Below are 72,089 nucleotides of genomic sequence, written 5' to 3'. Positions count from 1 at the left end.
CGAATGACTGCCACTGCAGTGGGTGTTTGCCCTTCATGGGGAACATTGTCATCACTCATCTGCTGATAAAGACTGCCTTTGCTATCAACAAGGAATGCAGTGACTCTCTTCTCCCTATAAAACTCTAGAGTGCACGTTGATCTGCCTTTTATGCTTTTATAGTATAGCGCATATACATAGGTATTGGGGTGTTAGGTATTAGATGACATATTAAATTACATTTTAGCAAGGCTGGAAATGTTAATTTTATTCTTGATATTTATAACTTGTCTTCTTGCTGTTTTCACATTATTCTGTGTAGTTGTTTTAGATGTACTGAGAAACAGATTGTTCCTGTAGTAATAAATTCATTAAACTTAAAAGTGTTCATTCTTGTTAGTTCAGTGTTTGTCAGACGGTGAATAACGAAATAAGGTGTGTTGTTGTTTCCACGGTGCCCTTGATCTCTCTATGGGATTGTTAGTTACCCAAAAGCAATACTTCAATATCAAGCTGCACATTGAATAGTGTTTTGTGGGGCTACAATAATGTGTCTTTTGCATTCACCGCTGGTGTATTGAACGTAGTTCACCCTTGACACCAGTGGGTGGGAAGGCACACCATGTAGGGTTACGCCAAAGTCCTAACTTATGCAAAAGTAGGTCTAGATGATTTTCATTGACCATAAGAAGCTCTTATTATAGAAAAGGTTAGATACCTCTGGTAAAATCTTGTGCTGATCTTCAGTAAGCCACTGTTGCCCACAAGGCCTAACCGACAATGAAAGTGCTGATTAACATTCATGGTTAATTATATTATTAATAAATGAATGAGTGAATGCATGAATGAATTAATGAATGAGAAGCCTTTTGCACCACAACAAAGGACAGGTTTCCTCAGAGAATCTAGCCTGACAATTTCAGGACAGAAGTAGCTATTCCTCCATGAGAGATGCAAAGGATAGTGGGAATAGGGCTTTGAATATATTAAAACTATAAGAGCTATGGAAGCTTAGGCAACCTCTAAGGGGGAATGGTCTTAATTTCATTTAAACATGATTTAATTGCTAACAAATTATTTCGCAGAAATTAAAATAATCAATCTTTCATATGTCATTTTGTTGGCGCTACCTCATTTGCACTCTCATCATACTCAGCGGTGGCTCCTTCATTAAGGTGGAGGAGCGTTGCCTCACTGCTCTCTCAGCAGAGCTAACAGGAAAAATACTATCATGCTATTTGTTATAATCATTTTATTTTTCAGCACTGAGGCAGCCTAGGGCGGATCTGGGCTTTGCTATCGTCACGGAGCTGGGAGAAGGAGTCGAGGAAACCATTACTCTTGGTACCCAATATCCTTGTGATTCTCACTGTACTTTATTGCTTATGTTTTCACTTTTATGTATGCTGTAAAGCGCTCTAATACCCCCCGGGTCTTGCAAGCTCTATATAAAACTCCAAATAAATAAATAAATGAGTGCGCATGTCGATTTGACCCGTCATCTTAGGGCAGTCATACTAACATGCGCAGTCCGATTGCCAGTCCTCTTAGGATGGACCAGCCGATATGTGAACTTAGCATTTCTCCAATCCAGGCTGTGTTGTACATCCGGGTGGAGAACAGACACAGGCTCCCAGGCCCTGTCTGAGCACCAAACCAGGCCACTCATATCAATCCTGGTGCTTTTCTCATGCTGGTAACAGTTTTATCAGAATGACAGCCGAGTCGTGATTGGCGTAGGGGAGTATGAGAGCCTGTGCACTGCTAGTAGTCAACAGGAATAGGAGAGAATGGAGGAGGTGGTCTGTAGATAAGTAACCTCCCCCCACAATGCCCCAACACACCTGTTCCACAACAGACGCCACTTATCGTACGTATATTATGCCAAATTGAAAATTACTTTTTTTAGAGAAGATTTTTTTGGTAAAAATGTTGTGATTAATTATTTGATACCAGTGAATGTAAGCAGAATATAAATGTAGTTGTATGCTTAATATATATTTTATATGGAGCGATGGTTACTGTCAAAGTTGTTCCATATATCGAGAAGTGGCGCTATTTTTAATGACATAAGATATATCTGGCTTGCCAGCTCTACGCATGTTCTGTGTGATATGTGTTCCTGTAAAGTGTTAAGTGAAGTACATTTCGCAGCAGATAGCCCGCAGGTGTAGGTCACACTTGAAAACCGACGACATTTCCTGGAGAAAGAGCAGAGGTTTCATGCATCATTCTCAGGAAAATTTTTTTTTTTTTACATTTTATTGCGACCTATATTTTTCTACTGAAAAGGTCATAGTCTTTTATAAGAGACATAATGTTATGTGGAGAAGAATCGGGCAAATAGAATTAATCATTGACTTCCGCTATCTATCGATGAAAATAACTTCATCCTTCATTTACCACTAGTCATGAAAACGTATCATTAATTTGTGAAGACAGTCCTAGGAACCGGTTTTGCATTTTCCTCTATGTAGTTTCGAATGTGTTGCAGATAAAATAGATTTCGAATGACAGTGTTTGAAACAGTGGCCCTTTTATCATATTAAGGGCCGCAAGATTTGATTGTAATTGCTGCATAACTTTCTAAAGATGTTACATACAAAACCACCCTAACTTTAGTTTAGCACTGGACTTGCTTGTTTTAATGAAAATCAGATGTGAGCACTAAGAGGTAGACATTTTTAAGTATGTATTTTGCGCAGGCCTTAATAATATGAGGGTGGGGTTATCTGTGCCCACCTTTGTGCTTGCATTTCCTTATTGTTTTGAGTGTTGGCACCAGTCAAGTGGTCCCTAATTCAGTGACTATTGATCCCTCACAGTTTTTGTTTCTTTGTATGAAGTGGAGCATAGTTTCTTGACTACGGAAATAGAATGGTCATAGATGGCATACAAAGGGCACTCACCCCAATCACCCTTTCTCCACCCCTCTCAATAGAGACACCTGAGTCATGTTTGGTTTTTCACAGTGTGTACATTTTTATTAACTTACATTTCCGGCCAATTACTCCATTGGCCTCTTTTATTTATTGTAAACTCTTTAAAATACTTGTTTATCAACATCACGGTATTCAAATACTCACACATATATACTTAATCATTCTATTTACAGCCCGTTCTCCAAGGGGCCTTTGCTTGACTTTCGGGCTGTGCCAGCAGGCCACAACCAAGATAGCCTGCTCTCCTTAAGTTAACCGCCCTCCGGTCAACAGAGCCACAGGTAAATATTCTGCCACCACTTGTGGAAACCAACGGCTTCCAGGGTAGGGCTAGAGAATCCAGGGCCACCAGCAGGTCAGCCCCAAATCTCCCGCCAGCCCGGAGCCCATGATGATTTTTAAGACCTGTTCTGGGGTAAAAAATGGCACTGACCAAAGGAGTCCCTGTGATACCTCTTGTCCAGGACCCCGCCTAAACTGAAGCCCTTATTCAGGGATGGGAGGGTGGGTGACTCCTTACGCGACGTCCGACTCTGGGAGGTAACGCGGACAAAAGAGGGGGCGTATTCTGAGTCGCTGGCTTTTCAAGCCTCGCGCTCTTGGACTGCTTCCGGGGCGCTCAGACCCTACCCTGATGCACTTCCTGTTTCCCTACCGATATCCCTTTCCGGGTCGCGTGACCCGGAAGGGACCCCTACACTGTGCGGCCCTTTGGCTGCCACTAACGTCGCCACACCCCCTATGTGGGGTGGCGCCCTGCATAGATGGCATACAAAGTGCACTCACCCCAATCACCCTTTCTCCACCCCTCTCAATAGAGACACCTGAGTCATGTTTGGTTTTTCACAGTGTGTACATTTTTATTAACTTACAGTTCAGGCCAATTACTCCATTGGCCTCTTTTATTTATTGTAAACTCTTTAAAATACTTGTTAATCAACATCACAGTATTCAAATACTCACACATATATACATAATCATTCTATTTACAGCCCGTTCTCCAAGGGGCCTTTGCTTGACCTTTGGGTTGTGCCAGCAGGCCACAACCAAGATAGCCTGCTCTCCTTAAGTTAACCACCCTCCGGTCAACAGAGCCACAGGTAAATAATCTGCCACCACTTGTGGCAACCAACGGCTTCCACGGTAGGGCTAGATAATCTAGCTCCACCAGCAGGTCAGCCCCAAATCTCCCGCCAGCCCGGAGCCCATGATGATTTTTAGGACCTGTTCTGTGGTAAAAAATGGCACTGACCAAAGGAGTCCCTGTGATACCTCTTGTCCAGGACCTCGCCACAGGGTGAGGCGCTTACTGGCGGACTCGACCTCCCCCTGCGCTCAAGAACTTCTGCAATGGCCCCTAGCACGGTTTGTATGAAAAGCTCAGTACTTGCCTCTGACAGGTGCACTCCGTCCGCAATCTCTCCGGTGTGTGCCGGGCTCGTTTGCCCCGCCCTCTTTCCTCTTGAGCCTCCTTTCCTGCCCCTTCTCTCATTGTCTTTAACGCCCAATCGACTCCTTTTTCCTTTGTAAACTCCAGCAGCTCTGTCAATGCCAAATAATCGTCTCTTTTAGCCATGGCCCCCTTGCCCTTCGTTGGCCGTTTCGGCAGCATTCTGCACTTAATGAAAAATAGAAATGTGTTAGAACTTCCTTTTAATGACAAAACATACCTTCAGTGCTAGCAACCTAATTGCAACCTAATTGTTACCTGCCGGAAAGTTTATCATTGCAGATTGACTTTGGACCTGCGCGCCTGCCCTGCATGTTGATACCTTGTGCCAGGTGCCTGTACATCTGTACGCTCAGCGATAACCTTCCCAAGGAGCAAATGCCGCCAACCGCCCCATTTATTTAATAAAAGTGCACACAGTGCATTAGCCAAACTGTATTTGCCCCCTCATGGTAGCGCGATGGCACACTTCTCTCATTAGCAGTCCCAGGCACTTGTTCTGCGGTGGGCAGTTGAGATAGAACTAACGAAAGCGGATCTGTGTAATTGTGCCCAATGAAACTAGCGCTGCAACCGTGCCTTTCTCTTATACGCATGCGCTGTAGCTGATGCGCCGCTCCCGGTTGCTCCGGTGATGCCCACTCTCTACCCTTTGCTTTCCGAAATTTTGATTTAATTAAGACTGACAAATTTGTATTCCAAACCCAAGTAATTTGTTTCTTCTTTTCTGAACAAATAACACTATCCTCCCTACTGGGAGATCGAACCCATACCTCTTTCAATGACCGCGCCGGTCGTCGAGCGCGTGGAACCATTAGCCTTTTATAACCTACAAAGCAGAAGTTACGATTGCGCCGAAGCCCAGGATTGAACCAGGGTCCCCCAGCTCTGTAACCAAACGCTCTCCCAACTGAGCTATTGCAGCTTGCATGCCCGCATGCCGTGTTCTTTAAACCCCTGTAACGTAAATGAACCGCTCGATGGCCCCGTTGGTCCACATTGTTTCCTCGCCGCACATGCCAGGCATCCGCCATGACTAGCCACCTAAGTAATGGTCGCTCCAACGCCACTTGCACTCTTGCCCCGCGCAAGGCCCAGATGGTCACTGCTCGCTGTATTCAAACCGAGTTCTGCAATGCCATGCCAGCCAGCGCACGCACGCAATACCCGGACAGGATCAAACAAGCTCTCTCACGCGGTGAGCATTCAAACACACTTGCTAACCGCTTAACTCGACCATACCGTAACTCCCATGCTGCTTACCAGCTCACACACCCATAATTTGCTCAAATTTTCACACACTGCGAGGCCCACTCACCTACCTAAGGTCGGTTGATTTTCCGCGTGTCCAAGCTGCCGCAACACGGTTCGACCAGGACTCCTTACGCGACGTCCAACTCCGGGAGGTAACGTGGACAAAAGAGGGGGCGTATTACGAGTCGCTGGCTTTTCAAGCCTCGCACTCTTGGACTGCTTCCGGGTCACTCAGACCCTACCCTGATGCACTTCCTGTTCCCTACCGATATCCCTTTCCGGGTCGCACGACCCGGAAGGGACCCCTACACTGTGCGGCCCTTTGGCTGCCACTACCATTTGTTCTACAGACCTCTTTTCCCAAGAAAATGTTTGGCTGATGTAAAAAAAACAAGCATTTTTGAAGCTATTAGGTCTCACCTACTCGAGGTATTGGCTTTGTCAATGTTTATCCATGTTGAATAGCGGCCCAGCTCCTGTTAAGCAAGGCTGACTATTATACAAAAAAGTGATATGATGCGGCCAGCTGTGGACGCATCATAGCCCTTTTTTTTGTTATGTCAGGTGGGGTGGCAACAATGGAAGGAAGGGGGCAGCAGGGGAAGGAGAGGACAAAAAGGGAAAGAGTAAGGCAATAACGGAAGGAGGGGAAAGTGGGTTGGGCAACAAAGGAAGAGGAGGACAACAACAGAAGTGTGAGGTTAGGGACATGGCATTTACAGAGCAATGGAAGGAGGGAAAGGGTGTAAATGGAGAATAATGGAAGGAGGAGGGCAGGTGGTAATGGAGAACAACAGAAGGACGAGGGTGGGTGGAAAAAGGGCAACAACGGAGAACAACAGGAGTGAGAGGGCAACAACAGAGAACAACATAAGGAGGGAGGGAGGGTCAGAATGGGGCAAGAACGGAGAACAATGAAGGGTGGGTGGGTCAAGCAACACAGACAATGAGAATAAGGGAGGTGGGTGGCGGCAAGCAACAAAGTCCACAATGGAGTGAGGGAGGGTGGATGGCGGCAAGAACAGAGAACAATGGAGGGTGGGTGGGGGTAAGCAACACAGACAATGAGAATGATTGAGGTGGGTGGCAGCAAGCAACAATGTCCACAATGAAGTGAGGGAGGGTGGATGGCAGCAAGAACAGAGAACAATGGAGGGTGGGTGGGTCAAGCAACATAGACAATGAGAATGAGAGAGGTGGGTGGCGGCAAGCAACAAAGTCCACAATGAAGTGAGGGAGGGTGGATGACGGCAAGAACAGAGAACAATGGAGGGTGTGTGGGGGTAAGCAACACAGACAATGAGAAGGATTGAGGTGGGTGGCAGCAAGCAACAATGTCCACAATGAAGTGAGGGAGGGTGGATGGCAGCAAGAACAGAGAACAATGGAGGGTGGGTGGGTCTAGCAACGCAGACAATGAGAATGAGAGAGGTGGGTGGCGGCAAGCAACAAAGTCCACAATGGAGTGAGGGAGGGTGGATGACGGCAAGAACAGAGAACAATGGAGGGTGTGTGGGGGTAAGCAACACAGACAATGAGAATGATTGAGGTGGGTGGAAGCAAGCAACGATGTCCACATTGGAGTGAGGGAGGGTGGATGGTGACAAGAACAGAGAACAATGTAGGGTAGGTGGGGGTAAGCAACACAGACAATGAGAATGAGGGAGGTGGGTGGCGGCAAGCAAAAAAGTCCACATTGGAGTGAGGGAGGGTGGATGGTGGCAAGCTACTTGGACAACAGAGGGAAGGAGGGCAGGTGCACGGAGAAGGACAACAGAAGGGGGGTAAGTACGAGGGGAGCTTGCTGCTAAAGACGCCCTGTGGTAGATTGCCTAAACACAAATAAAAAAGTAGCAGCTACAAAAATGAGCAGTGAAAGGACACAAGTAATGTGTCCCTACTCCAGGGAAGGTAAAACGCACTAAGTAGAAGAACGCCTATGACAGCTAACCAGAAACAAAGAAAACACGACACTGGCTGCAAGTGGTGGCCGTATGGCTGTTATTAAATTTGGAAGTTTAGAAAACATTAACCATGGCATGAAATTTTAAAACAAACATATGGGTGCCTTCTGTCAGGATTATGCAGTGAGGCATGGTGTAGAAACCCTTCTTAGTTGTAAAGCACGTTATAAGAAAATATTATTCCAATTGGCACCAAAAAAAGGTAGCATCAACTTTGAATTACTGTAACCTAAGGACATGGTTTAAAACACACATGGATGACTACACAAAATACAACATGGAGAAAGAATGGAGAGGAAAAGGCGTTTCCCAAGTAAAGTACTAGTTCACTGGCCCTGGCATTGAAGTGCTCTTCTTTTTAGGCAGGCTTGCATATGTGATCAGGGAAAATACTGCCACTCACAGAGGAAGAAAACCAGGGGCTGAAGTGGTCTGACCCATTGCACCATCATAAATGTTGTAATGGGTGGAAGTAAAATGGGAATAACTTTGGAACTGATCCTTGGATGAAGAGGGCTGAAACATAGACGGAGATATTGTCCATTAGAATGATATAATGACGGTTAAAACACAGCATTAAAGAAGAGCCCTCGAATTTCACCCAGTGGTAGGTATTCGGATAACTTGTTAGGCTTAAAACAGCGGCAATCACCATTTATAATGAAAAAATGTATGTTTACGTATTATGTTCATGTATCAACTTCAAATCTCTCAATTCATTGTCATGTGAAAGTTGCCTCCCTCCGAATCAGATTCACATTCGAGCTAGACAACTGCTCGTCTTAGATTGCAATATGAACTTACTGTTGCTCACCCCATTTCACTTCCATGTACTCACCTTAACAAAACATACAATATCACCCATCTTGAAGTATTGGCTGGGAAATATGTTGTTTTTCCATTTCCATTTCCAATAGTATTAGGAGCTGCTACAAACATATAGAACATACCCCCAGAACCCCACTCACTAGAAAGGTAGTTCTAGGCTGCTTACACTGGATACCACTTAGAGGCTGTGTGATGACAGAAGATTGGAAACGGGAACCCCTGTGTATGTTGATATAAGACAACAAGCAGAGTGGAATATTGCAAAAGCTGATGTGTTACACATTCAAAAGAGGTCGCACAAAGATGTACGCACTGGGCCACATAACTTAGTGAACATGCATAGATGGTTGCGACATACACACTGGGATAGATGAATCATACACACATAGTTATTGACAGACACACACACATTTTGACAGCTCAGTCAAACACAGGGTCACGAATGGAAATGTAGGCTGCTGTGACTAACACACCGAAGGAACATAAACTCACAAGGAGGGGAGCAGGTTAACAAACAGAATAACATTGCAGAGACCCACGACGTGAACAGAGTGATATTCACATGTTCACGGATTTGCAAGCACAGTTTTACATACCATTGCCCTCAATCTCACCCATGAACTCAAAACCTTCCACAAAACCCGAAGTTGTGCTGAGAAAGACACGCGATGTTTGCGCTGAGCTCTGCAGCATGTAAACTCTGATTCCATTGGCTTGAGCAGCAGTCAAGGGTCACAGGCATTGTGCGCACCTGACTACTGCTCAAAAGGCCTCCTTGCTCCTAGGTTGCTGACATACCATGGATGATGCCAAATAGAACCAATGGCTTAAGTGAGCTGACCAATTGCCTCATGCTGTATGTTGGTCTTGGTGGAAGCAAAGTGAGAATAACAATTTAGCAGCTCAATGTAAAAAGCCCAGTTGACCTAAGAGCCCTATGTAAGTACATAATATAGTATTATGTTTTCAATAATCCAGCAAGATGGCTAAAAGGCCAGGCCTAAAACATGATACGAAATCATTTCCTTCTCTGAATAAACATCCAGATGTCACCTCTTCATCTGGCCTGGTGCCACCTCAGGTCTTTCCCTTATTCAAATACATCCCCGCGGTCGTTCTCTTTAGAGAAACACAGGCGCGGTGCATCCATTGGGGCGTTAGGGCGTTGCCCCACTAACCACATGGCCACGGACTGGAGGAAGATTAACTTCACCGCCAGGCGTGTCCTCCTGACTCAAAATCCGAGTCAGTCAGGAGGACGCGTCGCTGAAAGGGGTGAGGCAGCACTGGAAGGTTGGGTTTGTCGTGACCTTGACTTCACTGAGTGACAAGCAGCAGTAAGCCAGGCCCAGTGCGCATGCTCAGGTTTGGGCTGATCATTTTTCGTGACCAGCCCGAACATGCGCACTAGTAGAGCCTGCAGTGCCCTACATTAGGAGAGCGAGCGAGGGCTGCTACTGGCAGGTGGCCACAGCCCCTGGTCACCTATGGGCGGAGACAGTCCATGCTCTAGCCAATCCTGGCGCTGCTGGAGCAGCGTCTGGATTGGTTGAGAGGGGTTGCACGGTGCACCAACCACTCTCAAAGGCTCCAACGCAGTGGCAGATTCCGGCACAGGAACTCACAGCAGATACGGCGCAGACCGACCCGGCGGCGGTCAGGTAAGCTTTCAGTTTTTTTTAAACTTTATTTTTAAACTCCCCACCCGTCCCCCCACCCTCGCGCGACACCCCCGCTTGTATTTTGAGCCCCAACTGGGTAGCAGTCTGTCTGGTATCAAGCACTGAATTCAACTTCCTGCTTAACTGTCTTTTGCTCTTAAAATGTCCAATTAAGCAACGATATTTGAAAAACCCTGTGAGTATTTGAATAGCAAAATGTATCTGCACAGACAGTAAGACGGATTCACGCAAGATACGTGCAACCTAACGGTCTCACCAGACCTACTGGTGAGACCGTTAGGTTGCACGTATCTTGCGTGAATTTACTGCATAGTGACATACTCCATCCTGAATAATAAATAGTGACAGTCTGTTTTGCTGTGATTGTGTATGCAGAGGGACCAACTCGGGGTGTTTGAGCATTGGCCAGACAGAGCAGTGCAGGTGACTTTTCTCTCATGTGTGAATAGGCTTTTTGATGGTAGAGATGTAAATATTTTGAAGTGAATATTTGAACCTGTGAGTCGAGCCTCCCCGACCATATAGTGAAAAGATGTGCCATTTAAAAATAGATAATCCTCCTAATAGCGTTTAATACATAGTCACCAAAGTGTATTCTGGGTTGCATAAGCAACAGGCAGTCTTCTAGGCCTCACCACTCTGGCACTAAATATGTAGAGAAAATGCTGTGCAGATTCAGAAACCCTTTTCCGTGTTGACAAGGGCTTCTCCGTGGGAGCATAGTTCACAAGTTAGCACTAATGCAAAGTGTTGCTGGCACCAAGACAACTTTTATGAGGCTAACGAAGTTCGGAAGAGATGGCCATGCCAGCAGTTCAGTTTTCAGTGTTTGGTTAGTCTTAGTTTAATTTACCATTGACCAGTACTCCAGAAAAGTGGTTGTGTTGAGGTGACCACTGCCTGTTCCATGTACCAAAGCCTAGTACGAAAGGAAATGTATGAAGGGGTGAGGTTTCCACCACTGGGCAGGAGGCCAGTGTCTGAAGGTGGAAGGGGCAGGATCTCTAAGGGCCTCTGGTACTGGCAAGTGCCCCCCACCCCAAGCGATGGCCCTTTCACCCCTTGAGCTGTACCTGTGCATTAGTTTGTCCTCTTTTCAATTGCTATATGTGTTACAGGGTAGGTTTGTGTTGTTTATATTTTAATTCTTGATATGAGGAAACCTGTTTATTACTTTCCAGAATGGTGTGAAAAATCATTGAGAATACTGCTTATGAGAAGAATTCATTATTACCTTCTCGCACAGCTTGAAATGTGGAATGTTTGGAAATATTTGCGGTTTTGTGGCCACGCCATATAATGTCATTTTGGATCGTATGAAGCAGGGATGTCCCGAGTTGCTTCACAAGAGCTTGAATTTAGCCATCTTTTCAGGATAACCAATGAATATGTAAATGATACAATTTAGATCAACTTTATGCATGATTGTCCCCCTTCTTATGACGCCCCCTGAGCGACCGCGCAGCGGACGCGCGCAGCGGGAGCACCGATTGAGCGCCGAAGGTGCGCCAAAGGTAAGCCCGTCCGCGCCTGGACCGCGCCCAGTGCCAGGACCCCTGGCCCCCGAGGACCCCAGCCCACCCCAAGGACGTACGACGCCGCCGAATCCCAGGATGCTACCGAGCCACCCCGAGACGAACCCACGGATCCTTCAGCTGTCACGCCTGCAAGTTCTCCTGCATCCGGACCTGCCCCGCACCAGCACCCGCCAAGCCAAACACCAGCAGCAACCACCTCAAGTGCATCCTACTCAATTCCCGCTCCGTCCACAGAAACACCATCGAACTCTGGAACCTCCTCGACACCACAGCTCCTGACCTCGCCTTCCTCACGGAAACCTGGATGAACGACTCCTCAGCGCCCGACATCGCCATCGCCATCCCAGAGGGCTACAAGATCACCCGAAGAGACCAAGGCAACCAGACTGGAGGAGGCATCGCCATCATCTACAGGGACACCATCCGCATCACGACCAACACCGACGACACCCTGACAACCGCCGAACACCTGCACTTCCAGATCCACACGGACCCCAAAACCACCCTCAGAGGCACCCTCATCTACTGACCCCCGGGACCACGCACACAATTCAGCGAAGACATCGCCGACTTCATCAGCCCGCACGCCCTCCCATCCGCTGACTACATCCTCCTGGGGGACATCAACTTCCACCTGGAGAACAACAACGACCGCAACACCACCACCCTGCTTGACAACCTCGCCAACCTCGGACTCAAGCAGCTGGTGACCACCCCCACCCACCTCGCCGGACACACACTCAACGCTGTCTTCTCATCCAGCAAGGACATCGTCTTCAGCCACGCCACCGGACTCCACTGGACGGACCACAGCTGCGTCCACTTCACTTTCAGAAGATCCACGATCCACCACCACCAGCAACAGGTTGCTCAAAGAAGCTGGAACAAGATCACAGCAGACCAGCTCGCCGCTTCCCTGAGCCAGCACCCTCCCGCCAGCTCAGCGAACCCCAGCCAGGCCGCCGACAACCTCACGAAGTGGATCAGCAACTGCGCAGACGACCTCGCCCCACTGAGGACCCCGCCTAGCAGACCCGGCAGCAAGAAGGCCCCATGGTTCACCGACAAACTCAAGAGCTCCAAGAAGAACTGCCGAGCCCTCGAGAAAGCCTGGAGAAGGGAGCCAACACCGGACAACATGACCACCCTCAAGCTCGCCACCCGGAAGCACCATCAACTGATCCACGCCACCAAGAAAACAGCATTCAAGGACCGGCTGGACAACAACGCACACAACTGCAAGGAACTTTTCAACATCGTGAAAGAGCTCTCCAACCCCAACGCCGGAAACAACGACATCACCCCGTCGCAAGACCTCTGCAACTCCCTCGCCTCCTACTAACACAACAAGATCGCTGACATACACAACAGCTTCAGCCCACAAACAACGCTCCCAACGACTGCACCAATGCCCGCCACCACCACCCTCAGCGCCTGGACCCAGATCAACACAGAAGACACCATCTGCACGATGAACTCTATCCACTCCGGATCTCCGACCGACCCCTGCCCCCACCACGTCTTCAACAAGGCCGACGCTGTCATCGCACCCCACCTGCGGGACATCATCAACACCTCCTTCGACACCGCCACCTTCCCTGAGAGCTGGAAGCACGCCGAACTCAGCGCTCTACTAAAGAAACCAACAGCGGACCCCACCGAACTCAAGAATTACCGCCCCATCTCGCTCCTCCCGTTCCCAGCCAAAGTCATCGAGAAGACCGTCAACAAGCAGCTGGCCGCCTTCCTCGAGACAAATGGATCCCTCGACCCCTCACAGTCTGGCTTCCGAGCCAACCACAGCACCGAGACCACCCTCATCGCTGCCACCGATGACATCCGAGCCCTGCTGGACAACGGTGAAACAGCGGCCCTCATCCTCCTAGACCTCTCCGCGGCGTTCGACACTGACTGCCACCGCACCCTAGTGCAGCGCCTCAGCAACATCGGAATCCAGGAGAAGGCACTGGAGTGGATCATCTCCTTCCTCGCTGGAAGGACACAGAGAGTCCGCCTACCACCGTTCAGATCTGCAGCCACGGAAGTCATCTGCGGCGTTCCTCAGGGCTCCTCGCTCAGCCCCACGCTCTTCAACGTCTACATGAGCCCCCTTGCGGCCATCGCACGCCAACACAACCTCAACATCATCTCCTACGCCGACGACACCCAGCTGATCCTCTCCCTGACCAACGACCCCGCCGCCGCCAGAAACAACCTCCACGAAGGGATGAAAGACGTAGCCGAGTGGATGACGACCAGCCGCCTGAAACTGAACTCAGACAAGACGGAAGTCCTCATCCTGGGCCCCTCACCCTCCGCCTGGGACGACTCCTGGTGGCCCCCCACCCTGGGCACCGCACCCAAACCGACAGACCACGCACGCAACCTGGGCTTCATCCTGGACTCCTCCCTCTCCATGACCAGACAAGTCAACGCCGTCTCCGCGTCCTGTTTTAACATCCTGCGCATGCTACGGAAGATCTTCCGGTGGATCCCCACCGAGACCAGGAAGACGGTCACCCAGGCCCTTGTCACCAGCCAACTGGACTACGGCAACGCCCTCTACGCCGGAACCACCGCCAAGCTCCAGAAGAGACTCCAGCGGATCCAGAACGCCTCAGCCAGACTCATCCTCGACATCCCCCGACGCAGCCACATCTCCGGACATCTGAGAGACCTGCACTGGCTCCCCGTCAACAAGAGAATCACCTTCCGTCTCCTCACCCACGCACACAAAGCCCTACACGACCAAGGCCCGAGCTACCTCAACAACCGCCTCAACTTCTACGCTCCCAAACGCCACCTCCGATCGACCAACCACGCCCTCGCCGCCGTCCCCGCATCTGAAGAGCGACAACAGGAGGAAGGTCCTTCTCCTACCTGGCCGCCAAGACCTGGAACACCCTCCCTCCCGACCTTCGCCTGACCCAAGACCACCTCTCCTTCAGGAAGAAACTCAAGACCTGGCTGTTCGAGCAGTAGCGGCACCCCCCCCCCCCCCCCCCCCTCCCCAAGCGCCTTGAGACCCTCCTGGTGAGTAGTGCGCTCTATAAATGCCTTGATTGATTGATTTATTGAATATAATAAAATCTGATATGAATCCAACCTTCATGGACCAGCATTGGACATTACCGCTAGAAAGGGCCTCTGTGGTGGAGCTAGTCTGGTAACATTGGCCCATTTTAATATACATTGGCTATGAGCATGTGTGTTGTCCAACTCTCTGTCATCGTGGTTATGCCATTGGGCCACGTACAGGCCTTCAGACACCTAGGGCTAGATGTAGGTAGAATAGATTTACCGATCTTTAATTACCGAATTTTACCGATTCGGTAATTAAAAATCGGTAAATCTAAGGGGTGGGTATGTAGGTATTCCAGATGTGCTGGAATACCGAATCGGAAGAATTCGGTATTTACCGATTTGGTAAATACCGAATCGGTAATGCCCATTCATTCCTATGGGCTTTCATTCCTATTCCCATGGGAATGAATGGGCATTACCGATTCGGTATTTACCGAATCGGTAAATACCGAATTTCACAAGGGTGCAGGGGGTGTCACTTTGACACCCTCTGGCACCCCAAAAATAGGCATGTGCGCAATGTGATACACAGACATGCCCTAAGGGCATGTCTGTCTGTCACATGGCTAGGTGTGCATGCACACATGTGCATGCACACCTGAATTCGGTATTTTAACACCCCATTGGATTGGGTGGTAAAATACCGAATTTGTAGGGCCTTTGGGACTCAGAAGAGTCCCACCTACATCTGGGAATTACCGAATCGGTGAAAATACCGATTCAGTATTTTACAGATTCTGTAAATTTACCGATTCTGTAAATTTACAGAATCTGTAAAATCTGGCCCCCTATATCTCAAGATGCCAAATACCGGTCGGAAACGGCCGAATTCGGCCGTTTCCGACCGGTATTTGTCACCTACATCGGGCCCTATGTTAGCTAGATTTTAATTTCTGTGAAGAGGTTGTTTTCTATGCTATGAATGAATTGACATATGTCCAGAAAGCAACCAGCAGCTGCTTGTAAAGTGTTCATTAGCTTTCACTCTCATTTGTTTTTCAGTATATATTTCTCTGATGAAACAGTGTGCATCTTTGAGTGCAGTGCAGAGAAGGGTGAGTGATGTCTTTGTGAGTGCAGGCTGAGCAGTGTGAGTCCAGGGTGAGTTATGTGGATGAGTGAATGCAGGCTCAGTGATGTGTCAGGGAAGGGTGATTAATGGGTCTATGAGTGCAGGGTGACTAGTGTGCCTATGTGAATGCAAGGAGAGTGATGTACCTGTGCAAGTGCAAAGAGACTTGTCTGGCTAGCACAGAGATGTGTTTGCCAAACCACCTCTTTCTCAAATTTGCTTGAAAATGCACCATTTGCCAACTCTTTTTTCAAAATTTTCTCGGGGTTCCGGCTCGCTTGCTACACTTGCACGCCACAGTGCAGTATTTACACCTCACCACTTTCAAATGTCACCAGCCGCCCCTGGAGAATCACCTGCACAAGCATCAGAATCAAGACACACGCCATAGAGAGGGGCACTCACTTGAGCCAAATGTGCAAAAAATATCCCTCCGAGTGCTCACACAGCGTATGGCAACGCTGCTGATGCCTTCATAACCTTGCCTTTATAACAGCGCAATGGGTACCTGCTGCTGAGATGTGTGACAGAATCTGGATTGCAGATTCTTACGCAGACCAATGCAGACCTTCATCCTAAATGTGCAGCATACAAGTGGTAGTAAGAGGGCGCTGGTAAATCATGAAATAGTAACACCCTTCATTCACACGCACAGAGACAGCAGAATAGCTCCCCGATACACTGGGTAAAATACAAGTGATTGTTAAACAGCGAGGGCTAACTATTACTCTTTGTCTCATTTTAAACAAAGAATGTACCTGTTACAAAAGATGTACAGAAGAAAAGGATTCCCTTCTTTTTTATATATTGAAAGGTGTCCTTTGGCACAAACTCCATCTTGAGAGCTCTTATTGAACACTTCTCATGCCCTGTCCGGTACAGGAACGATTTCACCATGGACTCGAGCAGTACATTGCCTCATTATCTCTGCCACTGTCATATGCTAAGCTAGTCTTAAACAATATTAATTGTAAGCCTCTGCCACTGTTCCCCAGGTTTCAGAAAGCCAGGATGGGCGGCCGTTCTTTCAGATTCCTCGCCGCACATAGCTGGAATAAACTCCCAACATGCCTCAGGCTGGAAAGATCTGAGTCCAGATTTAGGAGTCTTCTTAAAACTCATTTATTCACTTCTTAGGGATGAGCAGGAAATGGGGGTGGGTCTCTGACTTCTGGTAGGTTCTTTCCCTCCATAGCGCGGGGACACGCCGGGACGGCATTACCAGGCGCTCCATAAGCTCCTTTATTATTGTTATTATTATTTTTATCACAGTGTCCTGAACAGTATAACTGGATACTATCTGCAATACGTAACGTCCATGGCTTTGTGAGGCACTGAATCTTACTTACGCTCTCCAGTGGTCTGTCTGACACAGCATTTCGTCCTAGCGTGCCTTTACCTCACATACCTCTTAATCAGGGCCACTGGAATTATGCAGCAGGAGAGTGCCAAAATGTGCAGCAGGGTCGAGTAAATTATGTGTCAAGAAAAGGCAAATTATGTGCCATAATGTGCCACATTTTATGATAGCATTACTTAATTATTTTGAAATTTTTACACTTGTTGACACTGTCAGGGGTGTTGTTTTCACCTCATTAGTACAAGTTTAACACCAAAATATAGCAATAAGCAACAGAAAGAGTTCCAGTCAACCTTTGCAAATAGCCTTCCACTGAGCGTGAACACGTGTAGCTGCGGTTTTAATAACTTCTGAACCATTTGAGTTAGAAACAATTTATTTGTTAAAATCTGAAAATGATGCAGGAGATAATGGATTATGTGGTGAATGCGTTATGGCAGGGTGAGTACAGGTTTTACTGCCGTTAGGGGTGGTTTTGTTGCTAGGGACCGGCCGGATGCATTTTCTCCACCCAGCACTTAAGAATAAACAATGCAGGGATCGGGATGGGGTGAGCAAGCAAGATGGCCTCACGTAAGTGAGGCTCCCACTGCCCGGGCCATTAAAAGAGTAATATCCTGATAAATTGCCAGGAACAGAGCAGTCCAGCCATGTAGAACTCAGAACTTGCCCTGTGGGTAATCGGAAGGCAGCAATCCCTGGGTTGGCGGACTCCAGCGGCGCTCGGAATAGCCAGAAGCAAGTCTCGGATGGAGGAAGAGCGGTGGTGCCGCTGGCCGGAACAACTAACTGAGTCTGGTGCTTCACACATGGCACGGGCACGTGGCATGGGCTGCTGACGCCTAAGCACTCCTGTAGCCAGCGCCAAGGGCGAAGCAGCTATAGCCAATATTGCGGTAGTACACACAGGGCCCAATGCAAACCAAAAATAGGATGCCGCACACCGAGAGCCTGGTAGAGATCTGATGGAAGATGTTGATCCCAGCCAACGTGTCTGGCTGCATGCAGATGAGGCTCCCACTGCTGGGCTCATAAGTGGACAATATCCTGATTGTTAGAACTGGGGGTCTCTAGTTGGCAGAGGTAGGTACCACTGTCCAAATAGGGACACTTGCTTCTAGTCAGGGTAAGGAGGAAACCCTCTGAGATAACCCCTGCTCACCCTCTAGGTAGCTTGGCACGAGCAGTCAAGGCTAATCAGAAGGCAACGTGTAAAGTATTTGTACAAACACTCACAGTAACATAGTGAAAACACCACTAACTGACTCCACAACAGTTTAGAAAAATAAAGGTATTTAATCTAAACTACACAAGACCAACACAACAAAAAACCAACCTACACAGTTCAAGAATATGGTTGCAAAAGAGTTCTTTAGGTTGTGATAAAATAATCCACAGTTGCATGAAAAGTTCACAGTTGCATCAAGTTTAGGCCACAGTACCTTTAGAAGCGACACAGTTCCAAAAGCAGAAGCTGGTGCGATGGAAAACAAGCAATGCGTTGCTCCTGAGACCTTGGGGAGGCGATGCGACAACCCCCCTGCAGCAGCGGGCGGGTTGCGACGAATCCAGTCTGTATGGGGAGGAAGGCCACTTGTATGGATTCCGATGCATAGGTTCCGTAGGAAGTTTGTTCTCGCAAAGGCACGATGCGACGATTTCATACGGGCTGCGGCGACCCCCTGGGCGACAATGCGTGATTCAGCGGCGATCTCCATCTAGCAGCTCCTCGATGCGATGGATCGCAGCGACGTGATGTGGTCCGCAAGCAAGCGGTGCAGCGATCTCACCCAGCGACGACAGGCTCTGCGACGACACTCGTAGCGATGTTAGTCTTCCCGCACCGGTCTGGTGCGTCCCGCAAATGAAGGATGTGACGGCTCTGGCAGCGGCAACAGGCGCTGCGACGATCTTGGCCTTCGTAGCGGGGGGAATTTCCTCGCACTGTCGGGGATGCGCTCCGCAGCGATCAATGCGATAACCTTTCTGTAGCAAAGTCTTGAAACCTTGGTTTCCAGCTTCTCAGCACAGGTACAACTTCCAGAGGCACCACACATGGGCCATGCACTCCAGGAAGGTCACAACTCTCTCAGTAGAGCTCAGGGGAGCTGGGGTGAAGTCCTTTTGTTCCTGGGACTTCAAAACAGGGATCCAGCTCTTCTCAGGCCCTTGGAGATTCCTTCAAGCAAGGGTACACAGCACAAAGCAAAGTCCTTCCCCTCTCCTTTGCAGCAAAGCAACAGCAGGGCAATCCAGCATAGCAACAGCTGGACAATCTTCCTTCTTCAGTTTCAGCTTTCTCCTTGGCAGAGGTTCCTTCTTGATTCCAGGACGATCTAATTTTCTGTAGTCAGGGGTCCTATACTTATACCCCTAAAAGTCTTTGTTCTCTTTGTGCAAGTGGACCCTGAGCCCTTCTGAACCAGTTCTGGGTGTTCCTTGAGCACTTTGTTTTCCTGGCTTCTCCTTTCCTTTCAGAGTGAGGGGCAGGGTCGTCGGCCGCCCAGCAGGAGGTGAAGCCAGCATTGTGGAAGGCAGGCACAGCCCTATTCAGGCCCAGGTGCTATCTCCTCCCACCACTCAAGTTGCAAATGCAGTCATTCAGCCTAGGGCTGACTAAGCCATCCTCCTGGGGAATCCCCAGCCCCTGTCACTCTCAAACCAGACAGTCAATACACAAACAGGCCAAGGCACACAGAAAGGGCAGACAAGAGAACAGCAACTCTGTAAAAGTGCTGTTCTCAAACACAGGATTTAAAAACAACCTTTCCTAAAAGGTGCGTTATTAAATTCTGAGTTCAGGGATATTAGACTTTTATGTCCTATCCTGTTTCTATGGGAAGATATGCTGGTAGCCACTGTAGCAAGCATCCCCCACGAAAGCCTATGGAGCAAGATAGCCTTGCAGCAGTTAAAAACGAAAATGGCTGTAATTCACTACCAGAGCATGTCACCAGCACAAGTACATGCTCTACCTTTCACATACACTGTACCCAGCCCAAGGGGGTACCTTGGGCCTTCCATAGGGTGGACCAATGTGCACAAAAAGGGAAGGGTTTGGGGACACTGACCAGGAGGACATGGCAGTTCACAGACTGCACACAGGCAACTCCCGGTTCAGCGGATCCCCATGGTGCCTGCAATACCCAGGAGTAAGTCGTGGTCGGGGGAAGGATGCGAGAGAGGTGGCGGCGATGCAAGCCTGACAGATTAATTGAGACCGGTGCTTCACACGTGGCAAGGGCCACTGCTGCTTCTGTGCTACCAAAGACGCCGCCAAGGGCACAACAGCTACAACCAGCACTACAGCGGTACACACCGGGGCAGAACACAAACCAAAAATAGGACGCTGCATAAAGAGAACCCGGCTGAGAACTGACAGGAGACAATGATCCCAGCAAAGCGTCCGGAGAGAGACATTTGGGCCCCAGGGCACTCACTTAGGCAGGGGAATGATAATAGGGGTATGCTGGTATATCTGACATTTCATCCAGGCTCCGGAGCCCAAGTATCTCAGGACATAGATAGCAGTAAAAGCTATAGGCTATCCTGACCACCACTTTTTCACTGCCAAGAACCACAGCAGCATACAGCAGCAGGGGCTGTATTGGGATTTTGCCTCTACAGGGTGGGCCACCCAGAGAGTGGTCTGGTGCGTTTGCCAAGTGCGCCAGCATTGCAGCGACGTAGGGATACCTGGACCCCTGCAATAACAGTAACAAGCCGGTTAACAGCCGCACTGAACCACAACTATCAGTGGGAAGCGGGAGGATTTAGAGAGAATAACTCCTCTGTACCTGAGCCCACACCCGTCTCCTGGCCTTCTGCCCTGGCCCCTCCCGGTGGATGGTCCATGTAGCCTGCGGATCTCCCATCCATCAGGATGACTAGATCCCCATTTGGGTAAACCTGTGGCAGGGAAGAAGGGGCATACGCACACACATGCGGGCAAGACACTTTGGAATGGCTGTCCTATGCCTCTGGCAGGACCGGATCTCACCTACATATACTACAGCACCCGGCAGCACACTCTCCTCCTTACTCTGCTCCCATAATTGCACCCACTACAACGTGACCCTGCCCACCAGCACTCTGCACTGGTGACATATCAAGTGGATATATACATACACTAATGATAGAATAGGCACACTAGCATGGTGGTATCAAGTTTGAAGGTTTTATTTAGTTTTTTGCTTTTCTCTTTGGCATTGGGTTTCAATATAATTACGTACAGTAATATTTGTTGCTAATCTTCGAAGTGAATTAATGCTTCTAATGTTTGGGAGAAAAGAAGTTGATTGTGATTATTTCCCCCCCACCTAGAGGGTGTAAACATGAAAATGGAGATGTATTATGCTTTGTACTTCAATATGCCTTATATATACAGCTGTATGATGTGCTGAATAGAAAACAAATAAAGATTATTGGAAAAAACAATAAAAGGGACTAGATCCAGTACCTCAACCATAGACTTGGCATAAATCGGCTATCAAGCACTCTTAAAGGTACATCCATGCACACCACAGCATTGATATCGGACCTGCAGACAGAGAAGAGAAAAAGGGCAGAACTGAGGGCAAACAGCCTAAATTTTCATTCGAAGCCCGGAAGGACACCCGGACGCAGTCGCAGTAGCAGACAGGGGATGAAGCCCCACTGGAGTGTCAGGAAGATGATTGGAAAGCCCTGCTCCTTATTATGGAAAATAGTCTCACATCTATAGAGACCAAGCTGGACACCATGTCAGCTCGAATGGACACCATTGTTCACTATATCGAAAAGCATGATCAAAGGATTACGGAGGTCGAAAACAGAATCCCGAGCTTGAAGACACAGCAGAAGTAACAAAGAACAAATCTCCCAAATGGATGGCCTGTTGAAGGTGATTGCGGCAAAGAATGAAGATTTAGAAGCATGTTCGTGCCAGAACAGTGTGCACATACTAGGATCACCGAAAGCACAAATACAGGCTGCATGGAAGATTTTATTTAAAGGCTGCTACGTGAGGTGTTTTGAACTGAGGCATTCTCACTACATTTGGTAATTTAGTGAGCACACAAATGACTGGGAGTGAGATCACCCCTTGGAGCACCGCAGCGGCCCATTATTGCCATATTCCTCAATTACAGTGACAGACATACGGTATTGCGCTTAGCGCGAGAAAAAAAGACAATCGAATACGACAAAACCACCCTTACATTCTATCCAGACTTTAAAATGTCAGTCCAAGAAGCTAGGAAAAAGTTTGTACTGGTGAAGAGGAAGCTTCAACAAGCTCAGGTTGACCACGCTATGTTGTACCCAGCACAACTCAGGGTTACACACCAAGGAAAACAGCACGTTTTTTACTACTCCACAACAAGTTGAAGACTTTCTGAAACCGATCCGCCAAGATGTATCCCAAGCGAATTCCAATCAGTCCAGATCCCGATCGACCTCGCCATTATGCAAACTTGACGAAGAACAATAGGATGCTACAAATGTGGCTTAATGTGGTATGAAGGCATCTGGCGACTTGAAGACAAAGTCCCCACACCAAATTATCTGGAAGAACACTGTAAGAACACTATACTATGTAGGTGGTCCCCATGGTAGCACCCTGGGGGTCTCTATCAAGAAAAAGATGGGAGTGCAGTTAATAAGGAGACCTCTCTTCCTCAAGCTATACCCCTGTTCCCGGCACTGGCATATATTCATAGGCCCGGGAACCTCCATATCCCTGTCTCTACAAACCTCTAACAATCAGGTCACATGCGGAAGAGGGACTCCATGGGCCACCTAGCCGAACCTCCAAGGGGGAACCCCCTTCTCTATTTCTTTCCTTTGCCTTTTATTATCATTATTATTACTACTGGTGGCTGCCGTACAGCACTGTTTTGAATTTTTTGTTGGTGATGTAAAGGGTGAGGCATGCATTCTCAACAAGTTGGGTAAAACAGAGTGGGAAGTGGGAGGATTAAGAATGCATTTACATTACCAAGATCACTATTGGAAGGCTATCAGTGAAGTGTCAAACAGAGGCTGTGTATATTGTGGCACAATTGGTAGCACCAATTATACGGTTATATAAATTCTATGTCCTGGAATGTCTGAGGACGGAATAACCCTTGCAAACAAAGACAGTTCTGGCATACTTAGATAGGCACCAAACACATATTGCTTTATTGCAGGAAACTCATCAAGATCACTCGGTCGCCCCAACTGTCGCTGCACGATGGGCTGCACATCGGTGCTTCTCGTCATATTCCACCTATACCAGATGAGTTGCGATACTCATTAAACAAATATGCCATTTGTGTTAGAAGGAGTGCTTCAAGACTCACAAGGCCGATACTGCATTTAGTGGTGACACTTGCGGTCCCACACTGTTGCTATCGTCAACTGCTGTGGTCCCAATATAGATGACACACATTTCTTTGCCATGCTGTGGGTTAAAATAGTTTCCATTAGGACGGCTTACATACTGTGGGGGGGAAGATTTCAACACTGCCTTGGTACCCACACTTGACAGATCTCACCCGGTGCCACACCACTATGCTGCAGTGCAAGGGCAGACATTAGACATCATAACAGACAACTACCTGCTGGATGCATGGAGGCACCTACACCCCAATACTAGAGAAGGCATACACTATTCTGCAGTGCACTCATAGTTGTCTAGCTTGGATTACTGGAAAATTTCTAGAGGTATGGTGCAATGGGTGGAACGGGTTGAACACCTAGCTAACACATGTTCTGATCATTCTCTTATAAAAATAGAACTAGCCCTTCCGGTAGGTGGCATGCCTACTGCAAATGGAGACTAAATCCAACAGATCTTCTGGATACTGTATTTCAGGCCGAAGTAGGACAAGAAATCCAAGAGTTTCTTTTAACGTAATATAGACTCTGTAGCGAAAATCACTAAAGTATTGGAAGCCTTCAAAGTTACAATGAGGGGACTATGCATTTCAAAGGGGGGAGGCATAATGTGTTACATTAGAAACCAACTAGCAAAATTGGAGGCCGAAATAAAAATTCTTGAACTGGACCTGGCCACATTTACTGCAGGGGGAGCCACAAATGTGACCCTTAGGGATAAACTTACTGAATACAAAGGCGCTATGGAGAGGGAATGTAAGTTCAAGCGCAAATATTACAAAGTGCGTAACTATTGAGAAGGAGATCGCCCCTTCGACAACCCAGGTTCTTCAATTATGTGACTGAAATGTACGATACTGAGGGTGTGCTCCACAGGAGCTCTCCAGACTTGTTAAACATTTTCAAGTCATACTATTCTACATTATACACCTCACAAAGAACACAACCCCTCAACCTCTCCCCATATCTCGAAGATGTTCCGCTAGGTTGGCTGGGTGACTCCCAGCGAAAGTACCTGGCTGCCGCTCTAGAAATAGATGAAATATATACGGCCATCATGCAAATGAAGTCAGGACGAGCCCCAGGCCCGAAGGAACTCCCAGTAGAGTTTTACAAGACTTATGCAATACATTTAGTCCCAATCCTGAAAAGAGTGTTCGAAGAAGCAAGTGAGGAAGGCAAAATGCTCCTAACCATGAGAGAGGCTATGAAAACCTCACTTCTTAAACCGGGTAAGCCAGCAGGGTACTGCAAGTCTTATAGGCCACTCTCATTAATAAAATGCAACTCCAACATTTTGGCTAAAGTTCTCTCTAGTATGTTGAATCTCTTGGTCGGCAGCCTAGTATTACCAGATCAAGCAGGTTTCATACCAGGACGTGTGACTTCGCATAACCTTCGAATGCTGTTCGCTGTTATACAAGATATTCATCCAGAAATAAATGTGGTGGCAGTCTTTTTGGATGCCACCAAGGCATTCGATTCCGTGGCATGGGACTACCTTGCAGGCATTCTGGGACATATGGGATTACCCCCAGGGTTTCTGAAATGGATAGAACTATTATATCAGCAGCCCTTAGCTGTTGTTCTCCTACATGCCTCCCGTTCACAACCGTTCAAAATCTCCAGAGGTACGATGCAAGGCTGCCCACTATTGCCACTATTATTCACCCTCGCTGTAGAGCCTCTAGCGGCCAAATTGTGAAAACATCACAAAGAACAAGCGTTAATATACTCTTCAAGACAGATTCTCGTATCTCTATAGACAACACATCTTTTTATATTAGAAATCCGCAAGAGAACCTAAACCCAGTATTACGCAAATTCATGAAATTTGGAGAAATCTCTGGAATACACATTAACTGGGGTAAATCGCTAATATTCCCTCTTACTGATAAGGTTACTACCCATGCCTTAGATTACCCACCAGAATGGAGCAAAATGGAGGTCAAATATCTGGGCATTAAGATTACCAGAGATAAAACCAAACTCATGCGCATAAATTATGGTAGAACCTTAGACGCCCTAACAGATTCCATTATTTGTTGGCTAGCTATGCTGCTGTCTATGGCAGGCAGAGCATCACTAATTAAAATTACAGTACTACCAAAAATGCTTTATTTGTTCATTAATCTTCCTTGTAGACCTGATAAAACATATTTTGCAGCCTTAAAGACACAAATGATTTGAGTGGTGTGGGGAGGCAAACATCCCAGGCTAAAATGGGGCGTGCTGAACCTTCCTCTTTCACAAGGCGAATTCGAGATACCTGACCAAGAACTAAATTATTTATGTTCTCAAGCACATTATGCAACCAATTGTTTCCACCCACCCCCGTTCATGGCCCATCAGGAGGTCGAAATGGGATACATGGATCCCACTCCCCTATCCGGCTTCATCGCTATCCCGCCTAGTAAACGAAACACAGACCCCTCTACGTCCTCATGCACAACCACGGCATGGAACAAAATTGCCTAAAAATTAGAAATCCCAATGTTATACTCACCCCCCTTACTTATAAAATATCACCCGGAGCTGAAAGTCACCTACAAAGGGATATGTAGACATGTCATGGACAAATTTAGAGTAGAGACATGGGGATACCTATTTAACGACAGGATATTCAAGTCTAAAGAACAGTTATTCAGAAGCCATGCACCCACAGTGATGGACTTATTCCTGTACATGTAAATTAGGAAAAGCATCAAGGCTGCCACCCCTGAATTCCCACATGAACCACAAGTACTTCCACCGCTACACAAGATATTGCAATCAGAACCTCCCCTACACGTCATCTCTCTCATATATCATAGTACACATACAGCATGTTAGCCACCCCAGTCATCATCACGCACACACTGGGGAACAGAGCTAGACACAACACTGTCGGATCAGCAATGAGAATATTGCTGCAAGCAACTTGGTGATATCACGGCAAACAGCAGGTTACATATGATCCATTATAAGTTCTTACATCACTGATACTACATCCTGGTTAAATTATACAAACCTCATTTAAGGGACACAGAGAGGTGTGAACGGTGCAAAACAGAGGGTGCCAGATTTTTACACCTAACATGGGAATGTCCTGCAATTAATGAATACAGGCTCTATGCATTTGCAGCACTATCACAAATGATAGAATCGCCAAACCAGACGTCCCCAATCACGGCTATTTTAAGATACATCCAAGAAATACAAACAGCTAATAAGAAATATTTGGCACTGGGGCTATTGAGAGAAGGGTGGCCTGCAAGTGGGGGAGAGAAAGGGCTCCCACATTTAAAGAATGGCTCCACGACCTAGTATTCTGGCAAGAACAATCCTTCACATACGCAGAACTACTCCCACCCACTTCAAGGCCTAGGGATATTTGGGAACACCTGAAGACATATCTCCTTGCCACTGCAGGCGATATAGAGACTCCGGCAGGGGGGCGGGATGATAGAGTGCAGTAACAAGTTAAAAATGCAGAATTAAATGGCATTACCCATATGAGAGTATAAAACAAGACCATATCATGGGCAACACTTTTTCTTCGCAGAATCACCAGTAAATATGTACCCTGGACTGAACAGATGTATAAAGATGCTCCAAAATAGAATGCTACCACTGGTGTAAATTGTAATAGATAGTATTTTCCAGATAATTAGGACACAATGGTATTGATAATGCTGTTGAGATGTAAAATATATCAGGAAGATATACACATGTCTTGATATTGACGGCAATGGACACACTGTGAATGCAATGATGTTGGGAAAAGTTGAATAAATAAAAGAAATTGAAAAAAGGATAAACAATGCAATACAAATGGGTTTACCACGTGCTTCAAAACCAATTGTTTTCGCATTTGTGTGGTACCTGTCTCCTGTAGGATTACCAAAAGCAGCAGCACAGACATTACGGGAATTAGGAGGTAGGATAGTGAGGTTCCTGCAGTTGTTTGACTCAGAAAGTCCATTTCAAATATGATATAACTGTAAACAGGATATTTCTTTATAATATGATCTTTGCACACATTTTAGTTTAATATATTAAATTATACCTGTTGGACTTAACCCTTTCGGCAGGTTCACCCCTGAACTTTTTGCCTTTAAATGTGACCTGATACTAGTAGTTTGTGGCCTCTGCGCATTTTAGCACTGTGGCCAAGTGTAAGGTGCGTGCCCTCTCTGAGTGCGTGTGGTGAGAGTGGCCTGCCCTCCCATAGGAATGCATTGGGGATATGTGTGTCCATGGTAATTCCTGATATGAGAAGAGTGCAGGGGCGGGTTTAGTATGTGCAAAATTGTGAGAATAAATGCTGCGTGATGGTGTGCGCAAATTTATTGTGACTAGTGGAGAAGTGCCACTTTTAGAAGTTGGCATTTCTGTGTGCAGTGTGTCTGCCTGCCTGATTCACATCATGTCTGGCTTGTGATTGACAGGGGCTGGCTGGTGTGGTTGGCTCCAGGAGCCAGGCTGGGTATGCCCGGTGGTGAATAAGGAGATCTGCATGTAGATGGGAGGGAGGAGTTGCACCTGGGACCTGAATAGGGCTGTGCCTTCCCTTCACAATGCTGGCTCCACCTCCTGTGGAAGCGTCTGATGTCCCTGGCCTGTCCTGTGAATAGAGAGGGGAGCTGAGCAAAAGAAAGTGCTCCTGAACCAGTTGTATCTGGTTCTCCCCTTGCCCTACAGTTGTAGACAAGGGATTTAGTGGTATAAGAAGGTGCAGTGACCCCATGAAAATGTTCAGTCTTCTGGAGTGCTGTTCTGCCAGGGCGTGCTGCTGCTGGGGCCCAGGGGGGGCTACCATGAGGACTTGCCTCCCTGGGCCCTGCATTGCTCTTTGCATCTTTGAAGATCTCTTGTTTGGGACCCTCTTTGCTTGGTGCTCACAAGGCACCTGGGTAGTCGGAGGTAGATTTTGAGCAGCCCTCCTGACAGTGGGCCGCTCCAACGATAAAGGGGTACAAAAGGGGGTGGTGATGGACTGAGCATCTGAATCAATCAAACACTCACACCCAGTAAAAAGATCTGGGTTTAATCCATCACCGTTCTTTAGCCCACTCTGCCACCCCAGTTCAGACATGGCTATATGCAAATCAGTCTGACCCTGTGCTTCATGGGAACAGTCCAGCCCGAACTGCCAAGCCATGTCCTCCCTGGACCGGAAACAAGCTTCCGAGGACCGGTTTCTTTCATTCCAGCTGTCTTCAGGCAGGCTTGTTCGAATCCAGTGGCAAAGTGAGCAAGGGACTCACGTCTCAGCATACCCTGCCACACTTATGGGGGCCAAAAGCGGTACAAAAGGGGGTGGTGATGGACGGAGCATCTGAATCAATCAAACACTCACACCCAGTCAAAAGATCTGGGTTTAATCCATCACCGTTCTTTAGCCCACTCTGCTATTCCAGTTCAGACATGGCTATATGCAAATCAGTCTGACCCTGTGCCTCATGGGAACAGTCCAGCCTGAACTGCCAAGCCATGTCTTCCCTGGACCGGAAACAAGCTTCCAATGACCGGTTTCTGGCATTCCAGCCGTCTTCAGCCCGGCTTGCTTGAATCCAGTGGCAAAGTAAGCAAGGGACTCACATCTGAGCATTTCCTGCCACACTTATGGTGGCCAAAAGCGGTACAAAAGGGGGTGGTGATGGACGGAGCATCTGAATCAATCAAACACTCACACCCAGTCAAAAGATCTGGGTTTAATCCATCACCATTCTTTAGCCCACTCTGCCACCCCAGTTCAGACATGGCTATATGCAAATCAGTCTGACCCTGTGCCTTATGGGAACAGTCCAGCCCGAACTGCCAAGCCATGTCTTCCCTGGACCGCAAACAAGCTTCCGAGGACCGGTTTCTGGCATTCCAGCCATCTTCAGTCCGGCTTGCTTGAATCCAGTGGCAAGGTGAGCAAGGGACTCACGTCTGAGCATACCCTGGCACACTTATGGCGGCCAAAAGCGGTACAAAAGGGGGTGGTGATGGACGGAGCATCTGAATCAATCAAACACTCACACCCAGTCAAAAGATCTGGGTTTAATCCATCATCGTTCTTTAGCCCACTCTGCCACGCCAGTTCAGACATGGCTATATGCAAATCAGTCTGACCCTGTGCCTCACGGAAACAGTCCAGCCCCAACTGCCAAGCCATGTCTTCCCTGGACCAGAAACAAGCTTCTGAGGACCAGTTTCTGGCATTCCAGCAGTCTTCGGCCCGGCTTACTTGAATCCAGTGGCAAAGTGAGCAAGGGACTCACATCTGAGCATACCCTGCCACACTTATGGCGGCCAAAAGCGGTACAAAGGGGGGTGGTGATGGACGGAGCATCTGAATCAATCAAACACTCACATCCAGTCAAAAGATCTCGGTTTAATCCATCACCGTTCTTTAGTCCACTCTGCCACCCCAATTCAGAAATGGCTATATGCAAATCAGTCTGACCCTGTGCCTCATGGGAACAGTCCAGCCCGAACTGCCAAGCCATGTCTTCCCTGGACTGGAAGCAAGCTTCAGAGGACCGGTTTCTGGCATTCCAGCCGTCTTCAGCCCAGCCTGCTTGAATCCAGTGGCAAAGTGAGCAAAGGACGCATGTCTGAGCATACCCTGCCACACTTATGGCGGCCAAAAGGGGTACAAAAGGGGGTGGTGATGGACGGAGCATCTGAATCAATAAAACACTCACACCCAGTCAAAAGATCTGGGTTTAATCCATCACCGTTCTTTACCCCACTCTGCCACCCTAGTTCAGGCATGGCTATATGCAAATCAGTCTGACCCTGTGCCTCATGGGAACAGTCCAGCCCCAACTGCCAAGCCATGTCTTCCCTGGACCGGAAACAAGCTTCCGAGGACCAGTTTCTGGCATTCCAGCCATCTTCAGCCCGGCTTACTTGAATCCAGTGGCAAAGTGAGCAAGGGACTCACATCTGAGCATACCCTGCTACACTTATGGCGGCCAAATGCGGTACAAAGGGGGTGGTGATGGACGGAGCATCTGAATCAATCAAACACTCACACCCAGTCAAAAGATCTCGGTTTAATCCATCATCGTTCTTTAGTCCACTCTGCCACCCCAATTCAGAAATGGCTACATGCAAATCAGTCTGACCCTGTGCCTCATGGGAACAGTCCAGCCCGAACTACCAAGCCATGTCTTCCCTGGACCGGAAGCAAGCTTCCGCGGACCGGTTTCTGGCCTTCCAGCCGTCTTCAGCCCGGCTTGCTTGAATCCAGTGGCAAAGTGAGCAAGGGACTCACGTCTGAGCATGCCCTTCTACACTTATGGCGGCCAAATGTGGTACAAAAGGGGGTGGTGATGGACAGAACATCTGAATCAATCAAACACTCACACCCAGTCAAAAGATCTGGGTTTAATCCATCACCGTTCTTTAGTGCACTCTGCCACGCCAGTTCAAACATGGCTATATGAAATCAGTCTAACCCTGTGCCTCATGGGAACAGTCCAGCCCGAACTGCCAAGCCATGTCTTCCCTGGACCGGAAACAAGCTTCCGAGGACCGGTTTCTGGCATTCCAGCCGTCTTCAGCCGGCTGCTTGAATCCAGTGGCAAAGTGAGCAAGGGACTCACGTCTGAGCATACCCTGCCACACTTATGGCGGCCAAAAGCGGTACAAAAAGGGGTGGTGATGGATGGAACATCTGAATCAATCAAACACTCACACCCAGTCAAAAGATCTGGGTTTAATCTATCACCATTCTTTAGTCCACTCTGCCACCCCAGTTCAGACATGGCTATATGCAAATCAGTCTGACCCTGTGCCTCATGGGAACAGTCCAGCCCGAAGTGCCAAGCCATGTCTTCCCGGGACCGGAAACAAGCTTCCGAGGACCGGTTTCTGGCATTCCAGCCATTTTCAGCCCGGCTTGCTTGAATCCAGTGGCAAAGTGAGCAAGGGACTCACGTCTGAGCATACCCTGCCGCACTTATGGCGGCCAAAAGCGGTACAAAAGGGGGTGGTGAGGGATGGAGCATCTGAATCAATCAAACACTCACACCCAGTCAAAAGATCTGGGTTTAATCCATCACCGTTCTTTAGCCCACTCTGCCACCCCAGTTCAGACACGGCTATATGCAAATCAGTTTGACCCTGTGCCTCATGGGAACAGTCCAGCCTGAACTGCCAAGCCATGTCTTCCCTGGACCGGAAACAAGCTTCTGAGGACCTGTTTCTGGCATTCCAGCCGTTTTCAGCCCGGCTTGCTTGAATCCAGTGGCAAAGTGAGCAATGGACTCACGTCTGAGCATACCCTGCCACACTTGTGGCGGCCAAAAGCAGTACAAAAGGGGGTGGTGATGGACGGAGCATCTGAATTAATCAAAAACTCACACCCAGTCAAAAGATCTGGGTTTAATCCATCACCGTTCTTTAGCCTACTCTGCCACCTCAGTTCAGACATGGCTATATGCAAATCAGTCTGACCCTGTGCCTCATGGAAACAGTCCAGCCCGAACTGCCAAGCCATGTCTTCCCTGGACCCGAAGCAAGCTTCCGAGGACTGTTTCTGGCATTCCAGCCGTCTTCAGCCCGGCTTGCTTGAATCCAGTGGCAAAGTGAGCAAGGGACTCACGTCTGAGCATACCCCCTTTTGTACCGCTTTTGGCCGCCATATGTGTGGCAGGGTATACTCAGACGTGAGTTCCTTGCACACTTTGCCACTGGATTCAAGCAAGCTGGGCTGAAGACGGCTGGAATGCCAGAAACTGGTCCTCGGAAGCTTGTTTCCGGTCCAGGGAAGACATGGCTTGGCAGTTCCGGCTGGACTGTTCCCATGAGGCAGAGGGTCTGACTGATTTGCATATAGCCATGTCTGAACTAGGGTGGCAGAGTGGGCTAAAGAACGGTGAGGGCTTGAACCCAGATCTTTTGACTGGGTGTGAGTGTTTGATTGATTCAGAGGCTCCGTCCATCACCACCCCCTTTTGTACCGCTTTTGGCCCCCATAAGTGTGGCAAGTTATGCTCAGACGTGAGTCCCCATACTGCCCCAGAGTGGGTAGTATTCTCCAGCTGCCTCACTTTGCAGGGGTCTGCTGCAAAGAGGGGAGATCATAATTCCTAGAGCCTAGGTGGCTCCAACAGGGGCACAGTTTATTGAGAGCCTCAGCCAGGCCCAGAGGGCATAGTTGTGCCAAGGCCCATTTGTCCTATCTCCAGCTGCGCCGCCGCATCAGCCTGGGCAGTTGCAATGTTTTTGGCGCAATTCTGGAGAAAGTCCCTGAGAGGGACAGAAGTGGCACAAGAGGTGCCAGGCCTTCCCCATTTGTTCCCAGCTGCGCAGCAAGTAGTGGCTAGCTGCTATGTTTAGGCCTGCGCAGATTGCGCACCCTGACTTTCGCTGCATTGGCAGCGCACCCTGACTTTGTGGACATATAACGCATTTGAGCCCCCTTTTTGAGATGGCCAGTTGGCCATGGAGATTGTTAGATTGATAGGGCGCCAGGCTCTAATGTGATTTATGTGCTAAATGTGATTTTGGTGCTAGGAAATGTAATGTGTGTAGTATGTTTTACGCACTCTGTGTTATACCTCTAAACTGTGGTTCATGATTATGAGGTTGTTCTGCATATCATGGTTTATGCTAGTGAGATTATGTTTCACTGTGTGATTTACGCCCCTAATGTGAGTTATGCTTAGGAGGTTAGGGTCTAATAGATTTCGACTTGTGTGATACTGTGCATAATGTAGTTTATGGAACAGACTGATGCTAAGTACAGTGATTACCAGTGTTTACTAGTTGTACGTTTATGATCTGTTTTACTTTTTCCAAGTTCGCTTTGTGATGGTTCTGACAGTGGTCCATGTGGCCCTGTCATGTGTATATAATCCCTTGTAAATATTGCCCCATGCCAGTTGGCACAGTGTATATGGTGTGATTACTATTCTATTGTGTTTTGAGAATACCAAGGCTATTTTTGATATAACCTTGTGTGGAAATCCTTTTGTAGTGTGCCTGAGATGTTGTTGCTGTTGTGTGCATGTGCAAATGCTTTACACATGGTCTCAGGGATAAGCCTGACTGTTCATGCAAAGCTACCAAGGGGGTGAGCAGGGGTTATCTTTGGTGTGTAACTCCCCAGCCCTGACCAGAGTGGTGGTCTCTGGCTGGCTTTAGCGCAAGCCTCCGCCAACCAGAGATCCCATTTCTAACAATACCATTGCATTGAATGGCAATTGTTAAAAGTGACAGATTCTAGTTTTGAACTTAAAAACATTCATACCGCCCACCACCCTGATGACAATGCCATTAATGAACTAAGAGAGCTGTCTTTTGTCCTCTATCCATGGCTTGAGTTGTTACTATAGATTAAGTAACATTATAGCATTTTGCTTTTGACAAGCGTACACCCCAGACTGATGTATTGCTCTCATGGGATGATGAAGGAGAAATGAGCACTGTGAAAAAAAAAAATTCTAGGATCTCACAAAGCGGTCAATTGTAAATCGGGTCTGAATCAGGGATTTTTTTGAGTTCATCAACTGCATGGTTATCTCATTCTGCCTTCCATTTTAGATCAAAACTTAATCCGTTGTGTTTAAATTCTTTGGGGTGCTAAAATCGGTGCACTGTGTAAATTCCTTCAGGCTATGCAATGTTTATATGGATTGGTGCTAGTTTTGTTTGGGGATGGTCATGTTTTAATGTGAAAACAAAATAAAGTGGAGGCTACATTTAAAACAAGAGCCCCCCCCCATAGCAATTACATTGGGACCATTTGATCCACGTAGCTAAATTTCTGAGTTCATTGTCATCTATATTTGAATTAATTGATCCACCTTAGCCTCGCCATCCAACTATTCATCCATGGAGTCGTGCATCCCTGTCTCCAATCTCCATCCATCGATTCAATGATTTGACAATGTTTGATAATGAAAAATGTGTTGTAAAAAGCACAATATTTTCAATTTGTTTTTAAAATTTCTTGGAGAAACCTCCCTCTCCCAAGCCGTTTGCCAAATCAGAATTGATCGCTGTCGTGGTTCACTACATGGTTTGGTCTGACAAAATATGCCGGGCTGCTTTTGGTTCCCAATCCGACCATGGAAACAGTGGCTCAAAGGGCCATTTCTTGATCCTCATGCTGTAGTCAACGCTGCTGATCACTCCTAACAGAGCCGCATAATCTCACAAATGTATTTCTAAAAGATGCTTCTCTACCTCAAGCCCTGCAGTGCAGTCTTTGGCCAGTCCACGCTCTGTTTGCAGCTCTCAAGTGTATAGAAAGCAGGAGGGTCAACAACACCTAAGCCTGGCATGGTGGGGAAACACAACATATGCATTAACATAGAAGTAAAGCATCTAAGATCAAACTGGTGAGGAGAGTGGCATGAGAGGGGGTATGCAGAACGAAGAGAGCAACACGGCACAGACAGAACCAAAACACAGTGCGCTGAATGTATGTACATTCTAACTGGCTCTAATGTTAAAAGCGTTCCAAATTCTAAATTATGTTCCAGGGTTTACCCTTGCAAACAGGCATCTGTCTCTCATAAAGCTAGACACAATGAACAGAATTATTGTTTGACAGACATTCTCTTTATATAGAGGTGACAGATAAATTATATAGTAAACGTGGGTCATTGGTTGAACTGGGTGGAATCCCCACTCAAGCATCAACCATAATCTTTGCCAGAGTGACCCACAAAAGTCATTAAATTACCTGTGCTTAACGTTCTGAGAGCTTGGCACAAAAGCAGTCAGGCTTAACTTAGGAGCAATTTGCAAAGCATTGATGCATCACAGAAACACTAATAATGTGAAAACACGCACAAGAAAAATCCCAAAGCAATTTAGAAAAATAGGGTACATTTTAATATATAAAATGATAAATCCAATCAGTAGAACCAGAGATATACAATTTTAGTTTTAAATTAAAATAGTACTTAAAGCACCAGGGGGACTTATTTATGAGAGGACTGCGTCACTTTTACACCACATTAAAGGGTTTCATACAAGAAGCAGGACTCTCATAAAGATATATGAAGCCACACAAAGCCATCATGCATGAATTTGAGTGGCCCCATAAATCATGAGTAAATCGACTCAGCGCAAATCACTGCACTGCCTTACTCTGTGCCTGCAAGGAGTTCCATGGGTGTTGCCATGGATTGACCCACGCAATACCCATGGAATTTAATGTTGCACCAGATTCATGTAAATATGTGGAATCCATATGCCTCCCGCAGTGAGGCGTTACAAGGAGAAATATGTATATTTTTCCACGTTTTTCTATATCTTTCCATGTGTGCTGCATTGCGCAGAACTAATAGAAAGAGGAAAACACCTCACAGGATTATTTTTTGTGCAGGAAGGTGCCCCTTTCGGCACAAAAACAATACTCCCTGCAATGGGGGCACCCTTGCACCATGGAGCAAGGGTGTCTACTTTGATGCTAGGCTGCCAAAATGGTGCAAGCTCAGGAAGTAAGGACAGGAATGCACTGTTTTGTTGAAATATGGTGCATTCCTAACCTTTTTCTTTGACATAGGGCAGCCCAGGAAGAAATAAATGCTATAAATGAGGCTCCAAGTGCCTCTAGTTGTCATTGTACCCATTACCTTATCAACAGTCTTGAAACCCTAGGTCTAAAACAGATGGTGACCGGACCTATGCATGTCGCAGGCCACACCCTAGATCTAATATTCACTAACTCCATGAATGTTAACATAGATCAACCTACCCCCATCCTATGGTCCGACCACCATGTAATAAAGTTTCATCTGAATGGATTATTAACACAATCCCACCCCACGAAAGAATATAAACTAAGCATATCCTGGAATAAGATTAACCCAGAGTCCTTCGCTGCCAACCACACTCCGCCTGTTCTCTCCATAAAAACAAATGTCACCGAGGCTGTAAAAAAAGTTGACCTCGCAATTAATACATCTCTGGATATTATTGCCCCAAAAGAAAACAACTAAATGCCCGAAGAAACTATCCCCTTGGTAAACCCCTGACCTAAAAAGTGAAAAACTCATCTTAAGGAAGGCAGAACGCAAATGGAGACATACAAAAGACAATATGGATAGACAACACTATAAAACCCTACACCACCACTACATTAAAGCATAGCGTAATCCAAAAGAACATACTTAGGAAACCGCATTAACAAAGCAGCGAACTCCCATAAGGAACTATATAAGATCGTGAAGGAATTCACTAATCCCCCTTACAGTTTACCATCCCAAACCGCCTCCCAGGAATGGGTCGACTCACTCTCAGATTTCTTTATCACTAAAATAAATGATATCCATAAAGCTTTCCCTCCAACAAACAACACTCTACCACAGGATAAATCGGTAGTATCGCTCCCTAGCCACATAAACCACCTAAAACACTTCAAGGCAATAACAGAAGAAAACACCTCGGCAACACTTAGAAAGATGCAATCCAGTTCACCAGCGGATCCAGCGTCCCCACAAAATTGAAAAAAGTCTCATCCCTAACCTAACTAAAATCTTAAATGTATCACTAGTGCAGTCCACAGTTCCTTCTCACTGGAAGGAAGCTGTGGTTAGGCCAATCATGAAAAAACCATCTGCTGATCCCAAACAACTATCGAACTACAGACCTATCTCATTGCTCCCCCTGTTTAGGAAAGGAATAGAGTCAATGATCAATAAGCAATTATCAAAACATTTAGAAAACAACAAAATCCTCGACCCATCACAATCAGGCTTCCGATCCCATCACAGCATGGAAACGGCCCTAGTTGAGATAGGTGATAACATCAGGCTCTCTCTAGACGCTAGACAGTCCGCCATCCTAATTCTGTTAGAATTATCGGCGGCCTTCGACACCATATCTCATACTATCCTTCCGGAGCGCCTTCGGGAATGTGGTGTCGAGGGCCCCTTTTTACAGTGGATTAAAAGCTATCTCTCAGACCGATCTTTAAAGGGTAAAATTGATAGATTCTCTTCCAAAAGTCAGACTATCTGGTCCTACGATGTTTGTTTCCAGTCCATGGAAGACCTGGCCTGGCAATTCGGGCTGGACTGTTCTCATTGGGTGCAGGGTCAAGATGGATTTGCATATGGCTGGGTTCAAACTGGAATTGCATGGTGAGGAAAAAAAATGATGGATTAGACCCAGATCTCTATACTGGGGTGAATGTATGATAAATAGGGTTTTAAATTACAATTTATTTGAATATATAGACAGCATATCTATCTGCTCCCAATACAAACGTATCACTTATTAAATGTATTAAGGTAACCCAGTGTTAGACAATGGGGGAGCTAGGCCTTACAACAGTGAAAAATTACTTCAAGAGACTTTTACTGCCAAAACATATAAAACGTAAGTATACATGTCCTACTTTTTAAATGTAGTGCACCTTACCATGTCTAAAGGGCAATGAGTGCTGCAGGGCCAATATTAACATGATTTACAAGCCATGGGTACATGTAGTACCATTTACTTGCAACCTTCAAGTAAATTTGAGTAAGCACTAAGGATTTCTATGCACAATCTATTTTGAAAACGGATGTGTTGCAATTTAGTGTTTAATTAATTAGTCAATATATATAAATGTATAGAAATCTTAGACAAAGACACATTTTTAATGTATTAAGTACAGTATCACCACTAACCTTTATTTGATAATAACATTCATTCAATGCTGGAAGATTGTTATGCTCAGGCCCTTTAGTCAAGCATGAGCACGTAAAGAACAATGGTGACCATTTTGGATTGGTAATTTTTATCTTGACCAAGACAGGGGTTACTCTGCTGTGTTCAGCTACATCACTAAAAAAATAAACTATGCAAGTTCCTTGGTATGTTACTGTCAGTAGGCACAGAATCAGCAACAACACAAGAGCTCCAAGATCGCTTGAATTCTGAGGAGCAATCAAGTAGCGGTGACCAAAGCGCTTCTTTGTTTCTCCCTCACCTCTCCTAATGCGGAGTCATACAACAATAGGGCAGAATGCTATTACTCACAGTGAAGTTAACCAATGGCTGAAGGGGGCGGACCTACTACTGTAATATGTGGAACAAAAACGTGAACAGCACATGAACAGACCAATAAGTGAAATGGGCTTGCTGAAAGCCTTTAGAAGTAAGTATATTTGTGCCCAGACTTATAAAAGGTTCATGCAACACAGGGCAGAAATCAAAATTGTGCACTGCATAGCGAAAACTGGAAAAATGAGAACCACAGCATATCTACAAAGAAATAGTTCAGTTCTGCTTTCTCTATGAGCTGGCACACTTTGTGCAGCCTTTCGACAATGCAGGCATCTATGAACCATGATGCTAGGGTGTCTGTGTTGTGTTCAGGATAGTTTATGTGCAGGAAGGAGCCCCTTCCTGCACACAAACTATATTTTGTTGTTATTTCCTCTATTTATGTGTGCTACAAAGAGGAAGAAATCAGGAGTTATAAAAATATTACTCCTCTTTAAGGTACTCTCAGGCAGGTGCAGGATTATGGCATACATTCATGTGTTGAAGTCTTTGTAGAAAAGGAATTGTGTGAAATTGATGGGTGGATGCACAGGAGTATCCATGCACCACCCATGGAATGCGGCCTGATGCCAAGTAATGAAAGGCACCTTAGATTTTTGATTGTCATTAATTTTCAATTCCCATCAGAAGACTTTGATTTGAATCTGCAGTAAATAATTAATGCAAATCTGTTGGACTTGGCCCTCTCTGCAGGGTCACCCACAAATTCTTTGTCTTAATGTCTCCTGTTTGCTGGAATAAGATTGTGTTGGCGTTAGGATTCTGAGCACTTTATCATTGCTAAAAGGGCTTGTACTCACTACTCCTCTAAACATGGTAAAATTAGCTTACAACCAATTGAAACGTTTTGTTTACTTATAGGACCCTAGTAACCTGGTACTACATGTTCCCAGGGCCAGAAAATTACATGTTAGTAGAGGGCTTGTATCACTTATTGTGCACCTCACTAAGTAGCCCTTTGAAACATGTCTCAGGTCTGCCATTACTGCCTTTGTGCAGTTTTTGAACTGACATTTGCACCTGTCAAGATAAACCTTTTGCCTGACATAAACTCTCCTTTGTAATACATATAAATCGCCCCCAAGGTAGGCCTTAAAAAGCCCATAGGACAGGGTTCAGTGTATTTAAAAAGTAGGACATGTACTTTTAAGTCTTACATATCCTGGTAGTGAAAAACTCACACATTCAATTTTTGACTACTGTGAGGTCTACCTCTCCCATAGGATAATATTTGGTTACCTTGTTGCCTGTTCTCAAACTTTTGTTTGAGAACAGGCAGAAATGTGATGTTTGGTGTCTAAGGAAGTGTAATTTTAAATCCTCTGTCAGGATAAAGTTGTAATTTATATCATAATTCTGAAAATTACGCTTTTAGGAATTTGTCATTTTCTTGTCCCAACCATTTGTGGCTGCAGCCTGTGTCCTGAATCACATGCCCATGTGTATTTGGGAATTGGCCTTTGTGAATTCCTCGCAGATAGTGTCACAGTGGAGGACTGGGTGTTCGGATGATGAGCAAACCAGACAAGATGAATGGGGCGGAGCTATCACCTACCACAGTTGCACTTAAAGAGTGGCTGCCTTTTGAGCTCACAAGGAACTCAACTCTAGCCTTTTGTTTCCCAAACATCTTTGCGCTCGGGCAGGGGAAAGAAGGAAATTCCTGAAACAGATTTGAGGGAAAGTCTAGAAGCGTCTTCCACTTCAAAGCTGACAACAGTTTAAATATTGGACTCTGAGACCCACTCTTGAGTACACCAATTGACCTTTTGATACAACAGAAGACGGACTGCCCTGCTGCAGATGAATTCTCTGCTGTTTGAGAAGGAAGACTGAACCTGCTCCCTTCATTCCACGCTACCCAGCTCAGCTGACTGACCTCCTGTTCAGATCCACAGGGATATAACAAGCTTCACATGCCTCCATGCAACTGCTCAGCTGACCTGCTGCAACTGGACTTTCCTGGACTTGCAACTGTACCTACCTAAGCCCTCCTTGCCTCTGCAAGAGTGAGTCTGTGGTCCCCAAAGGGTACCTCCCCATGTCCTGAACCTTTGGTGGGCATCAGACTGCACTCCTCAGAACACAAAGGAGAAATTCTGAAGTTTTGGGCTCTTCACAACCATGAACAGGCCTGGTCGGACCAAGATATAGCCATCTGCGATGACCTACAACATGAAGCTCTAGTGGACCTGACTCTTCGCGCTACTGGGACTGCAGAAGCTGCCAACGCGAAGCTTCACAAACGACTGATGCCTGATGAGATCTTCTTCCTAGAGCAATGGCCATCTGTCAGGCCTGGTCTGCTCTTCGCTTAACAACAACGATCATCCACAAGACTCTCTATGTACAGAGGCAGTAATGGCCTCCTGCACTTTTTGCTCCAGAATTTGAGAAGGTGACTATTTCAGCAGGATTAATGTTGTCCCTGTATCTATCCGGTGCTCCAATGCAGTCAGCCTGAACTTTTGACCATCACCTGATCTTGCATGAGTGGTGCTTTGTGCCTTTAGGGGCTGTTTACTCAAAAAAATTAAATTGCATTGCTCCAGTTCTATTAATTAGATTTATGTCATTTTAAGGTCAAATAATTTATTTTAATTTTCCTCTGTTATTCTAAATTGGTGCTGTATTTTTCATTTATTATGTTTTCACTTTATTACTGTTCATGAGTTGCATAAATACTTAACACTGTCTCTTAGTTAATCCTGACTGTTTTTGTGACATGCTACCAGAGTCAAGCACAAGTTAATTAGTGACTCTTGTGGTTCACCCTGAAACGTATTGTGGCTGTTTCTTGAGTAGGGCTTTAAGCCACCTGCCCCAATCAAAAGCCCAATTTCTCACAAAACACAGCACAATACTTTTGTCATTCTTGGTCTGTATACATAAAATGTTAGTAAAATCACAAGGTCACGAGCAAAGTCAGAACTTAAAATTCTTGTAAGAGCAGCTTCCTTGTGATTATAATTGCCTATAGGTACAGTCATCACAAACATAGTGCATGCTGGGAGAAAGGCCAACCTACATTGCCAGCAACATCATCTTTCCTAACCAGGCTTTCTGAGAGTTAGTCTAAATTGTACATCACCAGACCAAGAGGAGGAGAAATCCATGTGAAGAGTCTCATGCACAGGGGACCTGTGGAGCTGACCTAGTCACCTTGATGCCCAGCAACACCATTCACTGTGAAGGTCAAGAGCCAAAACAACATTAATATAAAATGCAGGTAAAAAAATCCCAGATTGGTGACTCCACCTGAAGAGAATGTATCCCTGCACTCTGTCTAGGGCCCAAGGACACGAGTGGCAAAAGATCCCAGCAGCTACTTTTAGGGCAGAGTTCCTAACTGTCCTGGATCCATCCCATCCCGCTTAAAATATACTCTTCAGTTCCAAATTATCCTAAATACAATTCACCTTCACATTGTTTCCTTCTATGTAAATTCAAATATATTTTATTCTTATCATAGAAAGCAAATCACCAGACCAGGGTCCCACAACCCAAAATTACCAGCTGAAAAAGCAACTATTGTGTATCCAGTTCTGTTAATTGAAGGTGAGGACTTAACTCCTGTGTCTGAGGCTTATTTTGATTTTGAAAACTTTCTACCACAGTCTATTGTGGTACTTTGTATTCCCCCTTTTGAGTCTTTCTCTGTATTGCAGTTAATGCAAGATGGATGTTTAAATATCATCTTCTTGATTTTTATCTAACACTGACGACACCAGTCAACCAAAAGATGCAATGAATCACTGTATCAGCAATGCAATTAGGAAAAGAAATTGTCTTCACAAGTCACAAACAAACTTTCTTTTAAATAATACTGTTAGATTTGGGGGTCTCTAGTTGGCACAAGTAGGCACTTGTGACAAATAGGGACCATCTCCTCTAGTCAGGATAAGGGGATTAAACTCCTAAAATAACCCTTGCTCACCCCCTTTGTAGCTTGGCACGAGCAGAAGGGCTTTACTTCAGAGGCGTTGTAAGTTAAGCAGTTGTGACCACATACAGTAACCCAGTACCAACACTACAAATGGACACCACACAGGTTTTATATAAAAAATAAGTAGACTTTATAAGGAGTTATCACAAGACCATAAATGACAAAAAAACTCAATAAGATTACTTTAAGATGGCTTAGTTCAATTCAGTTCTTAGATGCAACACTCTTCATCAATGTACCTTAGGTTGCGTTGCGCTTCCAAGACAAGCAATGTTGCAGCGATGGGAAATGCGGCAAAGCTCAGATACAAAGAAATAAAGGTGTGAAGATCTTCCAGATGCGGCACGCTTCTCAGGGATGCGAGATGTTCTCGGTTCAATTCATGGACTGCAGTGGTGACGCCATTACGATGCGACGGCAACAGCCCCAGCGGCGATGCTCTTCTCCCACGATGCGTGAAGCTTCCGTTGGATGCGACAACTACAGAGGCCATATCCAAGATGCGACGGCTCCTCAGTAAAGGTTTCTTCTTGTAGTCCAAAGTGATCTAATTTCATGGGATCAGGGTCCCAATATTTATACCCCAAAATCCTTTGTTCTCAGAGGGGAGAGGGGCCTTTGCCCAGTCCAAGCAAGTTCTGAAGCACACTGTTTACCAGACTTCTTCTTTCCTTTCACAGTGCAGGGCAGGCACATCAGAAGCCCCACAGGAGGCGGAGCCAGCATTGTGGAAGGCAAGAACAGTCCTGGAGCACTTTGTTTACAGGACTCCTTCTCTTTTTTCGGTGTGCAGGGCAGAGACATCAGCCGCTCACCAGGAGGTGGAGTCAGCATTGTGGAAGGCAGGCACAGCACTATTCAAGGTTCAGGTGCAACTCCTCCCTCCCATCTAGATGCAGATCTCTCTATTCACCAACGGGTGACTGAGCCTGTCTCCTGGAATTCCCCAGCCCTGTCACTCACAAACCAGACATAGGAATACACAACCTAGCAGAGGCAGTTTTGAATGGTTAGACAAGCAAATACATACGTTCCAAAAGTGGTATTTGCAAACACAGAATATTAAAACCAACTTCACTAAAAGATGTATTTTATTATTCTGAGTTCAGGCATACTAAACTCGAATTTCTACCATGTTCTCAGAGTCAGTTAGGATTATAAAATGTAATAACTCTAACAGCCCATTCTGGCCTATGGAGAACAGGTAGCCTTGCAATAGTGAAAAACGAAAATGGCTGTAATTCACTATTATGACATGCCACACACACCAGGGCTTGTCCTACCTTATACTTACAATGAACCCTGCCCTTGGGCCTACCAGAGGGGTGACTAATATGAAGAAAAGGGAAGGTTTAGGGACTGGCAAGTGGGTGCACTTGCCCAGTCAGCATGACAGTACCAGACTGCACGCAATGGCAGACCTTAGACACATTTTACAATACTGCTTCTGTGGGTGGCACAACCAGTGCTGCAAGCCCACCAGCAGCATTTGGATTTACACGCCCTGGGCACACTCGGTGCACTAGACTAGGGTCTGACAAGTAAACCAAATAGCCAAACATGGAACCACTGATTAATATATCAATTTACAATAGGGAGCACTTGCACTGTGGCACTGTCAATACCACTTTATTCGATTAATTAAAATCATAAACGTACACATATAAATCACACTCCATAAATACAATATTAAAACAATAGAGGGAATTAAATTCATTGGAAAATCCTTATAAAGGTCATTTACAAATCTCTTAAAAAAACAGATACAGGAAAACAGTAGAATTCATGGTTCAACTATACCCGGGCCTCTTAATTTCTTAAATCTTACAGCTGCTACAAGATAGCTAGCAATATTAAAAATATTCCATGTATTGCCCAATAATTGCAAGTACATTAAGGCAGGTTTAACTTGTAAGAGCCCCAAGCCTCTAAAAAGTGGGAATATAAACGTTTTCCTATTATCAGAGTAATGTTTGCAAAAGAACATAAAGTGCGTAGTATTCTGAAATGAGCAGTTATCACAATCACAGAATGCTGCCTTTTCGGGTATAGTCCATCCCTGAAATGTTCCTAGTAAAAGGTGTATCTGATTGAATCGAAATCTAGTTAACAGCCAACGGTGGTATGGTCTTGTTTTCTACCTTTAGATAAGGTTCAATAGACGGTGATGTAACTAATAGGAAATTGGCCCTCACCGCGGGCTTTTGTAGTTCCTCAGCCTCTCATTCTTGGGACCTTAGACCCTAAAGTGCTTTTTGACCCACTTTATATCTCCTTTAACAATACCTTCAGGGGTTTCAAAATTTCTGGTCGCCCAAGCTTCGAAAACATTGCCTTAACGTAAGAAAGCCACTGAATTTAGTTTCCTCCATCCAAATTAATACAGTCTTTAAAATACTGTGGTTTAACGTTAACTCAGGATTAAGCCAAGTTTTTAACCAACAAATAAGGGGAGCAATGCTAATCAAATCACAAACAAACCCCATTCCCAACTCCTGAGGCACTGCAAATATTGGAGAGGATTAAGGGAGAGATAAGAGGGAACAAAAAAATGTATTTTTGGCCCTTTGCACATCTTCCATGGGTTTATATCCCCAGATTGCAGCACCATATAATGTTAATGCAAGGCATTTTGCCTTATAGATTGCAAGAATTGCCTCACATGGCCTTCCCCCTATACGCTGTGCGAAACTTAGCAGGGCTGATCCTGCTCGCACTAGGGCATTCCTTTTTGCTGACCGTTGGGGCGTCCATGTACAGCTGTCATCAAACAAAACCCCTAGGTACGTGAAGGCCTTCACTTTTTGAATCTCAATCCCTTTGCAATAAAAAGTTTTCACTTTGTTGTTACGTGGCCCCATAGACATGACATGTGATTTGGTAGTATTAACTACCAAATCCAATGAGGTCATGAATTCCCTAAAGCAGTGCAATAGCCTCTGTAAACCTATCGGGGTACGCGCTAATAGGACAGAGTCGTCCGCGTATAGGAGAACCGGGATGGTACTGCTCCCTATACGCGGAAGATCCAAAGTAGCAGTTTCCAGGGATTTCTCTATGGCAATATTATATAATGTAAAGAGTAAAGGGGCCAGGATACACCCTTGTCTTACCCCTCTCCCCGATTTAAAGTGCCTTGTGCAAGTGCCTTCCTGTGTCATCCTAACGGACGCAAATAGATCCCGGTGGAGATCAGCCATAAAAAAATACCAGGCTGGGGTCAATCCCTAGATCCAATAAAATGGTCCACAGCTTCGATCTATTAACCAGATCGAAAGCTGTGGATAAGTCCATGAAACCCAGAAAGATAGACCCCATTGGTGGCTACGGTTTATTTATTTATTAGTAGATACAGGTTAAGGCACTGGTCCACAGTGCTTCTACCCCGTCTAAATCCATATTGGAATTCTGATAGAATCCTATTATCTGTGACCCACTCAGACACCTTTGTTAAAATGACTTTTCCCAGGATTTTGACAGAAGAATCTATAAGGGAAATAGGTCTGTAACATCTCGGGTCCCCTCGCTGTCCTTTTTTGAAGACAGTAATGATAATAGAATGGGACCATGAGGCAGGAAACCCACAGGAAACAGTAGAATTAAAAACATTCATTAAAATTTTAGCCCAAAGTTTGACATTTCCCTTGTAGAGGTCGGCAGGGACACCGTCTGGTCCTGGAGCCTTGTTAATTGCGGAATCATTTATTGCTCTTTCCACATCCGCCTCTATAAACACTAAATAGGATTTGGGTGAAATGTCAACAGGTGCTATAAAAGGATCGAACACCTCATTGCTCGCATATATGATTTCAAAGTGTTTCAGCCAATCTTCCACTGGGATGTTAGTTTCAAGCTTTGAGCTATCTTTTAAAACTTCATTCGACAGCAAAGTATCCCATGCATCTGATTTGATTTCTGTTTTATTTATTTATTTATTTATTTATTTATTTATATGATTTTTAATGCGCAGCTAATACCCAAGGGTGTCTAGGCGCAGAAGATACTCTAGGATACGATGATCAGCGCACAAACTTATTGGTTGAAGAGCCAGGTCTTCAAGGCCCTACGAAAACAGATGAGAGTAGGGGCAATTTTGATGCTAGGAGGGAGGGAATTCCACAATCTGGGGGTAGCTACCAGGAATCGTCTGTCTCCCCAGGTAGCAGTTCTTGTTCGGGGAACAGATAGTAGGCAACTAGCTGCTGATCTTAAGTTCCTTATAGGGGTAAATACCTGAAATGCCTCCTTTAGAAACTTCGGGCCAGTGTGGTGAATGGCCTTGTAGGCAATGCATAAGGCCTTAAATTTGATCCTGCTCTCCACTCTTAGCCAATGAAGATGGCGTATAGCTGCCGAGGTGGACTGGCGCCTAGGAATGTTGAGAAGGATTCTGGCTGCCATATTTTGAACCGATTGAAGCTTGTTCAAAATATATTTATGGGTGTTGAAAAAGAGGGCATTTCCGTAATCAAGCTTGGAAAACACCAAGGTGGTAATTAGGGTTTTTCCAGCTGATGCTGGTAAATACGGTAGCAGTTTTTTTATCTTTTTCAGCATGAAAAAGGCGGCTGAGACAACCTTATATACATGATGTTTAAATGATAGTTGTTTATCAAAGATCACTCCAAGGTTCCTGACCTTAGCGACTGGAACTGGAGGAGGACCCATCTGAGTCGGCCACCAAGTCGGAGACCATTCTGGAAGGATGTTACCGAAGGTCATAACCTCCGTTTTCTCCGCGTTCAGTTTTAGGCAATTACTATGCATCCATGTTTGTATCTCTAGTATCCCCTCCTGAAACTTAGCTGCCACCGTTTTACGCAATTGTACAGTTAATTTGGATTCCTTTCTATATCTAGCTATAAGGACTTTATCCCTCGGTAAAACTTTCAACGATTTCATTAGATTTCGATGCGCCCTAGAGCATTTTGAGTCAAACCATCTTTTCCCTTGTTTACGTATAGGTCTAGCGGTAACAGTTAAATCCAGAGCATCCTGCTTACAGATTGCTTCAAGGCTGAGATGGTTTCCCCCACTGGAGTGGTGCCATCAAGACATTTCCCGATATCTTCACTCATCTTTACTCTCAGACTGTTTAAAAACTGCTCTGGGACAATTTTTGCCCATTTCAACCTCCTTCCTTGGTCACGTGTGATCACACTGTTGAGACCCCTGATGTTATTTACGGGATCAACAATGGGAGAATCCTGCATCCAACACCAAGTTGACCGGGTTGTGATCACTAAATGGCGAGCTAACAGCATTATAAAAAATACATGTCCTAACAGGGCAGTGGATAAGAAGATATAGTCAATAATCGACTCGCTTTCCCTAGATTTAAAAGTTACTACCCTCTCGCTACTATCAAAGAAACTTGGCTCGTAAAGATTGGCACATGATAAAAGGTCCTCAAGAGCCTCTCCCATCTGGGTATGTTCAAAGAAAGAGGCGACGCAAAAGAAGGGCCATGAAATTCATTAATTTGAAAGTTAAAATTACAAGGGTGAATGTTAAAATCTCCCAGGAGAATAATATCAATATAAGTGGTTTGATTAGCTTTATAACTTTCAAGGAACTTAGGTAAAAAACACAAATGTTCATTACAATACTCACTCTCCCAGTAATTATAGAAATTAATTAGTAGAGTTTTCCCATTAATCTGGGAGGTGATCTCAACTACTAGACAGTTAGAAGAAACAGAATCTAGAGTCTTTATTACCCCCTTCAGACTCACTGAAAGGAGGAACAACAATCCTCGCTTAGCTCTACCCAAAGGGGATGGGAGAGCTGGCAAAAAGTAAGATTTGAAACCATCCACCCAAAGGTTGTTGTCCTTATCCCAGGTCTCTTGCAGCGCTACAACATCACAGGCTCTAATGAACTTTAACCATTTATGGTCTCCCCTTTTCGACCTTAGCCCTGCAATATTCCAACTCAGTAACCTAAAATTAGAGTCTGCCTCTATGATTTTATCAGGCTCAGAGGGATGTTGTCGGGGGCCGTTTGTGTTGTCCCTGGTCAATCGTTCTCGTTTAAACTGGATAATGGGGAAAACCTGTCTGCTAAAACTAGGGGGGTCCTTAGTCATAGTAATCTGGGTGCTATGTGGTTTATTTAGGGAAAGTAATCTCGAACTACCCCCCACCACTAGGGGAACCATTTTCTTTATGTTAAATGGCTGCCAACCTCATCCTCCATTAGTATACTGCGGGTACGTTTTTGTCTCTATGTTTGGCGAACTCAGGCGAGGGTAAAAAAATCCCAAGGGGACTGCCCTAATATTGCCTTCCTCTTTCTTCATGTCCGACCCATCCCATAACATTCGGGGACAACAAGAGGATTGTTGAAATTAACGATAACACAATCCCCTTTGAATTTCTTTTCCGTTCTCCCAAGACAACCAACACGCCTTACCATTATGATGTTTGGGGAAATATCACTGTCACCTGAAAAGTTGTGGTCACACCATTTCTTAGTGAGGGCAAGAAGAGCATCTGGATATTCAGCCTCTCCCTCTTTTAGTGGGGGGACCCCAACCAAAACAATCACCAACTGTGGCACTGGATAGCAGTGGCACAGTGCCCAAAGCACATAACACCAGCAAAAATACATGAGGCAATAGCAAAAATGCAAGGGAGGCCCACGCCAATGGTGCCAGGTCTAACAAATACACACTGAACATTTATGAGCTATAGTGCCATTTAATCATACTGATATCCATTGTGGGTTCCGGGTAGGACGAGCAGACCCAGATTCCCAATTTCAGTGCAAAAAGTAACTTCCTTGGTTTGAAAGTCCTATATAAGCGAGCATTTGTGGGCCAAATGTTACGATGCATAGAAGCTGGTCTTCAAGTTTTTTTGTAGAATCGTTCACATGGGCTTCCCTCATAGTAAAGCAAGCATTCTTCTGGGTCCACTCAACAGGAGTTATGGGTGCCCTCTACAATGAGGCCCAAATGTACTATAACAGCCTTCGCGCGCATTACCCAGTTTTGACCGAAATCTTAAAGCAAATTATACCAAGCGAAAACATGGGCAAGCGGAAAATTGTGTGATATTCCAATGCCTTGCATGTTTAATTCACATGACATTACACATTTTTCACGGTGCTCCCTTTCCTGTTTTTCTTCGCTTAGGAATTCCTACTCGAGCACCTTAATTATATGTTCCACACTTTCTCCTGTGATCTATGAATACTATTATTATTACTGGATCAGAACTATGTGGAGCTTTCATATTCTTTCACATTTCCAAGAGCAATATAACAATCAAGATTTATTTTAAGCATTTCGAAATCCCCACAAAAATATGTCTTTAAGATAAGCAATTTAAGAAATGCGCTCAAATTCTCTTTTCAGACACGTGATACACAGAAATTAAAAAGTGAAACAATCTCTGTATGTACTGGTATAAAAGCGGCCCTTCAGTATAATACCATATACTTACAAGTATTAATATACATTCCAGCATAGACTATGTGCTGCAGAAATGGTAAGAATTACACATTGTTCAGGAGTGGGTTTATCTTCTCGAGATGTCTCGTTTATCCCCGCGTCATCTGGAAGATGCAGGCAAGGTGACAAGATATTTAAAAATCGCTGATGTCAGTAGGGAGCGGGGAAAAAGCTGAGTTGTCAGTCAAAGTCTCGACGATTGAGAGCGATAGTATACAAAATTGCATTTTCATCGGAAGTGCATAAAGGAATTATGACCGAGAGGCCGTCGCGGAGTAACAAATTCCGTATGCAACCAAAAAAGTCCCGTTTGTGCCAAATGACTTATCACCGGAGGGACACTTTTACTGGTCTTCCTGCAGCAGATATGAACCACTTTTAGCACCTAGTAAATGGAAAAGACAAGCGACATCTCCAGTAACAAATGGCGCATTATTAAACGAATCAGGCGCTTGTTACAATATTAGCTCTGAAAAATGGACTCGCGGGCCGCCCTTCATCATTTCTTTCAGAAAAGCGACGGCAAATAAATGAGTTGCTTGTTGCACGCATTTGTTTAGATTTAGCGGCCGGGGGACAAAGAAAAATAACAGTAAGCATTTAAAGATGAAGTCATTAGAAAATTATGGTGCATACCAGGGAAAAAAATGACTAATGAGACAATGATGAATTGTGTCAGGCTGGGTAAAGAGGACTTTGTGGCCAGTGTGTACAATTACAGAATATGTGCCAGCCTCCATATTAAAAAAGTGTTTGAAATAGGATAGATAAAGGAGAACGTTTAGGTTCGTTGTTCTTTGTCCTTCGTGAGAATTCCTGGTTCTTGTAGAGGATAACAACGTCAATTTCTATTTCTTGCAAACTTATGTGCTGCAAACTTGCAGTTTGATCATTCGCATAGTCAGCTGAACAAGACTGCCGAATGGTTGTGAAGGAATAGCCGAATCTCATTACTTATTCACCATCTGATAGGGGTATCATGTCGTTTGATGCACGGTACAACGCCTTGATATTGTTTAACTATTTTATGCTCTTCTCTGTTCGCAGCTAAAAATACAGCCACTTCCAAACGCCCACTCATACGACGTTAAACATAGTTCTCTTCTAAACAGCTGTCTGTGGGAGGAGTGGTCAGAAAGCATTTTATTGGTATGGTCACAGGTCCGCTTTTCAGTGTGTGATGGATTTAGGTTACAGTCCGCTGATTAAGGCCCATCCAGGGTTTCAAATGAAATTTGACAGAAATCCAGTGCATCCATACAGGAGGACTTAATACCGGGACTGCATCTCCCACAATGCTCTGTTTTGATGGAACCGCCCTAATCTAAGGCCAGCAGATGCATTCAAAAAGGGAGGCAGCTCGGAGCACGCACCATCTCCGTCAGCCTCTGAAGAAGTCGAAAGATGAAACGCGTCAGGCTACAACGGAGCGGCTGTCACTTAAGAACACTGAAAAGCGGACCTGTGACCATACCAATAAAATGCTTTCTGCACGCCTTGGTTAGAGTGCTTCTTATCCGGATGGGTAAACTTGGAGCTTGCATATTTCGGCAGCAGCCCTGCTGTCTAGAACGCACCACCCGACCCAAAGATGGAGAGGGGCCACGAGGCTCGGCAACTACGGAGCTTCATTGTGGAGCCAAGGTGATGGATTTAGGTTACAGTCCGCTGATTAAGGCCCATCCAGGGTTTCAAATGAACTTTGACAGAAATCCAGTGCATCCTTACAGGAGGACTTAATACCGGGACTGCATCTCCCACAATGCTCTGTTTTGATGGAACCGCCCTAATCTAAGGCCAGCAGATGCATTCAAAAAGGGAGGCAGCTCGGAGCACGCACCATCTCCGTCAGCCTCTGAAGAAGTCGAAAGATGAAACGCGTCAGGCTACAACGGAGCGGCTGTCACTTAAGAACACTGAAAAGCGGACCTGTGACCATACCAATAAAATGCTTTCTGCACGCCTTGGTTAGAGTGCTTCTTATCCGGATGGGTAAACTTGGAGCTTGCTTATTTCGGCAGCAGCCCTGCTGTCTAGAACGCACCACCCGACCCAAAGATGGAGAGGGGCCACGAGGCTCGGCAACTGCGGAGCTTCATTGTGGAGCCAAGGTGATGGATTTAGGTTACAGTCCGCTGATTAAGGCCCATCCAGGGTTTCAAATGAACTTTGACAAAAATCCAGTGCATCCATACAGGAGGACTTAATACCGGGACTGCATCTCCCACAATGCTCTGTTTTGATGGAACCGCCCTAATCTAAGGCCAGCAGATCCATTAAAAAAAGGGAGGCAGCTCGGAGCACGCACCAATCTCCGTCAGCCTCTGAAGAAGTCGAAAGATGAAACGCGTCAGGCTACAACGGAGCGGCTGTCACTTAAGAACACTGAAAAGAGGACCTGTGACCATACCAATAAAATGCTTTCTGCACGCCTTGGTTAGAGTGCTTCTTATCCGGATGGGTAAACTTGGAGCTTGCATATTTCGGCAGCAGCCCTGCTGTCTAGAATGCACCACACGACCCAAAGATGGAGAGGGGCCACAAGGCTCGGCAACTACGGAGCTTCATTGTGGAGCCAAGGTGATGGATTTAGGTTACAGTCCGCTGATTAAGGCCCATACAGGGTTTCAAATGAACTTTGACAGAAATCCAGTGCATCCATACAGGAGGACTTAATACCGGGACTGCATCTCCCACAATGCTCTGTTTTGATGGAACCGCCCTAATCTGAGGCCAGCAGATGCATTCAAAAAGGGAGGCAGCTCGGAGCACGCACCATCTCCGTCAGCCTCTGAAGAAGTCGAAAGATGAAACGCGTCAGGCTACAACGGAGTGGCTGTCACTTAAGAACACTGAAAAGCGGACCTGTGACCATGCCAATAAAATGCTTTCTGCACGCCTTGGTTAGAGTGCTTCTTATCCGGATGGGTAAACTTGGAGCATGCATATATATATATATATATATATATATATATATATATATATATATATATATATATATATATATATATATATATATATATATATATATATATATATATATATATATATATATATATATATATATATATCACCTACTGGCGGTCGCCAGTAGGTAGTTATAGTTAGGATTTTTTTCAATGCAAAATCTCAAAATTCTATTTGGAATAACTTTGGCGCCGGTTGACGAATCTGCCTGAGAACTTCCTCAAATTTGCCTCGCGGAGCTCCGGTCCTTTCTTGAAAGTTTCGGGGGGATTCGTCAAGCGGGGGCCGAGATAAAAGGGGGTCCCAAAACGTGTTTTCCCCATGTTAATTTCCATAGGGCGGTCAAACTCACTTTTAAACCGAACGGCTGAATGGATTACCACCAAACTTGGCAAAATTGTAGGGACTGGTAGCTCAATGTGCCTTTGCTATATCTCAAGATATGTGCTCAAGTGGATTTTGAGTAATTTAGGTTCAAAAAAATATATTTATCTATGGCAGTGCCCCAGTACGCGCACTGGGGAGCGCTCTGAGCGCGCCACGCGAGTTGCGCACGGAAAGCTGATTGGCTCTCGGGTGTCTGTAAACATTCGAAACAGTCCGGAGCGGCCGTCATCTTGTGTCTCGGTAGGATCGAGACACAAGAGGTGGCAAAATAAAAAGGGGGAAATGACCATATGGGGGCAGGGTAGATCCCCCCTGACCCCCTAGGTTTGATGTGGGGGCTATAATAGGGTCCCGCGGGGCAAAAAAAAATATTATTTTTTTGATTTGCGCGGGGAAAGCGCCCGGTACACGCACTGGGGAGCGGACCGGGGAGCGGACCATGGGGAAAAAAGAATGACAGAGTTTTTAAAAAGAAGCCTTTTTTTATAAATTGGAGGTAGTTCTGAAAAGAACTGTTTTTTTTCTTCTTTTTGTTGTTTTATATGTTGTTTTATTATTTTTTTAACATTTTGTACTTTTTTTGGGTTTTCTGAACAGTTTTATATTTTTTGGTATTTTTCATGTGAAGAAACGAAAAAACAGGGAATTGAAAATGGCTCAACTGGAGCAAAAAAAAAAAGAAAAGAAATAATTAGGGTTTATTGGAGCATTTGTGGTTGTCCCCAGCAAGGACGATGAGCTTTACGCTCTGTTCTCCGTAGGAGATGGTCTTCCCACAATATTTACAGATAATTCGGAAATCTGCAAAACGTGGCTGAATGCAAGGCATCGTCTCACTTTCCTCTGGTGCCGACGGAGTGGGTTGCTTCCTTTTTGAGGTGGTGCTTGTGGATTGGAGAGGGTTACTGGCCAGTTCCCTCATCTCTGCAGCAGAATAATTTATTGGATGTTTGCGCTGCATGTGGCGTATCATTGTGTTGTTTCCAAATGAATATTTCTTGTTCGAGTTTCCCCTGGAAAGTTCCACACCACAGATTTTGCAAGTCACCTTGGCTGCATTTACTTTTTTCTTCCCCACTGGGATAAAAAAAAAAACTCCCATGTAATGTAGCCATCGCGCTTTACAAATCCTCATTCCATTCCATTCACTGAAAAAACCATAGGTTTCACACCAGTTATAGTTAGCTGGAAATTTTACCGACATAAAACCAATGAAATTCCACATTATAGTTAGTTGGACTCACTATAACTTGCGCGCCTGCAATGCACTGCTGATGACGTCACATATTACATCAATCATGACATGGTTAGTGACATCACTCATGACATCACTGATGACACCATCCTTGTGACAGAGTGACAGACCTCCTTTCACTGTAAAGTAACCTTTGAAACACATATTCAAAAATAGAAACTAACATTTTCAAAAAAGTGGAGATACCTATACCAGTTACAACAACCAATTCAGTAATTCCACCATTTATATACACATCCACTCATTCACCAACAGTTCTATATAGTCATTCATATATATATTCACTCATCATATGTAGTGATAGACCTATACATCCTGTTACACACCGACAGTCATCCAAAAGTTACTCACACACATATTCACACATGCAAAAAACTATTGAACATCCATTTATTTGCATATACAGCTATACACACACTACCACTTTACTTCTAAGGAAACTTACACATACTTACTCTCTTAAACAATCACTTATAGAAACACATACTTATTTAAACAGGAACTCTTACAATCTCTCACTCTCACATATACTCACTTATATATATCAATACTCACATGTACTAGATTAAAACATATGTTGTTACTGAAAAAGACAATAGTGAGACAGTTGTTTACTCACTAACACACACATATACACACTCATCCATCCATACAGTCCTGTACATATGCTGTCTTCAAAACACATACAAACAGTGAGTCAGTCACCAACCCATCAGCCACTTATACACAAAGTGAAACACTGATACATACATTTCAATATATAAAATTTACTTGCTAATATATGTATTCACTAAGATACACTTAATAAGGCAGTTAACCAATCAATTCTTTTAAAAACAAACATCCATTTACACACTTATTTAACCATTTATTCTTCTATCGTCCTTTACAAATACATATATAAAACATATATATTTTTCAGAAAGACACATATTCACTGGATGGTGTCATCAGTGATGTCATGAGTGATGTCACTGACCATGTCATGAGTGATGTAATATGTGACGTCATCAGCAGTGCATTGCAGGCGCTCAAATTATAGTGAGTCCAACTAACTATAACGTGGAATTTCATTCGTTTTATGTCAGTAAAATTTCCAGCCAACTATAACTGGTGTGAAACCTATGGTTTTTTCAGTGAATGGAATGGAATGAGGATTTGTAAAGCGCGATGGCTACCCGGAGGCGTCCCAGCGCTGTAGACCGACTGAAGGGTTGTGCTATAGGGATGGGAGTGCGGGAGGCAGAGGAGCAGGTTAAGTGAGGGATTTATTGAAGAGCCAATTTTTTAAGAGTTTTCGAAAGGTGAGCAGGTTGCGTTCTGACCTAATTACGAGGGGAAGAGAGTTCCAGATCCTGGCTAGGTTGTAGGCAAGCGAGCGGCCTCCGCATCTGGCTCTTCTGATGCGTGGTACGGAGGTTAGGTAGGAGGTCGCGGATCTGAGGGCCCGGGAAGGACAGTAGGCCTCCACCAAGCGGTGATTTATGGTGGGGCCTGTTCCCCCGTAGGATCGGTGTGCAACGCACATGCTCTTGAATTCTATTCTGGCTTTCACAGGGAGCCAGTGAAGGTCCTTCAATCTGGCTGTAACTGGGGAGCGGCGAGGTAGGTTCAAGAGAATTCTTGCCGCGCAGTTTTGAATGACTTGTAGTTTGGACAATGTGGACTGTGGAGCGCCTAGATATAGGGCGTTACCGCAGTCGAGGCGCAACAGGATTAGTCCTTAGACCATGGTCCATCTGGAGTGAAACGGGAGAAGGGGAAGAATCTTGCAGAGCAATCTCATCAGTCCAAAGCAGATGGCGGCTAGTTTGGTGGCTTGGTAGTTGAAGGTGAGATTGTGGTCGAGCCAGATCCCAAGCGTCTTAATTTGATCCTTAGGTTGTGGGGGGCTGCCTAGACAGAGGGGCCAGATTATGTCAATGGATTTCGGGATGTTATTTCCAAGGAGCATCACCTCTGTTTTGTCGCCGTTAAGTTTTAGATGGGAGGCCGACATCCAGGACGCGGCAGCTTTCAGGCAATTGTGTAAGCTGTGGTTAGGGTTGAGAGAAGGGTCCAGGGCTACCACCAGCTGAGTGTCGTCCGCGTAGGTGACAATTTTTACCCCAAAATGGCGGACGGCATCAGCTAGGGGGCTAAGGTAAACATTAAAAAGGGTAGAACTCAGGGAGGAGCCCTGAGGTACTCCACAATTAAGAGGTTTACTAGAGGAGGTAAACTCCTTTTTGAATACCTGGAAGGATCTGTCTGAGAGGAATGATTCTAACCAGGTGAGTGCTATGCCTGACACTCCAATCATACTGAGGCGATGAAGTAAGATGCTGTGATTTACGGTGTCGAAGGCGGCACTCAGGTCAAGTAGGACTATGGCCATAGAACCGCCACCGTCCAAGATCCTTCTTGCCTCCTCCGTCACTGCAATCAAAGCAGTCTCAGTTCCATGACGGGGTCTGAAAACTGTCTGGGTGGGGTCCAGTTTGTTATTGGATTCTAGAAAGTCTGTCAGGACTGAATTGACATGTTTTTCCAGAATTTTACTGAACCAGGGTAGAAGGGATATAGGTCGGTAGTTAGAGGGGTTAGAATGGTCGAGGGTAGGTTTCTTTAGTAGCGCTTTGACCATAGCTTTCTTCCATAAGGGTGGGACAATACCTGTGTCAAGGGAGGAGTTGAGCAGGTCTTGAATGGTAGGTGATATCTGACTAGTTATTTGGGTAAGAGCCCTAGGAGGAGCTGGGGCGGTCAGGGATCCAGATTTGACCATTCTCATGTATTTTTCCAGATTGGTTTTGTCCAGAGCTGGGAAGTTGTTGAGAACGCTGGATGGGGCTACTAAAGGGTCAGTGTTGGTGGGATCACTAGGCATGGTGGCTGTGTGAGGGAAGGAGGAGTTGATCAATTCAATTTTGTGATGAAAAAATTCCGAAATTTCCTCACAATGGGTCTGGGTGTTATTGTGGACTTTAGGGGTCTCAGGGAATCGCAGGAGGGATTTGGCTATACGGTAAATCTCCTTAGGTTTAGACGCAGCATTGTCAATTTTTTGTTCATAAAAAGTGGCCTGAGCTCGTCGGATATCTGCTTTGTAATTTTTAATATTTACAACAAGGGGTGGTGAGGGACAGAGTCTCTGAATTAAGCAGAAAGCTCTCACCCAGTCAAGAGATCAGGGCTAGATCCAACACCGTTTTTTTAGCTCACTGCACCATCCCAGTTTCAGAACCTGGCTGTATGCAAATTAGTCTGTTCCTGTCACAGTGCATGATGGGAACAGGGCAAACCAAACTACAAAAGACAATTCTTACACCCCCTTTTCTGAATCGTTTTTGGCCACTATAGGTGTGGCAGGGTATACTCAGACATGAGTCCCTTTCTCACTGCTCCATCAGGATTCAAGCAAGCCGGGCCGAAGACGGCTGAAATGCCAGAAACCGGTCCCCGGTAGCTTGTCTCCTTTCTGGTGAAGAATTGGCTTGGTAGTTTAGTCTGCCCTGTTCCCATGATGCACTGGGCCAGGGACAGACTGATTTGCATATAGCCAGGTTCTGAGCTGGGATGGGGCAGTGAGATAAATAACGGTGATGGATCAAGCCCTGATCTTTGGACTGGGTAAGAGTGGTCTGCTTAATTCAGACACTCTGTTCATCACCACCCCCTTTTCTGAATCGTTATAATTTTTAATAGCTGCTCTGTAACTGACTTTGTCTGCTGGGCAGTAGTCAAGGCGCCATTTTCTTTCCATTCGCTTGCAGGCGCGTTTGGCCTTCCATAGGTCGTCTCTGTAGCATGGGGCTGTAGGGTTGCCCCGCTTGGGACGGAGAGTTTTCATAGGAAGTACCAGGTTTAAAGAGTTGGTAATCCATCTGTTGTAGTTATCGTTCCCCTGGATAGGATTCAATACGTTGGAGGATTTTGTACTTTGTAAAGTAGTTTGCCATTCGGATAGAGGGATTTTTTGCCAATTCCGTGACAGCAGAGTTGTCGGGGGCTTTAGAGGGGGAGATGGGGGGGGGGGTCCAGGTGAAGGGGATAAGAAAATGGTCAGACCATGGTAGAGGGGAGGGGCTTTCAGTAAGAAGATTGGAACAGTTACTGAAAATGGGGTCTAAAAGATGCCCTTTTTGATGTGTGGGCCCAAGGACAAGTTGATGTAAATCCAGGGCTTGTAGGCTCGATATAAGTTCTCTGGCAGAAGGGTCGGTCAGGTTATCCAGATGGGTGTTGATATCACCCAGGATTGTATGGTTAGCAGAGCTGAGAGCCAAATTTGCAACAGTTGGTGCAAGATTTGCAAGGAAAGGACCGTGGGGTCCTGGCGGGCGGTATATGAGTATACCGGAAAAAGTATGAATAGGACTGAATTTTATAGAGAAGGAGAGACATTCACTGTCTGGGAGGTGCACCGGGGTGCTGGTGACTTCATAAATTGCTTTATGAATTACTGCTAGACCACCTCCGATTCCCTTTTTACGGTCAAGGCGACATATTTGATAATCAGGCGGGAGAGATTGTACCAGATCAGGTTCCGAATGTTCCTGAAGCCACGTCTCTGTGGCAAAGAAAATATCTGGATTAATTTCCTCTAGCATTAGATGGATTTCCATAGAATGTTTGGGGAGTGAACGGCAGTTGAGCAGAAGCATAGAGAATGTTTTTGGTTTCATAGGGGGGCGAGGGGAAAAACAAAAGCCGCAGTTGCTGCATGCAGAATGTTTTATTGACGAATCCCATGTGTGTAGGCAGGATGGCTCAGAAGGCTGATATAATTGCCGAAGGGAGTGAGAACTATAGGCGATGGTTTGGCTCGATAAAATGGCAGGGGGGTGGCCTCAGGTCTCGTGCGGTCGCGGACGGGCAAAAGGGGGTTTTTGCCTTTTGCGCACCTTCGCTGCGCAAACGTCGGACCCGCTGCGCGTCCGGAACATGCACATGATTTATGCTGTGAATATGCTGAAAACCCTCAAACCACTTCCTGAAATCTCCCAACGGCAGTCAGGCGAGGAAAGAGACACAGACCTCCGAAGTTTTCAAGTGGGCAGTGATTTCATTAAGTGACCCAACACAACGCGTTTCAAGCCCGTAAGCCCTTGATCACGTGTCACAGATTGAATACACCATCATCTATATTTAAAGTGCAAAGGTGCCCCTCCCACTGTTTGCATCAAAGGTCACATGTGCAAAAACATAGAAGAAATCCTGTTTATATTGTTACTATCTGTATTAACAACAACACTATTTGGATAGGCATATTACTATTAACACACAACAAAAATAGTATAGTCCTATTTACATATATACATAATAATGACATATACATTGCCTGCGTGCCACTGAACTTATTTAAAATAATAAATACAGTTCATTTCATTAAAACTACTTCTCTATAAAGGCTAAATCCCTTTATGGTAGCCGTATTTTCCAACATTAGTCATGGGATAATGTATAACCGGTTTATATATATATTGGCACTCGTGGGGTGGTCCAGAAATCGAGAAGCAACGTTTTCAACAAGTTCCTCCCACCGGGGCTCATGTGGAGCCGTAATATAGCATGAATTATGGGCACCTTTAAAGATGGTCTTCGCCTCCCAGAGGGCAACGCACTGACTTATTTAGAGCAGCCAATTAGGGGAGTGCAATCGCGCTGAAAAGAAGGTGGGGTCTGAGGGTGCTGTATGGATTGTGATGCCGCCGAAGAAGGGACACACCCGAAACGCGTCCGGCTAACAGCCTGGCTGTAATGTCACTGGCGAGAGCAACTGTTGTGACCTTTAATAAAGCTATTGTGGTAAAAGCTCTGCTATGCCAGAGTGCTTCTCAATTTCTGGACCACCCCACGATCGCCAATCTTATAGCGGTCGTCCTGCCGCTGAGGAGCACCACTTCAAAAGATGGGGCAGCAAAGTCATGAAGCGAGTGGCTTCATATGTGGGGCACAACAGGAGGATTTTCAACTAGTTCCTCTCACCTGGGTTCATGTGGAGCCGTAAGATAGCATGAATTATGGGCACCTTTAAAGATGGACTTCGCCTCCCAGAGGGCAACAAACGGACTCATTTAGAGCAGCCAATTAGGGGCGTGCGATCGCGCTAAAAAGAAGGCGGTGTCTGAGGGTGCTGTATGGACTGTGATGCCGCTGAAGAAGGGACACACCCGAAACAGCCTGGCTGTAATGTTACTGGTAAGAGCAACTGTTGTGACCTTTAATAAAGCTGTTGGGTTAAAAGCTCTGCTGTGCCCGAGTGCTTCTCGATTTCTGGACCACCCCACGAGCGCCAATAAATACATCATATATATATATATATATAGATGTGTTTGGAGGACATGCCCCCCTTTCTCCACCACTCTGCAAACACACCTCCTGACAGACTACGGGATTGGGGATGAAGTCCAATTTACTCTTGAGGGACTTAGGGAACCTAGAAGCCCTCCTGGTACCTCCTGTAAGTCGTACACAGCAAAATTTCCGAGCGCTCGTTGGAGGCCCAGTACCTTTCTACACCACTCTGCAAAAGTGACTACTAGTTGAAGAAGTGTTTGCCATGTAATAGGTTTCGCATTTGCGAGAGAATGAGCTATTGGCGTTGTAAATGTAAAAGTTTTTTGCTAATGTTTTTTGGAGTGGAGTGGATGTACCTGGTGTGCCGTGGAATTATGTGGTGTGTTGTGCAGTGAAATGATGGGGACAGAAAGTTTGTGGTATATAGTGTATAGGAATTATGCAGAGTGGGGTTATGTGTTATGGAGAGTAATTATGTGGTATGGTAGTCTGTGTTGTGGAGTGGTAACTTCAGGTTTATTCTTCATCGTTTCCATAGAATCTCAACTATGAACTTAGACAAAAAAAAGAAGGAATCACTGAGGAGCACTTGTGGATCTAGTCAGAGGTATGAGCAGGGCCACTGGAATTATGCGACTGTTTGGCTGCACCGACTTTCGCAGCAAATGTTTTGCATTAGCCACATAATTCATCGCCTGCTCCCTATTCTGCAAATTTGAACAAAAAAAGCTTTATTTCTAGCTCAAACGGCTCAAATGCTCACAGAAATGCGGTGACTAGGGTTACAGTGTGGTGGAAGGCCCTTTTCAAACCTAGAATGGTCACCTATTACTTAATGCTAAATGTGGGTGTTAAATTGGTACTAATGGTGTGCAAGCCACTCTTGCTTCCTTCTGTGCCTCTCTCTCTGCCACCCTTGCCTCTTTCTGCATTTCTGTATCTTCTTTCTGCACATTTCTTTCTTTTTCTGTACTTTTCATGCCTGTTTTTGCAGATCTCTATTACTTTCTGCATGTCTGTTGCTTCTTTCTGCCTCTCTGTTGCCTCTTTCTATACCACATTTGCTTCTTTCTGTACCCCTCTTGCTTCTTTCTGCACCCTTCTTCCCTCTTTCAGCACCTCTCTTGCCTTTTTCTGTACCTCTCTTACGTCTTTCTGCACCTTTTTTTCTTCTTTCTGCACTTCTTTTGTTTCTTTCTGCACTTGTCTTGCTTCTTTCTGTACCGCTCTTGCCTCTCTCTCCACCCCTCTTCCCTATTTCTGCAGTTATCCTGCTTCTTTCTGCACTTATCTTACCTTTTTTTGTACCTCACTTACCTCTTTCTGCACCTCTATTGACTCCTGCTGCACTTCACTTGCCTCTTTCTGTAACTCTCTTGCCTCTTTGTGCACCTTCCTTGAATTATTCTGCACCTGTCTTCCCACTTTCTACACCTCTCTTGCCACAGTCTTCCCACATGTTCCCTCTTTCTGCACCCCTTTTGCCTGTTACTGCAAATCCCTTGCATCTTTCTGCAGTTCTCTTGCCTCTTTCTGTACCTCACTTGCCTGTTTTTGGACCTCTGTTGGTTCTATTGCACTGTTCTTGCTTCTTTCTACACCTCTCTTGCAAATTTGTGCACCCCTCTTGCCTCTTTCTGCACCCATTTTACCTGTTTTGCACCTCTCTTGCCTCTGTCTGCACCTCTGTTCCCTCTTTCTGTTCCTCTCTTGCCTCTTTCTGCAGTTCTCTAGCCTCCTTCTGCACCTCTGTTGCTTCTTTTTGTACTTCTCTTGCCTCTTTCTGCACCCCTGTTGCTACATGATGCACTTCCCATGCTTCTTTCTACACCTGTCTTGCTTTTTTCTGCACCCCTGTTGCCTTTTTCTCCACTTGTCTTCCTTCTTTCTGTACCTTTCTTGCCGGTTTCTACATCTCACTTGCCTTTTTATGCATTTCTCTTGCTTCTTTCTACACCTCTGTTGCTTCTTTCTGCACCCCTGTTGTCTCTCTCTGCACCGCCTTCCTTCTTTGTGCAACTCGCTTGCCTTTTTCTGTATCTCTCTTGCCTCTTTCTGCACTTCTCTTGCTATTTCTATTCCTTTCACGCCTCTTTCAGCACCTCTCTTCCTTCTTTCTGCACTTCTCTTCCTTCTTTCTGCACCCCCAACTGTATTTTTCTGTAGTTCTCTTGCCCCTTTGTGCACCTCTCCTACCTTTTCCTGCACACCTCTTACCTCTTTTTGCGTCTCTGTTGGTTCGCTCTGCACTGCTCTTGCTTCTTTCTGAACCTTACTTGCCTCTTTCTCCACTTCTGGTGCTTCTTTCTAAACCTCTTTTGCTTTCAGCAATTCTCTTGCCTCTATCTGCACTTCTCTTCCTTCTTTCTGCACCCTTCCTACCTCTTTCTGTACCTCTCTTGCCTCTTTGTGCACCTCTCCTACCTCTTGCTGCACCCCTCTTGTGTCTTTTTGCACCTCTGTTGGTTGTTTTTGCACTGCTATTGCTTCTTTCTGCATCTCACTTGCCTCTTTCTGCACTTTTCTTGCTTCTTTCTAAACCTCTGTTGCTTCTTTCAGAAATTCTTTTGACTCTTTCTGCACTTCCCTTGGCTGTTTCTACACCTCTCTAGCATCTTTCTGCACCTCTGTTGCCTCTTCTGCACTTCACTTGCTTTTTTCTGTACCTCTCTTGTCTCAATCTGCACCTCTGTAGTTTCTTTCTGCACCCCTCCTGCCTCTTTCTGTACCCCTCTTCCCTCTTTGTGCAACTCTATTTCCTCTTTCTACACAGTTCTTCCTTCTTTCTGCACCACTCTTGACTCTTTCTGTACTTCTCTTGCCTCTTTTGGCACCCTTTGTGCATCTTTCAGCACCTCTGTTGCTTATTTCTGTACCTCACTTTGTTCTTTCTAGACCCCTCCTGCCTCTTTCTGGACTTCTCTTGCTTCTTTCTATACCTCTCTTGCCTCTTTCTGCTCCTCCCTTACCTCTTTGCACATTTCTCTTGTCTGTTTCTGCACTTCCCTTGCCTCTTTCTGAACCTCTGTTACCTCTTTTTACACCTCTCTTGCCTGTTTCTGCTCTACTCTTGCTTCTTTCTGCAAAAGTCTTGCTTTTTTCTGAATACTTCTTACCTTTTTTGCATCCCTCTTACTTCTCCCTGCTGTTCTCTTGCCATTTTCCCCACCTCTCTTGCCTTTTTCTGCACCTCACTTGCCTCTTTCTGCACTTCTCTTGCTTCATTCTACACCTCTGTTGCTTCTTTCTGAACTGCCTTGCTTCTTCATGCACCTCACTTTCCTCTTTCTGCAGTTCTCTGGCTTCCTTCTGCACTGCTCTTGCTTCTTCATGCACCACACTTGCCTCTTCTGCAGTACTTCTGCGTCTTTCTTCACCTCTATTGCTTCTTTCAGCAATTTTCTAGCTTCTTTCTGTGCTTCTCTTCCTTCTTTCTTCAGCCCTCCTACATCTTTATGTATCCCTCTTGCCTCTATGTGCACCTGTCCTACCTCTTTCTGCACTCCTCTTGCCTCTTTTTGCACCTCTGTGCGTTCATTCTGCACTGCCCTTGCTTCTTTCTGTACCCCTCTTGCTTCTTTCTGAACCCCTTGTTTCTCTTTCTGCACCTCTCTTGCTGCTTTCTGTCCCTCTGTTTGTTCCTTAGGCACTTCTCTTGCTCTTTCTGCACCCTTTCTGCCTCTATCAGCACCTCTTTTGCTTTCTTTTGAACTTCTCTTCCTTCTTTCTGCATCCCTCCTGCCTCTTTCTGTAGCTCTCCTGCCTCTTTGTGCACTTCTCCACCCTTTTTATGAACCCCTCTTGCCTCTTTTTGCACCTCTGTTGGTTCTTTCTGCACTGCTTTTGCTTCTTTCTGCCCATCATTTGCTTCTTTCTACACCCCTCTTGCCTATTTCTGTACCTCTGTTGCTTGTTTCTGCACTTCTATTGCCGATTTCTGCACCTCTGACTCAGAGGTAGTTTTAATCCCCCTGCCCTTTTATGGACTAGGGCCTTACAAGGGAGGTCATGCTAATCACAAGGGTACCCCAATCCATAGTATATCCTAGTATATGTAGGTGTTTCCACAGTATTCTAAGTGTCTTTTAGCATAGCACTGGCCCCAGGCCGGCTTAGTCAGAGTGAGTTACCACCAGTAGTCAGCAAAAAGTTGGGGGCACAGGATGACTTTGCAACAAGGCCTCTTTCTGCACCTCTGTTGGTTCTTTCTTTATAGCTCTAGTTTTTTTCTGCACCTTTCTTCCTCTTTTTGGACTTCTGTTGCTCCTTTTGCATTTTTCTTGCATCTTCCTGTTCCTTTCTTCCTCTTTCGGTACAAAAGGGGGTGGTGATGGACAGAGCATCTGAACTAATCAAACGGTTTCTGGCATTCCAGTCGTCTTCAGCCCATCTTGCTTGAATCCAGTGGCAAAGTGAGCAAGGGACTCACGTCTGAGCATACCCTGCAACACTTATGGCGGCCAAAAGAGGTACAAAAGGGGGTGGTGATGGACGGAGCATCTGAACCAATCAAACACTCACACCCAGTCAAAAGATCTGGGTTTGATCCATCACCGTTCTTTAGCCCACTCTGCCACCAGAGTTCAGACATGGCTAATGCAAATCAGTCTGACCCTGTGCCTCAAGGGAACAGACCAGCCCGAACTGCCAAGCCATGCCTTCCCTGGACCGGAAACAAGCTTCTGAGGACCGGTTTCTGGCACTCTAGCCGTCTTCAGCCCGACTTGCTTGAATCCTGTGGCAAAGTGAGCAAGGGACTCACGTCTGAGCATACCCTGCCACACTTATGGCGGCCAAAAGCGGTACAAAAGGGGGTGGTGATGGACGGAGCATCTGAACCAATCAAACACTCACACCCAGTCAAAAGATCTGGGTTTGATCCATCACCGTTCTTTAGCCCAATCTGCCACCCCAGTTCAGACATGGCTATATGCAAATCAGTCTGACCCTGTGCCTCATGGGAACAGTCCAGCCCGAACTGCCAAGCCATGCCTTCCCTGGACCGGAAACAAGCTTCCGAGGACCGGTTTCTGGCATTCCAGCCGTCTTCAGCCCGGCTTGCTTGAATCCAGTGGCAAAGTGAGCAAGGGACTCACGTCTGAGCATACCCTGCCACACTTATGGCGGCCAAAAGCGGAACGAAAGGGGGTGGTGATGGACGGAGCATCTGAACCAATCAAACACTCACACCCAGTCAAAAGATCTGGGTTTGATCCATCACCGTTCTTTAGCACACTCTGCCACCCCAGTTCAGACATGGCTATATGCAAATCAGTCTGACCCTGTGCCTCATGGGAACAGTCCAGCCCGAACTGCCAAGCCATGCCTTCCCTGGAGCGGAAACAAGCTTCCGAGGACCGGTTTCTGGCATTCCAGCCGTCTTCAGCCCGGCTTGCTTGAATCCAGTGGCAAAGTGAGCAAGGGACTCACGTCTGGGCATACCCTGCCACACTTATGGCGGCCAAAAGCGGTACAAAAGGCACTGGATTCAAACAAGCCGGGCTGAAGACGGCTGGAATGCCAGAAACTGGTCCTTGGAAGCATAAGTTTGAGGGACGTTGTAGTTAGAAATTAGCATTTAAAAAATCTTAGAAATTCAATGAAAAAAACCACAGGTTTCATGGACGTTATAGTTAGCTGGACATATCACTCATGCAAAACCAGAGAAATTCGGCCGGTATAGTTAGTTAGTTATAAAGTCCCTGAAACCTATGTTTTTTCAGTGAATATATATATATATATATATATATTACCTACTGGCTATCGCCAGTAGGTATATATAGTTAGGATTTATTCCCTATGGGATTTTTGAAAATTCTATGTCTAATAACTTTGGCGTTTGTGGACGGAATCGGCTGAAATTTTCAGGAAAATGGCACATTTTGTTTCTGAGCAGCCCTTGAAAATTTGGGGGGGTTTCATCAAGGGGGGGCCGAGAAAAAAGGGGGGTCCCAAAACGCGTTTTTCCCATGTTAATTTCCATAGGGCGGTTGGACTCACTTTTAGCTCGAACGGCTGAATGGATTTGCACGAAACTTGGCAAAATTGTAGGGACTGTTAGCCCGATGTGCCTTTGCTAGGTCTCAATATATGTGCTCCAGTAGTTTTTGAGAAATTAACGTTTAAAACAAGATATATATCTGTAACAGCGCTCCAGGCTGCGCACCGGTTCGCTTACTTTTCGCGAAACGGAACTTTGCGTGCAGAAAGATGATTGGCTCTCCGGTGTCTGTCAACATTCTAAACAGTCCGGAGCGGCCGCCATCTTATCTCTCGGTAGGATCGAGAGAGAAGAAGAGGTGAAAAACGAAGGGGGAATTTAATGAAAGGGGGCAAGGTATACCCCTCTTGACCCCCTAGTAATGTTGTTGGGGTTATTAAAGGGTCCCGTGGGGAAAATAAAAAAAAAAATGATTTTTCACGGTAGAAGCGCTTCACGGGCCGCGAACTGGGCCGCAAACTGGTAGCGAAACGGGAATTCGCCATTTTGTGCTTCGTTTTAATTGTTTAGAGACAAAAATTATCGCCGCACATCGGCCACAATGCATGAATATCGCTGAAAAGTCAGCGATATTCATGCATTATCCAGCAAATGCTCTTAGCCATGTTATCCACCTTCCATTGGATAACATGGCTAAAAACTGCTCTGTGCGTGAGCTTTTTTTTTTTTTTTGCTGCGTGACGTTTGTTAACGTTCGATTCGATGGAAATCAGGAAGTGTTGACCACCATTTTGTCACTGCGAGTAAATATTTTGTTATAAATGAATCCTTATTGATAAACATTGTCTGCGCCATCTTGCGTTTTTGTTCAATGCCACAATTTTGTCGTGCACGGCAGCCATTTTAGATGCCTTGACCAGGCCCACTCTCTGCACGCCGCCGATCCTCAGCATGGCTCCCCACCCTCGCAAGCATCTCCCCCACGCACTGGTCACCCCCGCTCTCTTTCTCATGCATGGGCCATATACTTCCCCCCATCTGCGCTGCTCTTCTCTGAGAATCACACCCTGTGCCCGCCCGACACCTCCCTTTCACCCTATTCACTAACGCACCCTCTGACACTCCTCTTCCTCTGTGTCCGATTGTCCAGGCCGGACCTAGGCTATCACCTAGCCCTGCGGATGTAGTTTATGGCCCCAGCTGTAGAGTATCTAGACATGCCAACCCTCCCGATTCAGGCGTGAGACTACTGATTTCAGTGCTAGTCTTTCGCCTCCCGATTCCTGCAAGGAAAAATCCGGGGGCATATTACCAACAACTAGTGATAATTTTTGTCTCTAACTTGTTTAGAGACAAAAATTATCGCCGCACATCGGCAAATTTTATCGCACATAAACCTTGCTATTAGCAAGGTTTATCGCAAATGCGATAAAAAACGGCCGCAATGCATGAATATCGTTGAAAAGTCAGCGATATTCATGCATTATCCAGCAAATGCTCTTAGCCATGTTATCCACTTCCCATTGGATAACATGGCTAAAAACTGCTCAGGGCAGGTGTTAGGTTTTGGAGATATTCGCGCTTAGCGCGAATATCTCCAAAAGTTGGTAATAGGAGATAGCGATGGTTAGGGACTGTTTCCAGTCGCTAAAATCTTGGCACGCCCACTTTGCATGTCATTAGTGATAAATATCACTGATATGCAAAGCGGGGCCCAAGATGGTCGCTATCTCCTTTTAGCTGTCACTAACTGGTGTTAGCGACAGCTTGGTAATAGGGAGATAATTTTATCTCTTTTTTTTTGGCTTTTAAAGCCAAAAAAGCGGAAATAAACCCCCTTGATAATATGCCCCATGATTTCTCGGGGGTTTCAGCTGACAGGGCTTGGTATTGTGTTACGTGCTAATTCTTCCAGGAAACGTCAGAGGGTCGATGCAGGGGTTCTAGAAGGGGTGATAAACCATTTAAGCCTCATGAACAAGCGCATGGTCTTTTAATGATTTGTGAAGTACTCGGGGCGGCGGTGTGTGTGTGCCCTCTTTCAGGAGCGGGCGGGGGGGCACTGCCAGCAACTTGCCAGGCCAGGCAGTGTTCAACACGTGCATCACCCTTTCTCTGCCTGCTATTGCGCTCCATGCTTCGGAAAGGTAAGAAAAAGAACGTGCATTTGAGTTTGAAATGTCCGATCTTGTAGCAGTACACTTGCAAAGCCCACACATGACAATAACCCGATTCAAGTCCCCATTCACCCGATTTTTTAAACATATATAGCACTCCAACAAAGTTAGATTTTAAAACTTTATTAACTTTTAAATATAACGAACGCAACAAAAACTGTAAATATATTTAACCATTTTTTGAAATTAACCAGAACTATAACGATAACAACAACAACAACAATAATATAACTTTTATGCCTAAATTACGCAAACATTTAGCTAATCTGCTAAAGGGGGGAGTCGCCATTTCTTTACAATAATCAATAATGAAAAATCCACATCAATAGGGTTGTCCGTTTTCTCGATGCAGCACTATAGTGCAACATACACAGCACCTGGGGTGGCAAGAGTGAACAGGTCTTTCTTTGTTCCTTAAGATGTTATCTGTGTCAACCTCTTCCGAGAATGCTGATGCGTTAGGATTTCCTTGTGTTTCTTAATAGCATTGGTGTCTGTACACTTCTTTGTCAATTCTGTGAAGATGATAACTGCTTCATAAATAGACGATATCTTTGTTTAGTCATTAGTGTTAAGTGTGTCTGAAACTACAGTGCCCTTCTGTTTTTTTTTCTTCAGGCTCTACAGAGTTTTGTGTGTTGTTCTTTTGAGCGACAATTATTCCAGAGGTTTCAGGTTTACTTGTTTTGTCCTGCAGTGAGTTAACAGCTTTAGAGAGTTCATGTTTATTTGCTATGTCCTGCTGTTCGTCAACTGCTTCAGAGACGTCAGCCTCATTTGTTATGTTTCAGTAGATCCTGGACCTGCCCGGCCGCGCCCAAAATGGCGCCGGTGTAAATGGGACTCGTAACTGCTTGTTGTGTACTGGTTGCCCAACCTTGATATCACGAGATACATATGCAGTTTTGAAGCACATGGCGGAGGCTTGTCTGCTGTAGTGGGGCGCCCCTTTATCGTTTCAGTCGCCATTCCGCCCGCTTTTGCTACACTGTGCCTTTTCCGCCATTCAGCTGTTTAGCGCCCGCTCTTACGGCTACAGCGTCTTGCTCACCATGTAGTTGAGGTGCTCCCACTCTTGCGGTGCAGCGATAGGCGGCTTCCACAGGACTCTTAAAATGGCAGCCGGCTCTTCGGATTTGGGCCTGGTCCAGTAAAATGGCCCTGGGACACCTTGGAACTCGGACGCTTGTCTGCCAGGGCTTGGGTTCCATTCTCGAAAGCGTCCCCTCAGCCTTGAAGATTGCACAAAAGTCTTGGGGGCCGTCGACTCCCGCAGGCTTCCGGTGGGGAGCGGCTGCCATGATTGCTTGCGGAATGGCCACGACGGAGCTACGAGATGGTGGTGCTCTCATGGTGACGCCAGCTTCAGTCTGAAACATCCAGAAACAAGGTGGGGCTTTCATCGTTTGGGAAAAAAAATGTTTTAATCCAATGAAAAGTGTTATTTTTAGGTCACATGACCTAGTCTTACATCATTAGGAAAAGAAAAGTAAAATGAACCAATGAAAAGTTTTATTAACAAGTCACATGACCTGTTATGCTTACGTTACGCGCTGCGCGGCACGCTCTGGATCGTTTCCGGGAAGCTGCGCCTTGCGCACCGGAGCACTTCCGGGTGCGCTAACGCGTCGCGTCATATGACGCATTACGCGACAATGCAGGTCCAGAATATAGTCAAAATGTCTCCACCAACCAGCGGTCGGAATACAACCGCTTTCAGCAGTCCAAAAAGTTCGGTTAAATCTTAAGAAGGGGAGCAACTCAACTACATGGTGAGCGAGACGTTGTAGTCGCAAGAGCGGGCGGTAAACAGCTGAATGGCGGAAGAGGCACAGAGTACCAAAAGCGGGCGGAATGGCAACTAAAACGGTAAAGGGGCGCCCAACGACAGCGTGTCTTCAGGTCAAACGGATTGTGGGACAAGGTCCAGAATGGAAGATTCTTCAAAAGGGAAAAAATTCCGCCGGACCCCGGGAGCCGGCCGCCTATGCCGGGGGCGATCTCAGGCCTCACCAGGGCAACACGACTTGGGGAGGGGGCAGGAGCCAAGCGCCCCCTCTCAGTCCGCGCCATCTCACCGCCCCTCGGGGGCCTCCGTCAAGCGGTTTAGAGAGGCACCGTATCACATTGTTTTCCAATGCAGTCAGGTCCACAAATGGACCCCACTTACTTTGAATAGTGAAGCAGCAGCAGGTGCAAATAAGGTTTAAACAGTGTTACAAGAGCTGCTTAGAACTCTGAAGTATGGCACTCAACAACCAGGACTTATGCCATTTGTGTAAGGCAGTGACATGGAAGCAACTCAGGGACAAAAAGCATGAACGAACATTCACGTATGAAAATCTTATTTGGGGAAGGGGTAGAATCCAAACGCCCCCTGCCAGTTCGCGCCACTACACCGTATGTGGAAAATCTGAAGCCATCGTTCTACAAACTCTCAACGCTTGCTATCAGTGCATGAGTTTCATGCTCGATCGATTGAGCTAGCCGGATCGGGCAATAAAAAGTATAAAATAGTTATGTAAATAGTTATTTAATAAAATGTTTTACTCTGTTTCTTTGCTGGTGTGTTGTGTATATTTATAATATTTGCATAGGGTTTGTCGTTATTTTGGGCGGGGTGGGTGGCGGAGTCGAGCTGTCTTGCAGCCCTCATGGTGTGGAGCTCAGTTCATTTCACTATTTTCGTATTTCTCATGAAGGGTTGTTCCTAATGTTTGTATTTTACCGAGGTCAAAAAGAGATCGAATTAGTGGTCTACTGATTTTGCTCGATTACTTTTATTTTTTTACACGATTTTTCACTATCTGCAAAGACTAAACAGAGTATTGCGACTTTGTGCTTGTTTGTAAATAGAGAATGATCCAAAGAGAACCAATTGTAAAACAGTAAATGCTTGGATAATAATCAATCAAATGGAGAGACAAGCAGGTACGACGGATTACAACAGGGGTAAAGGTCTGCGTTAACTACCGTTCACTATCTGCAAAGAGAGAGTACTACTAAGAGAAAAGAGGGGAGTGGGGGGGGCAGCGTTCAAAGCACATCAGCGTGCATAAACACGAAAACGTTTTTACCTATCACGTACTTGACATTTGACAGCTTTTGATATTTGCTATTAAAAAACCATTGAAATTCACAGAAAAAACCATAGGTTATAGTCGATATATAGTT

This window comes from Lissotriton vulgaris, chromosome 1_1 (genome assembly GCF_964263255.1).
Source record: "Lissotriton vulgaris chromosome 1_1, aLisVul1.2, whole genome shotgun sequence".
NCBI classification, from domain to species: domain Eukaryota; kingdom Metazoa; phylum Chordata; class Amphibia; order Caudata; family Salamandridae; genus Lissotriton; species Lissotriton vulgaris.
Note: the sequence above shows the minus strand (reverse complement) of the source record.